This window comes from Triticum dicoccoides, chromosome 2A, assembly GCF_002162155.2.
Source record: "Triticum dicoccoides isolate Atlit2015 ecotype Zavitan chromosome 2A, WEW_v2.0, whole genome shotgun sequence".
Lineage (NCBI taxonomy): Eukaryota > Viridiplantae > Streptophyta > Magnoliopsida > Poales > Poaceae > Triticum > Triticum dicoccoides.
Window position 1 is genome coordinate 582,158,600 of NC_041382.1, and position 72,089 is coordinate 582,230,688.

Here is a 72,089-nt window from a genome sequence, read left to right on the forward strand (position 1 = left end):
ACGTACCATGTGTCGGTGTATGTTTGACTGCCCATTGGATTATGTGTCGCCGAAGCTTAGCCACAAGAAAAGTGTCGGTGTAGTTTTAGCCTTTTTTTGAGACAATCACGCGAAGCTTTATTATTTATCCTGAAGTAATGTTTACAGGTACAAACACAAGATTACAAGGGTGCCCCAACCAAACATGGCGGCCCACCCCTAACTTTAAAACATGCTTTGCTAGATTGTGAGCCTCGAAATTCGAGCTCATAAATTCATGAACAAAGTTGCACTTGGCAAAACGAGTAGCTTCGTATGTTATTTCATGTAGAATTGCACCATAGCTAGCCGGGTTTTGTTCCTTCAAGTCCTCAATCACTGCTTTGCAATCTGATGCAATGTGTATTCTTTGCAAGTTCAAATCTTTGGCAAGGGCTAACGCCTCCCGAACAGCCAAGGCTTCAAGTGTAGGTGGATCGTAAACAACCTTCACAAGTATTGCCGATGCTCCAAGGTAATTACCATTGTGATCTCTGCATATTGCCGCTGCAGCTCCCCTCCTCCGGTTCTGTGAGACTGCTCCGTCTACATTGATCTTGCAAATTGCCTCCGGAGGATGAATCCACTGTGTTGGCCTCGGCTGTGGTACTCCCTGCACCTGCCTCGTGCTACTCCTTCTCTCCTCAGCTGAAAGAAGGTCGTTCATATAGGCCTGGATAAAGTGATGTGTAGATTGAGTACTCTGAAAAATGTCCTCGTAGATCGCCTTTCGCCTAGCTTTCCAGACCGATCACAACGTTACCACCAGAAGGACAAATTCTTCTTGAGATAGTACTTCATGCATTGAGAAGATCCAGTTTCTTGCATTCCTGTCCGTGTTCTGGCTCATGTGCTCGACTCGGCAAGGATCAGCCAAAGACCATATGCACCTGGACATGGTGCACTCCAGTAGGGCATGTCTCCATGAATCATCACAGCCACAAAGGGCGCAACGACGGGTGGTAGACATATTACGACAGTGCAAAATATCCATGGACGGGATCGAGTGTTGAGCTAACCTCTAGAGAAAAACTTTTAACTTCGACGGCACCTTAATGTGCCAAAGCTCTGTCCACTCATTGTTGTTTGTATTGAGGTCTGAAACCCCACCAGATCCCTCCAACCAATTCTCACGGTGGTGTTTCGTGTTCATGACCATCCGGTAGGCTGACCTGACCGTGAATTTACCGCTACGTTCACCCGACCATGCCCAAAAATCATCCACAGCTCCCGTGCACAATGGGATTGACAAAATTGCATCCACATCAAAAGGTAGAAAGGTTGCCCGGATAAGTTCTTCCCTCCAGGACGCGGAGGTGGATTCTATCAGTTCGGACACTAACCTCGGAGGGTTATCCGAGATCGCTACAATTGGTCGCAAGGGACCAATCCTTGGGATCCAGTTGGTATCCCATATATCTGTTGAAGCCCCGTTTCCGATCCTTCGGATAATACTTTGCTTCAAAACCTCCCTTCCATCAATCACATCCCTCCATATCTGTGAAGGATGATTCCCCAATTTTGCGTCCAAAAAATTGCTACCTGGGAAGTAGGTCGCCTTAAGTATTTTAGCACTGAGCGATGTAGGATCATCCATTAGCCTCCATGCCTGACGAGCAAGCAACGCAAGATTGAAAATTTCAATATATCTAAAACCCATGCCACCGAGGTATTTTGGTTTTGTCATGATGTACCAAGCCACCCAGGCAGGTTTTCTTCTTCCTTGCTTGCTCCCCCACCAGAACTGTCGGATTATCGAGGTGATGTTCTCACACAAACCTCGTGGTAATCTGAAGCATGCCATTGAATATATTGGGATGGCCTGTGCAACAGATTTTATAAGAACTTCTTTACGGTAGCCGAGAGTAGTTTCTCCATCCATCCTCGAACCTTTTCCCACACTCTGTCCCTTAAGTACTTGAAAGTACCCATCTTGGATTGACCTACATCAGTTGGCATTCCCAGATACCTATCGCTCAAAGACTCATTGTGCATGTTCAGAGTCTGCTTTACGTTATCTCTGACCTCTTGGGGACACCCCTTGCTAAAAAAGATAGAAGATTTTTCATTGTTTATCCTTTGTCCCAAAGCCTTACAGTACACATCCAATAGGTTTGATACCATTGTCGCGCCCTCAACATTTGACTTAAAAAGCAATAGGCTATCATCAGCAAAAAGGAGGTGGTTCACAGACGGAGTTGATGGTGCCACCTTGATCCCTTCCAAACCTGACGACTGAGAACTTGGTTTTAAAAGGCATGAAAGGCCCTCTACTGCAACCAATAAAAGGTAAGGGGAGATAGGATCTCCCTGTCGGATGCCTCTTGTGGGTGTGAATTGTTCTAGTTTCTCACCATTGAAAAGAACTGAGAAGGATACTGACTGTACCATATTCATCACTATCTGAATCCAACTTTGTGCAAAGCCCAATCTTGCCATCATAGCCCGGAGATACGTCCACTCCAATCTATCATAAGCTTTCATCATGTCCAACTTCAACGCACAATAACTGTTGGATTTGGCCCTACTTCTCTTCATAAAGTGCAAATATTCATATGCACAAATAATGTTATCTGTGATTAGTCTTCCTGTCACAAATGCAGACTGCTCCTCTGATATGATGTCTCACGGATCACAAGTTTAATGCTTCCTGAATCAAGAAATCTTATGAATCTGTTAATGTAGCCTCCATTTACCGTCTGCTCAACTCTATTTGTGGCATATCATATTTTAACTTCTGTTTTAGTCTGCTCAAGTGGAGAGCTCCATAAACTTCAGAAATCAAAGTCACAAAATTGTAAGGATAAAAGGTAATGGCAAATTACATTTCTCTAGTCTCCGTTTATTCTTCCTTGGCGCACTACTATTTATGTTTTGTTTATTTGGTATGTATGTTCATAGTGAATGCCCACTTCTCCTATATATATTTTCCTAAATATGTTTCTGAATCATACTACTTCACATGAAGTTGCTTGGTGGATAGTGCAGTTACCTGCTGCTTCTTGATAAAAGTTGTTGCCATGTATTTAACTCATCACATAATTTGCTCCGTATGCATATTTTTCCATTATTTTTTTATTAAGCATCATGGTCTGATATGTGCTATCCGCAGGAGAAAAGATGGAAGGAAAAAGAGGTGGAAGTGAGATCCCTGCATATGAACAATCGAGGCCTGCAAGTATTGCAGAAAACAAAAGGAAGTTAAGAGCCTTGTTGAAATAAAAAGAAAATATTTAGCATTGGGAGGAAAAACGAGGCCCTCTGGGGAAGTAGGTGGCTCATCCCAGCGACCCAGGAAGAAAGTTTATTCGTTGTTTTCATTGCTACATGTAGCTGGCTTCAAGAGTTATGCTCGTAGCTGGCGTCAAGAGTTATGTTTATTTTGAAAGTGATGCATCCATTAGTTGGTTTTCTAATTAATAGGGAAAATAAATTTCTTGCAGGCTGACAAACTTGACCATGACCTGCAGAAAGACGAAATATTTGTGAGAGCACATACACGTAAAATTGGAGCTCCGCACAAGCAGATACACTAATTGTTAGTCACACATACACTTCATATGGTTTTATTCAGTGCAGCAATGCACGTCACTGCATATCAATTGATGACAAGTATAGATTGCAGTGACTTCGTTGTAGAAATAAATTAGTTGCCCCATTTGCTCAATTTTTTTGCAGAAATAACCTAAAGAAGCAGCCGAACCGCCAACAACACTTGCAATGGAAACTCAATTTCGTCGACAAGATGAACAAGTTTCTGCTCTACTAGAGCGCATGGAACAAATGCAACGATAAATTGGATAGATGCATCAAGTTATCTTTTCTCAAGGAATCAGAAATGTGGAAACACCAGGTATTATTCATGTCAGCTTTTTTCCATGAGATCACACTGCTATGTTTCTTTTAATGCTTGGGTTAGGAAGACATAGGTTCGGAATGAGGAAAAGTGTCCTCAGTTTGAATTAAACACTATTATTTTTTTGGGCAATCTTTGTATTTTTCTAGTCAGGTTTCATGCTTCATATTTAAGCACATACAGTGTGGTTTGTAGTGTCATTATAAATAGATGATGCATTAGACTACTAGAGTATCTAGTTTCTATTGGAAATAGACAAGAATTAAGGGCATGATAAGGTGATACTAAATCTGGGTTATAGCAGAACATAGAATGTTTGGTTTCTATGTTTATAAGTGTACAATGCAACCCCCATTATCATGTAAATAGTATCAAGTTCAGTGACTTGATCATGTAAGCTAGCAGAAATGTTTGATTTAGTATGCAAGCTAAACTGAATGTTTGCTTGCATATTTGTTCAAATATGGCGAGTTACTATTGCCCGTCAGTGTGCAATAGTAGCTAAACTGAAGCTTGCTCTCGTTGAAAGAATCAGCCACCGAAAAAATACTTGACTGTTATTTTTCCGGGAAGCATATTTAGTTCAGTCCACATATTAGGATTACACCTGACTCCCTTTTTAGGTAAACATAGATGTCGTAGCCTTTTGTGTTCAGTTTCAGGATTTTAACCATAGCAGAAAAACAACATATGCGAACCCCTATTGTATACCACAAAATGTTTCATAGCATGCATGATCCGCAACACAAGTGATGTCCTGTAAATTGACTTGTTTTCACCAAGTGCACTATTACATATATGACTACTGGTACATGTATATATATATAATAATGCTTATGTGATTGTTTGCTGATTGAGTAACTTCAAATGCAATCTCTGAAATTACAGTAAGGACCTTACTCCTGATGGCTTACAACAACCTAATTACTCATCAGCAAGTTCAGATATTTTTATAATAAGCCATTTGTGATATGCTAGGTGCTATGCAGACTTTGGTTTATATTCTACTCCCTCTGTCGCATAATATAAGAACGTTTTTGACACGAGTGTAGTGTCAAAAATGCTCTTATGTTATGGGATGGAGGGAGTAATAAGGTTATCTATTGTAACTTGAATCTTTGCTTTATAACTATACTATGCATGAACCGCAATGACATGCATAATTTTATTAGAAAGGTCGGGCAATCGAGTATTAGTTTACTTTTCTTGAAAGCAAGATAGTGTGTTGTACATCTCTCGTTTCTTAGACCTTTGGACTCAAAGGCACCTCATGAATTTGAATACATTGTATTATTTCAAAGATTGCTGAAACTTATGAGTTCTTTTGTAGGGACAAATGGTAGAAAGTAGCAAGTCCACTAGTTGATCGAAGATGTTCTCGTGATTGCTTTTGTTGAGAACATGGATGACACATTTCCTTCATATGGAAGTTGATTTGGCTTGGCGATCGAAGAGTTGGTCTTCCATAATATTCTGTGGTAGCAGCACTCCAGTGAACAAGAACTTGGTCTCTTATGAACTTTGGCCATTATGTTTGTAACATGCATTTCTTGTATATCTAACTTGTGTATTTCCATAATGGTTGTAGCTGAGTGTAGAAAACCAATGAATCTTCTATATATATATTGAATGAATGCATTGATCAACGATATCTTGTGATGAATCGAAGAGTGCAATTGTTTGTATGTATTGCATATTGAACATGAATTTAATATTGTGAATGTAATTTCATTCAAAATATTGTGTATTTGCATTTGTGCTGAAATGTAGAGCACTGGTAGAAAATGTGTCAGTAGAAGTATTTGACGTCACACAAACTGTCGGCATAGCGCATTGATAGACAAACTGTTGGTGTAGCAATGAACCTCACACAATCTGTCGGCATAGCACACTGGCAGATGAACTGTCGGCATAGAGTTTTCTATCGATGTAGAGATGTCTGTCAGTGTATATCTCACAAACGATGCCATACTTTCTGCCGGCATAGATTTATCTGTCGGTAAAGACCTTTCCCGGCAGGACTATAGGCGATAGCTCCTTTCTGTCGGAAAAGTTCTTTGCCGACACTAAATGTGTCGCCTTAGGTGACCTATGCCGACAGATTGTTTGACACTGATTTGAGTGTCGTGGTGTAGTGCCTGGTGTTTTGTTCCACTCTTGCTTCCCTAGTTTTCGTCATACCGGTGTTATGTTCCTTGATTCTGCGTCCCTAACACGATGAGGGGTATGGGACCCTCTTGACATTTCGCTTTGAATAAAACTCTTCCAGCAAGTCCCAACATTGGTTTTACCATTTGCCTAATAACAACTAAAACTTGCATAGGGACCGGCTACCACCCTTGGATTTTTAATCAACCCCCGAGGCCAGTGCTCCTCTGAGTGTTGGTCCAAACCGGGTGATGCCCGGCACCACCTGGGCAACTAGGGTCTCAGCCAACCCGACGTCTTGCCCACCCGGTGTGCCCTGAGAATGAGATATGCGCAGCTCCTATCGGGATTTGTCGGTGCATCGGGAGGTCTTGCTAGTTTTGTTTTACCATTGTCAAAATGTCTTGTGCACCGGGATTCTGAGTCTGATCGGGTGTCCCGCTATGGAGGATTGTCTCCACGGATGGTGAGCTTGTCATGGGCTAAGTTGGGACACCCCTGCAGGGTTTAAACTTTCGAGAGCCGTGCCCGCGGTTATGTGGCAGATGGGAATTTGTTAATATCCGGTTGTAGAAGACTTGAACTAAACTCTTTTAAAATACACCAACCACGTTGCGTAACCGTGATGGTCTCTTTTCAGGGAAGTTCGAGAAGAGAACACGGTTGGGTTATGTTTGACCGTAAGTAGTTCAGGATCACTTCTAGTTTGTGACTGTTTGTGTAGTTTCTCATCTTACTCTTGTATTCGTAAGTTAGCCACCATAAATTGCTTAGTCGCTGCTGCAACCTCACCACTTTACCCCTTCCATACTGAGGGAGTCCTGGATTAGGGGGTCCTCGGGCGTCCGGACTATGGTACATGGGCCGGACTGATGGGATGTAAAGATACCAGACCAAAGATTATCTCCCATGTCCGGACGAGACACTCCTTGGCGTGAAAGTCAAGCTTGGTGTCCCAATATGAAGATTCCTTTCTATGTAACCGACTTTGTACAACCCTAGTTCCCTCCAGTGTCTATATAAATCGGAGGGTTTAGTCCGTAGGGACAATGACAATCAGATAGGCTAGACTTCTAGGGTTTTAGCCATTACGATCTCGTGGTAGATCAACTCTTGTAACCCCCATACTCATAAATATTAATCTAGCAGGACATAGGGTTTTACCTTCATCGAGAGGGCCCGAACCAGGGTAAACATTGTGTTCCCTGTCTCCTGTTACCATCAACCTCAGACGCATAGTTCGGGACCCCCTACCCGAGATCCGCCTGTTTTGACACCTAAATTGGTGCTTTCATTGAGAGTTCCGATGTGTCGTCGTCAAGAGGTTCGATGGCCCCGTCAATCATTCACAACAACATTGTCGAGGGAGAAACCTTCTGAAAGTGCAACTATCCCTGGGTGGTTTTGGTAATTCCTAACAACATATAGCTCATTGACTAACATTATTCCAAGATTAACATTTCAGGAAAATCTCAATGAATGGCATGGCATGGATGAGGAAAGTGGATCCCTCAAAATTCTAAGGACAAAAAGTTTGGCTCAAGCTTGAAGCTCAAGACTCTACATATTATATTTTAGTGATCCAAGATTACATTGAGTCTATAGGAAAAGCCAATACTATCAAGGAGGGATGAGGTGTTGCTTAATGGCTTGCTTGCTCAAAATGCTTAGTGATATGCTCCAAAATCCTCAACTACCTTCCCACATCCACATATGACCTAAACCAAAAGTCAAACTCGGCCCCACCGATTCTTTCTATCCGGCGCCACCGAGTTTCAAATGTCATAGCCACTGCCACAAACCCTAGGCAAATCGGTCTCACCGATAGGGATCTCGGTCTCACCGAGATGGGATTGTAATTTGTCTGTTTCCCTTCGTAACGTTTCGGTCTTACCGAGATGAGCGATCGGTCCCACCGAGATTGCAATGTAAACTCTCTGTTTCCCTTTTGTAACATTTCAGTCTCACCGAGATGAGCGAATCGGTCCCACCGAGTTTACCTGACCAACTCTCTGGTTAGCTTATTACCAAAATCGGTCCCACTGAGTTTGTGTAATCGGTCACATCGAGATTACGTTATGCCCTAACCCTAACCATATCGGTCCTACCGAGTTGCATCTCAGTCCCACCGAAAATCCTAACGGTCACTAGGTTTGTTGAATCGGTCCGACCGAGTTTAACCATTCGGTCCCACCGAGTTTGGCAAATTGTGTGTAACGGTTAGATTTTGTGTGGGGGCTATATATACCCCTCCACCCACTCTTCATTTTGGGGGAGAGAGCCATCAGAACATACCTACACTTCCAATACACTTTTTCTAAGAGAGAACCACCTACACTTGTGTTGAGGTCAAGATATTCCATTCCAACCATATGAATCTTGATCTCTAGCCTTCCCAAGTTGCTTTCCACTCAAATCTTCTTTCCACCAAATCCAAATCCTGTGAGAGAGAGTTGAGTGTTGAGGAGACTATCATTTGAAGCACAAGAGCAAGGAGTTCATCATCAACACACCATTTGTTACTTCTTGGAGAGTGGTGTCTCCTAGATTGGCTAGGTGTCACTTGGGAGCCTCCGACAAGATTGTGGAGTTGAACCAAGGAGTTTGTAAGGGCAAGGATATCGCCTACTTCGTGAAGATCTACCGCTAGTGAGGCAAGTCCTTCATGGGCGACGGCCGTGATGGAATAGACCAGGTTGCTTCTTCGTGGACCCTTCTTGGGTGGAGCCCTCCGTGGACTCGCGCAACCGTTACCCTCTGTGGGTTGAAGTCTCCATCAACGTGGATGTACGATAGCACCACCTATCAGAACCATGACAAAAACATCCGTGTCTCCAATTGCGTTTGAATCCTCCAAACCCTTCCCTTTACATTCTTGCAAGTTGCATGCTTTACTTTCCGCTGCTCATATACTCTTTTGCATGCTTGCTTGAATTGTGTGGAGATTGCTTGACTTGTGCTAAGATAGCTAAAATCTGCCAAGAACTAAAATTGGGAAAAGGCTAGATCTTGATTTGGTCAAGTAGTCTAATCACCCCCCCCCCCTCTAGACATACTTTCGATCCTACAAGTGGTATCAGAGCTTTGGTCTCCATTTGCTTTGATTTCCATTGCTTTTGGTGGTCATAGCCTTGGTTTCACAACCTAGGAGAGTATGGCGTCTAGCAAGGGAAATTATCACTGTAGAGGTCCTTACTTTGATGGTACTAATTTTGCTAGTTGGAAGCATAAGATGAAAATGCATATTCTTGGACATAACCCCGCCGTTTGGGCTATTGTGTGTATTGGCTTGCAAGGTGAATTCTTTGACGGGAAAGAACCGAACCGTGAAGCCACCGCGGAAGAGTTGAAAATGCTGCAATACAACGCTCAAGCTTGTGATATCCTCTTCAACGGATTGTGCCCCGAAGAATTCAATAAAATCAGCCGTCTTGAGAATGCAAAGGAAACTTGGGATACTTTGATTGATATGCACGAAGGTATCGACTCCGTCAAGGAATCCAAATTGGATGTGCTTCAAAGTCAACTTGACAAGTTCAAAATGAAGGATGGTGAAGGTGTCGCTGAAATGTACTCTAGGCTTGCTCTTATCACAAATGAGATTGCCAGCTTAGGGAGTGAAGAGATGACCGATAGATTCATCATTAAGAAGATCCTAAGAGCCTTGGATGGAAAATATGATACCGTGTGCACATTGATCCAAATGATGCCCAATTACAAAGATCTCAAGCCAACGGAAGTCATCGGAAGAATTGTTGCTCATGAGATGTCACTCAAGGATAAAGAGGAACTTCACAACAAATCAAGTGGTGCTTACAAAGCCTCATGTGAAGCCCCCACATCATCGAGTGAGAAACAAACCTTCAATGAAGAATTGAGCTTAATGGTCAAGAACTTCAACAAGTTCTACAAGAGTAGAAGCAAAGAGAGAAGCTCCAAGTCAAGGTCCTACAATGACAAAAGATCTTCTAGTCGAGAGCGAAATTGCTACAATTGTGGAAGGCCTAGACACTATTCCAATGAGTGTACGGCCCCCTACAAGAGAAGAGAAGATTCTCCCAAGAGAAGACGTAGAAGAGAAGAATCACCATCTAGAGAAAGAAGGAGTAGAGATGATCGTTATGAACGAAGACCCTCATGGAGAAGCAAGGATTTGGAAAGAAAGGACAAGTCATCAAGGAGCTACACAAAACGAAGACATCAAGCCCATGTTGGTGAATGGGTATCCGGCTCCGACTTCGACAACCACTCCGAGAGAAGCTATCACTCCGACACCGAATATACTCAAGATGAAGGTGTTGCCGGTCTAGCACTTGTGACAACCAACTCCTACGACATATTTGACTCACCAAATGAAGGAGTTGGAACATGCTTCATGGCTAAAGGCCCAAAGGTATCACACCCCGAGTATGTTGATTTCAATAGTGATGAAGATGACTTGTTAGGTGATGATGATTTACTTGTTGACAACTCTAGTGATGAATACTATGATGAAACGTCAATTAATCATGCTAATCAATATAAAAAGAATGACAATGATAAGGAGAAGATCGAGTCTCTAACTAAAGAACTAAACACTCTTAAGTTAGCTCATGAAACTATCTTAGGAGATCATCGAGAACTTTTAAGGACTCATGAGAAATTGCGCTTTGAAAAGCTCAACCTTGAGCAAGAGCATGAGTTCTTAAAAGCAATCAATGATGATCTTCGTAAGAAAAGTTCTTCTTACATTTCCAAGCGTTTACTCTTATCCACTTACATGCCTCAAGTCAAGTCTAGTAACAAGAACAAGAAAGATTCTTCCTCTAGTAGTAACAATAATCATGCTAAATCCAATATTGTTGCTTCTAGTATTTCCCTTGATTCCACTAATGATTCTCTTAGCCAAGTGACACTTGAGCAAGAAAATAGCTTATTGAAGGGAATTATAGAGAAAGGTGTTTACAAGAGCCTTGCCGGAAGTAAGCAATTCGAGGAAATTGTACGCAAGCAAGGAATGCACCGGAAGAACCAAGGTGTTGGTTTTGAACGAAAGTTCAATGCCAATGGAGTTGAGTGGGAAGAACATCAATATACCAAGACGAAGTTTGTTCCTCAACAAGAGAATTATGATCCTACTTCTCTCAAAGGGACACAAGCTCAAGATGATCTTCCACCACAAGACCACAAGCAAAAAGGCAAGGACAAGCTTCAAGAGGAAATTGATGCATTTGAAGAAGCTCCTAAGGCCTTGGTCAAGTGGGTTCCCAAGACTACTTCAAGTTCCACTTCATCAAGTACAACTACAACACCGAGGATTCCCATCAAGATGGTGTGGATCCCGAAGAAGAAGAACTAGAGAGTTCTTGAGGGTGACTCCGCCAACATACTTCACTCTTATCATCTTGGCAAGAACAAGTCCAATCAACTTCCACATCTTGCACTAGTTCAAGGAGTCACAAACCCTCTTGTTGGTAAGACAAGGGACAAGGTAACCTAAAAGCTTTCATAGACATCATCTTGTGTGTGCATCACTTTATGTATATGGATATCCTTGTTTGTTCCTTGTGGGACTAACCCGTGTAGGTATTGAAAGTGCAACTCACTCCAATGGATAGCTTCAAATGATCTACATCAACATTGAGCATCCACATCTTCAACATCTACATGAAGTCATCATCGACAAAACCCAAGGTTAGTTCATCCCTCTTAGGGGGACCTCACATCTAGGGGGAGCTTTACTCTAAGAATTGAGCTAAAGCAACTCTAATGGTGTGAACACAACAAATGCTTTATGTAAAAGTGGTACCCCACTTGTGCTTAAACGATGAGTATGACCTATGATCAAATGTTCTCATTTGACTCCTAAGTCAATATACTCATATATAGATGACCTGGTCATCGCCAATTGTTTGATAGATGCTAGAATTGGTTGTGCATGCTTTGCCACATATTTCAATTGCCATTTTATTGTGTGAGCATGTTGATTGCATATTTTACTCATTCGAGGACATCCACTTGTTGTTTTGATTGATTGGTTTTCTTTTCTTTTGCCAAGTGGATGGACAAGAATGCCTAAGAACCCTCTCTAGCTATCTATGTTTTTCTCGTCTCAAACTCTATTCATGCTACATCACAAAATTTGATCAAGTCAGATTCGAACCACTCTGTGTGAGGAGCACTCGGAGTCCCCGATTCGTCATAGACTTAAACTTCCAAAACTTCTTTGTGCGTTTCGGTCTGACCGATTCATCCATTTCGGTCATACCGAGATCACTAAGTCGATCTAGGTTTTCAATCTCGGTGCAACCGATTTGAACCTTTCGGTCACACTGAGTTTCAGTAACTGCTTGCAATTATGAATCTCGGTGCCACCGAGTTGTTCCACTCGGTCACACCGACAGGGTCGGGCTATATATACTCACGGGCAAAATTTTGGAAATTTCTCCGAAACCCCTTCGCCCATGCATTGCTCGCTCTTACAAACTGGGTCTCCGGATCGTCCTCCTCGTCGCCAGCCGCCTCCTGTCGCTGGTCTCCGCCGCCGTCAATGGAATTCTTCCCCGCCGTTGCCGCCGTAGCGAGTTCATCGCCAAACTAGGGTATGGACTCGATCACAGTGCTATCCCCATCCGATTCCTATCACATTGTGTTCATTATGATTCTTACCACGATTGAAACAATCTTATCCAGTCAAAACACTCCGTAGATTAGAGTTGAATTGAAAATTTAGGGTTAGGTTTCCGCCGAAACCATCTCGGACCCACCGAGTTGTGGAACTCGGTACCACCGATTTGGCTCAAGCCATTGCACATGTAATTTTCGGTCTGACCGAGAATTGCAAATCGGTGTGACCGAGTTCGGGACTTTGTGAAACCCTAGCAGTCTCGGTGCCACCGAACTATGACTCGGTCTGACCGAGTTCACTAGTTTAGGTTCCAACAGCTGCTTCGGTATCACCGAGTCTACAAATCATTTGATCCGAAATGCTTTCTATGGAAAACTAAAACTAAGTTTTTGACTCATTCTCTTGCAAAAACCTCTGCATTTTGTGATGCTCATCCACTCTATCTCATCTATATCTATTCACAGGGTCTGCTGTCAGTGTTTGCAATATGTCTGATCAGAGTGACAGCCAGAATAGGTCAGAGGAGCAGGTTCACCTGAGTGAGGGCACTAGTCCCTCTAGCAGTTCAGATGATGGTAGCAGGAGCACTCCCAGCAACTTGCCCAAAGCTGCCACCAGAACAAGGAAGAAGAAAACTTCAGAGTCTGAGGATGAAGACTATGTGGCAGTTGAGGATGAGGCCACTTCCAAGAAGAAAATGATTAAGAAGGAATATAGCACTGCTGCTGCCACCAAGCCAGGCATGAAGCAAAAGGTTCCTGCAAAGAGAATTCCAATGTCTAAGGCCAGAGCATCTACTCAAGTCCCTTTGGGATCTGAACCCAAAGAGGCTGCTGCAGAAGGGAAGAAGAGGAAGGAGAGGATCAAAAAGACCACTGCTAGAGTGCTTAGGAGATCCTCAATCATGAGAGATTCTGAAGAGGAAGAGGAAGAAGAGGTTGCTGCACCAGCACCCAAGGCACGGAAGCTTATGGGTGATGCTATCAGGACAGGGGCTGCTTCATCAAAGCCCAAAGAAGCACCCAAAGCAGCCTCCAAGCCCAAGAGTGCACCTAAGAGGAATACCAGAAGTATACCAGCTACTGGGAAGAACAAGGCCCTAGTGTCTGAAGTTGCTGATGATGAAGATGATGAAGGACAAGTCCTGAGAAAGCTCAAACCCAAGATTCCAGACCATAATGATGCTCATCCTGTGGCTGAGAACATGAAGATCAAGAGAGACTCAGGGTTGAGGCTATGGAGAGAGACAGATCCATATGCTACTAGGAGAAGGACTGCTATTTATTACAGGTTCCACACAAAGGAACAACAGGACTTCTATGAGACAGTGTTGTTGGACAAGAAGCCTATAGTGTGTGAAATGAGGTGGGTCGACTGGAAGTATATCAAGGAAAATGAGGAACACTATCCTGGTGTGTTTGACAGCTTCAGTGCTTGTGGAGTTGCAGACTTTGTTGGGCAGAAGCTCACAAAGTGGAATGAGGAGCTCATAATGCAATTCTACTCCACAGCACACTTCTATCCAGATGGCAGGATAGTATGGATGTCTGAAGGTACAAGGTACCACTCAACTATTGAGGAATGGGAAAATCTGATCAATGCTCCTAAGGAAGAAGAAGATGACTTGGATGTCTATGCCAAGAAGAAGATGGATCACAACTCCATGGAAAACATGTACAAGGAGATTCCTGAAGATGATCTTGAGACTCACCAGTTTGGGTCAGTAAAACACTTGCTGTCAGGGCTGCCTACAATCAATTGGATCCTTAGGCACACTCTTTTTCCCAAGTCTGGCGATCACAGAATGATCAGAGGCCATGCAATTAACTTGCTACATATATTTGATGTGCCACAGAAGTTCAAGGTCATGAGCCTTATAGTTGAGACTATCAAGAGGACTGTAGCTGACCAGAAAAGAAGTTGTGGATATGCCCCACAGATCCAGGAGTTGATAAACTCAAAGATGGGCACAGGCACATACTTGTTGGATAAGGAACACTTGCCTATCTATCCTGACTTTGAGGACAATCAAGTTGTGATGAATGAGAATGAACCATCATCAGTACAAGCTCAAGAGAAGAAGGAGAAAGCAAAGAAAGAGAAGGCTGCCAAGATGCCAACTCAAGAGGAGGCATCTGAGTACTTTTTGAAAAGCAAGCAGGACCAGCTTGGTTACTTGATAGCATCAACTCTGAGGATTGAGAAGGGACTGGCCACCCTGACTCAAAACCAGGAGAGCTTGGAAAGAATCATGGAGCAAAAATTCTATGATTTAGATGTCAAAGTAACTGAGATTCAGTCAGTTGTGGAGCAACTTCAAGATGATATGCAGGAGAGGAAGGGCAAGACAACCACTGATGCATTTGCCAGAGTGCCTAGAGCTTAGAGGTCTGCTACAGTGCCTGTTCCAGACACTAGAGTCACTTCATCTGCACCAGCTACAGCTCCAGCGCAACCAGCTCCAGCACCAACTCCTTCAGCTCCATCCACATCAACTGAAGCCTTCGTCCTTGGCGTTCTCCGGACACCACCACCTGAAGACCAAGCTTGAGAGACGTTCTAGTGCTATGCATTTTCTATGAACTTTTTGGTAACTTGTTGCCAAAGGGGGAGAAAAATGTATAGATCATAGGCTTCGAGAGAGAGCGTTGCTTTTTATTCTCTCTTGCTTTGGTGGTTGAACTTTGGCTGTCTTTTCATTGCTTGAGATACTATGCTATTATCTGTGAGACATCGATGATCATGTGGTTGATCATAAGCTACACTTATGCTTGTTAGATGATATTATCTTACTTATCCTTATATGATCATTCACTTTGCTTGGTGATGAGTGCATGTATTTAATTCTTATCGTTTTGAGCGCTCCACCAAGATGTATGTGACATGGAAGAGTAACCCATGATCCTAACTCATTGTGCATTTGCATACCAAAGCAAATCTTAAGATATGCACAAATTTAGGGGGAGCTCTTGCTTTTCACATACTTCTCAAAGTGACAATATCTTTCACTCTTATTATCATTTGTTGAAGCTTTGATCTATATGTTGTCATCAATTACCAAAAAGGGGGAGATTGAAAGTGCAACTATCCCTGGGTGGTTTTGGTAATTCCTAACAACATATAGCTCATTGAGCTAACATTATTCCAAGATTAATATTTCAGGAAAAGCTCAATGAATGGCATGGCATGGATGAGGAAAGTGGATCCCTCAAAATTCTAAGGACAAAAAGTTTGGCTCAAGCTTGAAGCTCAAGACTCTACATTTTATATTTTAGTGATACAATATCACATTGAGTCTATAGGAAAAGCCAATACTATCAAGGAGGGATGAGGTGTTGCTTAATGGCTTGCTTGCTCAAAATGCTTAGTGATATGCTCCAAAATCCTCAACTACCTTCCCACATCCACATATGACCTAAACCAAAAGTCAAACTCGGCCCCACCGATTCTTTCTATCCGGCGCCACCGAGTTTCAAATGTCATAGCCACTGCCACAAACCCTAGGCAAATCGGTCTCACCGATAGGGATCTCGGTCTCACTGAGATGAGATTGTAATCTGTCTGTTTCCCTTCGTAACATTTCGGTCTTACCGAGATGAGCGATCGGTCCCACCGAGATTGCAATGTAAACTCTCTGTTTCCCTTTTGTAACATTTCGGTCTCACCGAGATGAGCGAATCGGTCCCACCGAGTTTACCTGACCAACTCTCTGGTTAGCTTATTACCAAAATCGGTCCCACCGAGTTTGTGTAATCGGTCACACCGAGATTACATTATGCCCTAACCCTAACCATATCGGTCCTACCGAGTTGCATCTTAGTCCCACCGAAAATCCTAACGGTCACTAGGTTTGCTGAATCGGTCCGACCGAGTTTAACCATTCGGTCCCACCGAGTTTGGCAAATTGTGTGTAACGGTTAGATTTTGTGTGGAGGCTATATATACCCCTCCACCAACTCTTCATTTTGGGGGAGAGAGCCATCAGAACATACCTACACTTCCAATACACATTTTCTAAGAGAGAACCACCTACACTTGTGTTGAGGTCAAGATATTCCATTCCAACCATATGAATCTTGATCTCTAGCCTTCCCAAGTTTCTTTCCACTCAAATCTTCTTTCCACCAAATCCAAATCCTGTGAGAGAGAGTTGAGTGTTGGGGAGACTATCATTTGAAGCACAAGAGCAAGGAGGTCATCATCAACACACCATTTGTTACTTCTTGGAGAGTGGTGTCTCCTAGATTGGCTAGGTGTCACTTGGGAGCCTCCGACAAGATTGTGGAGTTGAACCAAGGAGTTTGTAAGGGCAAGGAGATCGCCTACTTCGTGAAGATCTACCGCTAGTGAGGCAAGTCCTTCGTGGGCGACGGTCGTGATGGAATAGACAAGGTTGCTTCTTCGTGGACCCTTCATGGGTGGAGCCCTCCGTGGACTCGCGCAACCGTTACCCTCCGTGGGTTCAAGTCTCCATCAATGTGGATGTACGATAGCACCACCTATCGAAACCACGACAAAAACATATGTGTCTCCAATTGCGTTTGAATCCTCCAAACCCTTCCCTTTACATTCTTGCAAGTTGCATGCTTTACTTTTCTCTGCTCATATACTCTTTTGCATGCTTGCTTGAATTGTGTGGAGATTGCTTGACTTGTGCTAAGATAGCTAAAATATGCCAAGAACTAAAATTGGGAAAATGCTAGATCTTTATTTGGTCAAGTAGTCTAATCACCCCCCCTCTAGACATACTTTCGATCCTACACCTTCCTCCCCGGACAGATCTTCGTGTTCGGCGGCTTCGTACTACGGGCCAACTCGCTTGGCCATCTAGAGCAGATCGATAGCTACGCCCATGGCCATCAGGTCAGATTTGGAAGCTTGAACTATGTCGCGGACATCCGCGGAGACTTGATCTTCGACGGATTCGAGACCACGGCAGTAGCTGCTCCCTGTCACCATGATGAACATGACTTAAATCAGTCATCGAACCACACCCAGTTGATAGAACCTGCAACTGCTCCGGCTCTACATCTGGAGCAGATCACGCCATCCGAGGACGGGACGCTCAACCCTACCACGGAGGCCGCAGACTCAGCGGTGTTGGAGCCGCACACAGACCCAACCTCAAGTGAGATCTGTGTTACTAGAACCTCGGACACGTTTCCGGCTACAGGTTCCGAAGCATGTGCGTCCGCGCATGACAAACTTGATCGGGCGTCGATCGTTGAATTCAGCTCCATAGACATCTTCCGGCACTCGCCTTTAGGTGACATGCTAAACTCATTAAAAACACTCTCCTTAGTAGGGGACTCACAACCGAATTATATCTGGTTCGAACTGGAGGCTGATGACAGAGAATTTCGCTTCCCACCCCCCGCCCACTTAATAGCCACTGTCAAAGACTTAACTGACATGCTCGATTACGGCTCCGACGACATCGACGGTATGGACACGATGTCGGAGAAGAAGAGGCCCAAAACCCGCCGTTTATCAGACGCTGGACGGCCACTTCCTCGTATGACGTATACATGGTGGATGCACCAAAAGAGAATAGCGGCGATGACAAGGAAGATCCAGTTGAGGATAAACCTCCCAAGATACAACCAAAGCGTCAGCGTCAGCGGCGCCGCTCTAAGTCATGCTGCAGCAAAGACAGCAACACCGGCATAGGAGAAGATAACACTCCGGACGATGTCGAAGACAATGAAGACCCCGTTGCGGCAACTTCCGAACAAGATAAACGGGAAGACGGCAAGTTAGCCCTGGTGAACAGGCCACACACGAAGACTCAGAGGACAGTAATTATCTTCCGCTCTCCGGGGATGAGGCGAGCCTCAACACCGAGGATTTTATCATGCCTGAGGAACCTCTCAAGCAGGAGCGCTTCAAGCGCCAGCTAATAGCCACTGCAAGGAGCCTGAAAAAGAAACAGCAGCAGCTTCAAGCTGACCAAGATCTGCTCAATGATAGATGGACTGATGTCCTAGCAGCCGAGGAATATGGCCTCAAGCGCCCAACCAAAAGTTACCCGAAGCACAAATTGCTACCTCAGTTCGATGACGAGGCGTTGGAGCCCCTACCATCATTGTGCAATGTGGCTGACCGACCAGCACGTGGTCAGGATAAAGCGGCAACTCAAGCCGAACATTAGCCTGCCCTACCTCACCGTAAAGGCAGAGATAAAACAGCTCGGGGACACACATATGACCTACGATAGGACTTGGACATTAGAGCAGGTCAGAACAGATCGATCTATGGATCATGGGGACGTGCCCCGACACGCGATAACAGCTATGTAGCCGGAACGCAATAGTCATACTCACACCCGGGCCGAGAACCATAGACGGACTCCATCCGAGCTACGTCGCGACGTGGCCCGATATAGAGGAGTCGCTCACCCACTTTGCTTCACCGATGAAGTAATGGAGCACGAATTCCCAAAAGGGTTTAAACCCATAAACATAGAATCATATGATGGGACAACAGACCCTGCAGTATGGATCGAGGACTTTCTTCTTCACATTCATATGGCCCGCGGCGATGATCTCCATGCCATCAAATACCTCCCACTAAAACTCAAAGGACCATCCCGGCACTGGTTGAACAGTCTGCCCGAAAACTCCATCGGCAGCTAGGAGGACTTGGAAGAGGCTTTCCTTGACAACTTCCAAGGTACATATGTTCGACCTCCGGATGCTGATGACTTAAGTCACATAATTCAACCCCCGGAGAGTCAGCCAGGAAACTCTGGACTAGGTTCTTACCTAAAAAGAACTAGATCGTCGACTGCCCGGATGCTGGAGCCTTGGCGGCCTTTAAACAGAGCATCCGAGACGAATGGCTCGCCCGACACCTCGGCCAAGAGAAGCCGAAGTCCATGGCAGCCCTTACGGCACTTATGACCCTCTTTTGCGCGGGCGAATATAGCTGGCTAGCCCGTAGCAATAACAGTGCAAGCGAACCTGGCACTGCGGAAGCCAAAAATAGCAACAGGAAGCCCCGACGCAACAGACACAAGCATCGAAACAACAGTGATAATACCGACGACACAGCGGCCAATGCCGGATTCAGCGGCTCCAAGTCTGGCCAACGGAAGAAGCCGTTCAAAAGGAACAATTTGGGCCCATCCATCTTGGAGCGCATACTCGATCGCCCATGCCAGATACACGGCACTCCTGACAAACCAGCCAATCACACCAACAGAGACTGTTGGGTTTTTAAACAGGTCGGTAAGTTAAATGCCGAGAACAAGGAGAAGGGGTCGCAAAGCGAGGACGATGACGAGGAGCCCCAGCTACCGAACACAGGGGGACAGAAGAAGTCCCCCCCCCAAGTTAAAATGGTAAACATGATATACGCTACCCACATCCCCTAGAGGGAACGCAAGCGTGTGCTCAGGGACGTCTACGCGATGGAGCCAGTCGCCCCAAAGTTCAACCCATGGTCTTCCTGCCCGATCACTTTTAATCACAGGGACCATCCGACCAGTATCCGTCATGGTGGTTCAGCCGCACTGGTCCTCGCCCCAATCATTGATGGATTTCACCTCACGCGAGTCCTCATGGACGGTGGTAGCAGCCTGAACCTGCTCTATCAGGATACAGTGCGCAAAATGGGCATTAATCCATCAAGAATTAAGCCCACAAAGACTACCTTTGAAGGAGTCATACCAGGTGTAGAGGCCCGTTGTACGGGCTCAATCACACTAGAGGTTGTCTTCGGATCTCCGGACAACTTCCGAAGCGAAGAGCTGATCTTTGATATCGTCCCCTTTCGCAGCGGCTATCACGCACTGCTCGGATGAACCGCATTTGCACGCTTTAACGCGGTGCCACACTAAACTTATCTTAAGCTCAAGATGCCCGGTCCACGCGGCGTCATAATAGTCAACGGAAACATGGAACGCTCCCTCCGTACCGAAGAGCACACCGCTGCGTTAGCAGTAGAAGTACAGAGTGGTCTCCTCAAGAAGAACCTTAATTTGTCGGCCGAGCTCCCGAACACCGTCAAACGAGTCTGGACTACTCTGCAGCAGGACAGCCCAGCTCGTCAAGAGCTCGACTAGCAATTCGGCCTCCGTCCCGGTCCCAACCAAGAAGCGACATTCGTACTGCGCGTACATAAGTACGCACTCAAAATACCATGGGCATAGACGGCGGCATAACTAGAATGTGATCCATAATAAGGCTCGACCTCCCCTGGACACACATACTTTCACTTTTTCTTTTTTTCCTCTTCAGGTTTCCTTTCCGCAGGCCCCTCTCGCCGGCCTCATAATCGGTCCTTTCGAAGGACGGACACAACAAGGTGGCAAGTAGCACATACATGTGGGGGAATCTCTAGATGTCCTTCTTGGTGATCACTCTACCTGTTTTCAGGACTCGTACGCAGCTCCTCCTTGGTCTTGGCATGTTAAATAGCCATTGTTGCTTCTCGCACTTTTTTTTCAAGTACGCTCTGACGTATTAATTAAAATTATAATGAAAATAGTTTATGGCCCAACATATGTGGCACTAGCTTCTTCTTTATTTTTATTTTCGCTATTTTAATTTGCATCCATACCCCCTTGGTACACAGTAATCCGCCAGGGGCTTTATTGCGCCCCACGCTATGGCAATAAGTCTGAACACTTTTACAGTATAGTTCGGCACCCTGAATTTAGCATTATATGCATTGGCTCCGAATCATGTCTTTGGTCAATAGTTGGGTTGCCCAGCTCCTGTGCTTACTACCTTACGCTCTGCTATATCGGCTAGGGTAGTAAAGGGAGAACTACTGCGATTGTGTCCTGGTTTATCCGGATGAGCACCTCAGTAGAGAAAGCCGAAAACTGACTGTCATGATGCGACGAGAGCCGGTCAGCTCTTCGGAGGTTTCAAATCTTTAGCGATTTTTTCCGCATTATGCGACGAATCGGCTTTTTACCCGATCAGGTGTTTACAGTACACTAGTTTGGATACTAGGGGCTGCGCCGGAATTTTCATTGTAGAACTCCTGTGGCTAAGTGAGGGTGATAAAGCCACATAGTACGATTGCCTGGTTCGTTGCGCTAAACACCTCCTTTAAGGACCAAACAAATTGGATCAAGAGTATTTAGATTCCATCCTGAACACTCCCGTACTACCTACGTGGGGGCTGAAGCCGATGACTGGCCAACTCTCAAAAGCTCATAAACACGGCCGCACAGGAGGTAAAATATTAAACAAACATTATATTACATAGCCGAACTTGTTCTTATAATATAGGGCGAGACAATATAATTGTATTCATTCGAAGATTACATCCTTTGTACACTGCTCCGCCACAATGCGGGATCCCTCAAGGACTTCGCTAAAATATTGCTCAGGCGTGCGGTGCTCCTTGCCCACGAGCGGTCCTTCGGTCGCGATCGTGGCAGCATTCATCTTCGCCCACTGCATCTTGACACGGGCAAAGGTCATCCGTGGACCTTCGATACAAACCGACCGCTTGATGGCATCAAGCCGAGGGCAGGCGTCGACTAGCTGCTTCACGAGACCGAAGTAGCTGCCGAGTATAGCTTTGGCTGGCCACAGCCGGACTATCAAGTCCTTCATGGCCAGTTTGGCCACCCTATGCAGTTCGACCAGCTGTTTTAGCTAGTCGCTCAAGGGCACCGAATGTTCTGGCGCAAGGTATTGCGACCAGAACAGCTTCTCCGTCGAGCTCCCCTCTTCGGCTGGGAAGAATTCAGTGGCATCAGAAACGCTACGCGGCATATCCGCAAACGCCCCTGGAGAACTCCAAATCTGGGTCAGTAAGAGATACCTCTTCTTCACATACTTGCTTTGCATAATAAAAGCCTTACCCGCCATGATCTTTTTGGCCTCCTAGATTTCTTGGAGGGCACCTTGGGCTTCGGTCCGGGCCTCTTGTGTGCTCTAGCGGGCCTTCTCAAGTTCAGACCCTTGGTTTGCATGCTGACGCTCCAAGGACTCGTATTTCTTCAAAGCGACCTGGAGCTCCTACTGGACCTCCCCAACCCTGGCCTCATGCTTTTTCCGGAAGGCTTGTCCCTTCGCCGCCCTCTCCTCGGGCTCAGCCAGGGATTTCTTGAGGATTTCAACCTCAATCACCGCTCCTACAAATATCACGGCACTACAATCAATATACATCATTTATTCTTTCCGAATATACAACAAGTCTCCACATACCTTGCATGTCCCCCAGCCGCCTTTTCACAAGGCCGAGCTCTTCTTTGGACTGCTCTAGACTCTGCTTTAGTCCGGAGACCTCGGCGGCATGAGAAGTGGCGGCCAGCAGCGACGCCTGTGCTCATAAGACATATTTAGTTAGTTTCCTGCAAAAATTACTTGATCCTCTGTCCGGCTTTTCTTTCCGAACACCGGACACTGTCTCAGGGGCTACACTGTCTATACTATGACCTTTTCTTTCGTATCGCTTACCTCAAAGCCTGTCAGCAGGCTGGTGCAGGCTTCGGTCAGTCCGCTCTTGATGGACTGAACCCTCTCAACCACCGTACCCATAAGGATACAGTGTTCCACCATAATGAAAGCACCTCATAGCGTTTCCAGGAGATTATCTGGTGCCTCTGGCTAGACAGAGGTCACCGGCGGAATAGGCACACCGCCTTCTTTCGAAGGAGGCTGCTTGCCAGATTCCAGAGCCGTATAGGTCTCTGGAACCGTACTCGGTTGGGATCCGAACTGGACATGGCCCCCATCGCCAGTCTCCACGAGGGTTCTCTCTCCCTGGTGTCTGGCGGCCGAAGGGTCACCCTCTGGCGCCATCCGGATAGCCTCCTGAACCTCTCCCTGGCCCGGAAGGTCCTTTGGGACATCACCACGTTGTCGCCCTTGGCTGTGGGAGATTGAGTGATCGGCGATGACTCGCTGGCCATCGCCTTTGAATCCAGCGAACCTCCTGATGAGGATTGCAGGGAGCTATCGCGGGCCGGACTACAAGTGCATGATTTAATGCGTTAAAACTACGAACCGAAGAGGCTGAATATATGAATATGTCAGAGTCTTTTGAGTACTCATGATGTGGCCAGGGGCTTGTTTCGGCGGCGCGGCTCTGGGCTGCTGTCGACGTCCCACGCGAAGTTATCCGCAAGGGATCTCTTCCCCCTGTTGGACGCCTCTGCCTCCAGATTTGTGGAGGCCGCCCTCTTCTTCTTTCCCCCCTCAGGGGGAGAGCTGCTTTCCTCGTTGTCTTCAGCGGTGGAGGAGGGAGTCTCGTTGTCTTCAGATGTCTTGTCCAAAGCTCCTTTGCGACGGAGGCCACTCCGGGCCCCCTTGGCCTTCTTCTTCGGCACCTGGTAAGGCACCGGAACCAGCATCTTCGTCAGAAGAGGGATGGCTGGTTCCTCGGGCAGCGGACCCGGAGACTTAATCTGCTCCGCTTTCTCTGTCCATACCTAAAAAAATAACTAGTGGAGTTTAGGTATCTTCCTTGAATAAGCAAGTAGAGGATACACCTTGAAAACGCAAAAGACTTACAGCACTGGCAGGATGGGCCAAATCGTGCCCGCGGTCCTCGTCCGTCTCCAGCGGTGTCTCGTTGCCCTTGAAGAGCAACTTCCAGATATCTTCATGTGTGATTCCAAAGAGCCTTTCCAAGGTACGGTGCTTCTCCGGATCTAATTCCCACAAAGGGCAAGTCCGGCTCTGGCATGGAAGGATCCGGCGAACTAACATCACTTGGATCACATTGACGAGCTTGATGTTTTTGTCCACCATACTTTGGATGCGTGTTTGTAGCGGGATCAGCTTGTCTGATGAGGACCAATTCAGACCCTTCTCTATCTAGGAGGTGAGCCGCATTGGAGCTCCAGACTTGAATTCGGGAGCCGCAACCCAGGTGGTATCGTGGGGCTTTGTGATATAGAACCATAGTTTCTGCCACTCTTTGATGGTCTCCACAAAAGTACCCTTGGGCCATGTGACGTTGGGCAGCTTGCTCACCATGGCGCCTCCGCACTCCGCGTGTTGACCATCCACCACCTTCAGGTTCATGTTGAAGATCTTGATCCATAGTCCGAAGTGGGGTGGAATGCGGAGGAAAGCCTCACACACGACAATGAATGCCGAGATATTGAGGAAGGAGTTTGGAGCTAGATCATGGAAATCTAGCCCGTAATAAAACATGAGTCCGCGGATGAAAGGATGGAGAGGAAACCCTAACCCGCAGACAAAATGGGGGATAAACACCACCCGCTCATTGGGCTTCGGGGTGGGAACGATTTTCCCCTTGGCTAGAAGTCGATGGGCGATTTCCTTCGCCATATACCCGGCCTCCCAAAGCTTGGTGATGTCCTTCTCCTTGACGGAGGAGGCCATCCATTTGCCTTGCGCTCCAGATCCGGACATGGTCGAGTGCTTCCTTGAGGTGGAAAAGATGAGGACTCGGGCGCTGGAGCTTGAGAATGGGAGGGCAAAGAGAAGGAGAAGGCGTGGGTGAAAAGGGGGAATCCTTATCTCCTTATAAAGGCAGTGAATATCAAGCGCCTCCCCACTCGCCTTGAAACTCACATATTCCCAAGGGTCATGTGAACGGCGCGGTTGGATTGCCCACGCCCGTATTGATGAGAATCTCGCAATAAGGGGACATGATCTTTGCTTTGACAAGACGTGCCAATGAGACCGCGTCTCGAAGCGGCAGGCCGAAAAACGGTTCAAAATAATGACCGGGTGGTGACGTGGTGTCACATTACCAATAGTTGTCAACGGATTGGACTCAAGATATATTATACTCTTTGCGGTTGTGTGTGGAATTTATTTTGCAGAGCCGGACACGTTCGTTGTGTCCGAAGACTGTGTTGGAGTATTCGGAGGAGGAACCCGCCTTGCAATGTCGAAGCCAGTTTGTGCATCGGACACCTCGTCATTGAAGTCTGGTTCAGGGGCTACTGAGGGAGTCCTGGATTAGGGGGTCCTCAGGCGTCCGGACTATGGTACGTGGGCCGGACTGATGGGCTGTAAAGATACCGGATTGAAGATTATCTCCCCTGTCCGGACGGGACTCTCCTTGGCATGAAAGGCAAGCTTGGCGTCCCAATTTGAAGATTCCTTTCTATGTAAGCGACTTTGTACAACCCTAGTTCCCTCCGATGTCTATATAAACCGGAGGGTTTAGTCCGTAGGGACAATGACAATCAGATAGCCTAGACTTCTAGGGTTTTAGCCATTATGATCTCGTGGTAGATCAACTCTTGTAACCCCCATACTCATCAATATTAATCTAGCAGGACGTAGAATTTTACCTCCAATGAGAGGGCCCGAACCTGGGTAAACATTGTGTTCCCTGTCTCCTGTTACCATCAACCTCGGACGCACAGTTCGGGGCCCCCTACCCGAGATCCGCCGGTTTTGACACCGACACATACCCATTAAGCTTTGCTAGTTTTGATACTCATGGTAATGGGATTGCTGAGTCCTTGTGGCTCATAGATTACTACACCAACAGTTGCAGGTACAAGTAATGCTATGATCATGACGCGAGAGCGATGTTTTGCTTGTGTTGGAGTTCTTCTTCTTCTTCTTCGATCTTGGGTTAGGTTCCTGGTCGGCAGCCTGGGCTAGCAGGGTGGATGCCGTTCGAGCTTCTGTTTGTGTTTTCATCCATAGTCGGATGTTGATCTTATGTATGATGTATTGATGTATTCTTGCGGCATTTGTATGCCTTTTATGTATCCCCATTTATTATGTAATGTCGATGTAATGATATTCACCTTGCAAAAGCGTGTCAATATGCGGTTCTATCCTTGGTGGGACCTTCGAGTCTCTTTAGGATAGTATCGCATATTGGACGTGACACAACTGCAGTTGCGCGTACGTGGCAACTAGGTAACACACATGGCAACTATTGTTTGACCATATGTGGCAAGTAGTTAATCACACACGACAACTATGGTTTGATTACACGCGGCAACTACCATAAATTAGACATGACAACTATAGTTAACCAAAACAGAGAGAGTTGTCATGCTTTTACAGCTACATTTTTCATCCCGGATAACTACATTTGCCATCTCGGATGACAATTAAATCATCATCCCGCGGGTACCTAACGTAGTTGTGCCAGGACGTGTGGCATATTTGCTTCGTGCCACACGTGCGGGGTGAGAATGAGTAGTACTTGTTGGACGTGTGACACGAAGTAGCTGCATCCACACATGTGGGCAATTATAATGTTTCGCCCACACACGGTCAGTGTGGGTTGTCTTCTGCTCACGCCACACACGGTGTGTGAGCGGATGTCTAATATGCCACATGTGTGGGCGTTATCAGGACCATTTACTTATGGTGTTCTTTGTACTAGCTGATGAATAGATTGAAAGTTATCATCGTAAAAGAAAAAGCTTCCATCCAAGTACCAACTAGAAGAGAGGAATCTTATACTCCCTCCTTCGATCCATTTGCCTAGATATGAATATATCTAACATTAAAACGTGTCTTAATAAGACAAGTAATATGGATCAAAGGGAGTATAAAATTTAAACATTTCCAAATAAATATGGCCTTTGGATATGCATCCAATAAAACAGGCAGGGGCTCAAACGTGTGTCCGAGTCAGCAAATCTTCGGCCAAAAGCAACAAAAGAACGGAACACAAATATTTCCTGCTCTACCCCACCGAGCTCGTGGCACACGCATCGTCCACGCGTCCCAATCAGCACCGGCGTAGGCCCAGCCTGGCGAGGCACCGGCCGCGAACGCTGCTGGTGGGCCGCCCTGGATCTAGCCGATGACTCGGATCCTCCTCTTCTCTTCCAGCCGTCTCATCGGTCAAATCCGCCCTCTCATCAACGGCGATATCCGCCGCGTATACCTGGTCCTGTGTGTGCACTGTGCGGCGCGGCATATATTATCATCGTCAGCTCCCTTTCTCCACGGCACTATATAGCTGTCGCCGAGCTCCCGGCTTCTCCCCATTCCTCGTCCACATCGCTTTGGTCTAGTTACCTTCGTCTATTGGCTACCGAAACCAAAGAGTTCACCAGAAGAGCACAAAGGATTTCCAAGAGGATCGTGCAGTGCAACAAGGGATCAATGACGTTGTGCGCTGATTTCGATGCGCTCCGGGCGTCGGCGGCGGACGTGCGGATCGTCACGTCGGACGGACAGAGCATCGCGGCTCATTCCTGCGTTCTTGTAAGCCAGCCTGCCGATCACGTTTCTTCTTTGTCTGGATCTTCTTGCCTTGTGCTATGCCGCTGACCTTTTGGTCTGGAACTTGGCGGCAACCTCAGGCCTCGGCGTCGCCGGTGCTGGAGCGCATGATCGACAGGGCGCGGCGCGGGTGGGGCGCCCACTGCACCATCCGCGTCCTCGGCGTCTCCTTCGACGCCGTCCGCGCCTTCCTCCATTTCCTCTACTCCGCCAAGGTGGCGCCGGAGGAGGAGGAGCTGGTGGGCGCGCACGGGACGCAGCTGCTGGCGCTGGCACACGCGTACCGGGTGGGGTGGCTGAAGCGGGCGGCGGAGGCCGCGGTGTCGGCGCGGCTCACGCCAGAGCGCGCCGTCGACATGCTCAAGCTCGCCAGGCTCTGCGACGCGCGGCGGCTGTACCTGCGCTGCGCGCGGCTCGCCGCCAAGGACTTCTCCGCCGTCGAGCGGTCGGACGGATGGCGCTTCGCCCGCCGCCACGACATCGCGCTCCAGCTCGAGCTCCTCCAGCTCCTCGAGGACGCCGACCAGCGCAAGGAGCGGTGGGCGCGCGAGAGGGCCGCGCAGGAGGCGTGCCGGCAGCTGGGCGAGGCCATGGCCTCCCTCGAACACATCTTCCCCGGCGACGGCGCCGTCTGCGCGGACGCGCCGTGCGCCGAGGCAGGGTGCACTTGCCGGGGCCTGCAGCTGCTGATGCGGCACTTCGCGACGTGCCAGAAAAAGGTGGCGCCGGGCGGCTGCGCGCGGTGCAAGCGCATGCTGCAGCTCTTCCGCCTCCACGCCTCCGTCTGCGACCGGCCGGACCAGGCCTGCCGTGTGCCGCTCTGCAGGTGAGAAAACGCAACCAAGAAACATGCATGCATTTTCCCGCCGTAAATTTACGTCCGTCCCGTCCGATCGATGGACATATCTAGCGATAGCTCGTCAGGCGTATGCCCGAGGATATGTCGCCGGATCAGCAGCACAAGGTGCAGTCTGCCGAGATTTTCTTTGCCCCGAAAAGGGGATCACATCGACCGACCTCTGCGTCGGTCGATGCAGCAGGCCGGCGAGACGCCTTCCGCCGGACGAATTCATTTGTTCCATCGTACTGAGAAAACGGACGTAGCTTTCTTACCTTTTCATGAAAATGACTTGGACGATAGGGCCAACGCTACCAAAAATCTCCACCCAAATGACTCTGACGCATGCCAAGTTGCCAACTATAGATTTTATTTACTTGTGATGGTGATATCAGATTACCGCAACCTAACGTTTCATCGTGATTGGCTAATTTTGTGCAGCCATTTCAAGGCGAAGGCGCAGACGGAGAAAGCGGACAAGACATGGCGGCTTCTGGTGAGGAAGGTGACGAGGGCGAAGGTGATGTCCTCCTTGGCCACTAGGAAGGTAGTGCCGGAGGTTGTGGCCGAGTCATGGACGAGATACAACGGCAGAGTGGCCAAGTTGAGATGAGAAGATAATCAAGCCTGCTCGTCTCCAGCATAGTATACTGCATAGTTTAATTTGGTGTAATCGTCAAGACCCGAGTACTTCAAAACATCAGGTCACGGTCTTGTGGGTCTAAAGTTTTTTTTGTGTGTATAGGTCTAAAGTTAGCAAGGTAGTGAATCAAGCTGTATATTATAGGGTCAGGCTAGAGGTACGTCCGGGTGATATTTATACTGGATTTTTCGATAATTATCCACAGTACATGTATGATACTGCAATCAAAGCTAGATTAACAACATCATGTTATATTGGTAGCTTGAGAGCTGATATGCGTGTGGATGGGCTCTATTAGGTGTCGGTAAAACTTTTGGGTGATAGAGGATCCTTGACGGTATGAGGTCCAGTGTGCAAAACGATTGGATTTTTCATAACCTCTTGATTTTCATACCTTCATGTCTTATCTATTTATAGTATTCTTTTGTAAGGGTTGCACCAAGAATTGAATCTAAACACTGAAGACTCGTATCGAAACCATGCATGTGTTCACTTCCTTGACCACCTGATATTGCAGCAACATATCATGACTCCACATGCTTATCTGTCACAGTAGCATATCATGACCCAAGATGCTCCCACACATGCTCATCTTACTTTAATATATGTTGTATATTCATCAAAACATGCTAAAACATTCCGCCTCACAATCGGGCAAGCCATTATCCTCTTTAATAGTATGTGATTTCCAATATTTAGTTTTGTTCCCTGAAAAAGCACCTAGTTTTGTTCTAGACGTTTTGGTTTAATTTAATATATATTTTTCATCTATTTTTATATGAATGTATACCACAATTTAGCCCGTTCATGAATTTCAAATGGACTATATATGAAAAAGTGAATTGTTAATATTTCTTTTTGTTCTTATTTTGATTGTGTTTGTACAATATTATTGTTTGCTAATTATTTGCCAATGCTATCGCTTGTTCCTCCCTCTTATTCACCCTACATTAGTTTCCTATACATGACTCATAATAATATTAAGTTACAACCAAAGTATGTTGAGGTATGGTATAGGAATGTCTCCACTAGGGGCAATTTTGAGCAAGAACTTTATACGGCGACATCTAAGTACCTCTAAAGACTGGTTAAACGATACATAACTACTGAGCAGCCGACACATACTAGCCGAACATGGGACGATGCTGTGATCCAGCGGACGGCCTTCACTTTGTGCCACGCATGCACGGTCAGATCATGCAAACATCAACTGCACACCGTTGTGTGTATAGCAGCGCTCTAAATGATATCTGCTTCAGGTCTTGCAAAACCGCACAAACCTCTAAAGACGTGTTTGATTGCGTGCTTGGGGTTGTATGGCCTAACAAAGTGAAATCTTCCACTGTATGGTGTTTGGCTGCATGCATGATGACTCAACTAGTCCAGCAATAGGAAAAGAAAGGTCAGCAACTAAAGAAAAACCTGAAAAGGTTGCATTTGGAAAAACTACAGAATCAACCATTTCTATAGGGCCAAGCCCGCAAGCAACACGAAACGTTGAAGATCCCCTTCTTTTTGTGGGCTAGCCCACATCACCAGCTCCCAGATAATACAAAACACGCCCCAAACCAAACAATAAACTCACAAAACCCATCAACCTACGGGAAAACCCTATTCGCCGCTTATTGCCTCAAAGTGTTGACGAAACGCACAGGCAGAACGCCTGCCGCGCTAGAAACGGGCAAGCCCAATTTACCACTGCTAACCAGCCGGTTTTGGGAACTTTCTAGAGGGTTCCCTGATTGTTTTTTTTTTCTTTACCGATTTTCCTGTTTTTTTTTGTTTTTCAATTTTTTCTTTTTTGTATTTTTGTTTCTTTTTTCCTTTCTTTTCCTTTTCTGTTTTTCCTTTTTATTTTTATTTTCTTAAAAAGGTTCATATTCCAAAAATTGTTCAGACTTTTAAATAAATGTTCGTGATTTGAAAAAAATTCAAAATTTTAAAAATGTTCATGATTTCAGAAATTGTTCACAAATGCAGAAAATGTGTGCATTTTTAAAAAATTGTTCAGGAATTTTAAATATGCTCTAGTTTTTCAGCTCGGAATGTTTTTATTCAAAATTTTCACAACTTTTCGAAAAATGTTGGGATTTCAAAATATGTTTCTGTTTTAAAATTTTGTTCCTAAATTCCAAATAATGTTCACGTTTCAAAAATTATTCATACATTCGAAAAATGTTCGTGTTGTCAACTTTTCTTCTGCAATTTCAAAAAATGTTACCACTTCGACAAAATTGGTCATGATTTTCAAAAAATGTTTCTGTTTTTTAAAATGTTCCAGTTTTTTTCAAAACATGTTCACAAATTTGACAGTGTTTACATTTTCAAAAATGTCCAGGAATTTCAAATAACGTTCTTCTTTTCGAAATTTGTTTAAAATTTCAGAAAATGTTCAGATATTTCAAAATATGTTAATTTGTTCACAATTTAACAAATGTTCATGTTTCAGAAAATTTTCACGAATTTTCGAAAAATGTCCTCATTTTCAAAATGTTTTGACAATTTCAAAAGGCATTCAAAAATTTTAAAAAATGTTTTCCTTTGCAAAATATATTCGCAAATTCAAAAATGTTCATATTTTCATAATTTGTTCTTCATTCAAAAAAATTTCAGCAATTCCATAAAAGGTTTCTGTTTTGATAACAATGTTCGCATTTTTCAAATTTGTTGCTGTTACAAAAAGTCTTCACATTTTTCTCAAAAAGTTGTTTGCAGTTTAAAAAAAGTAAATCTTGTTTTCAATGTTGCTCCTTTATTTGATTTTTCAGATTTTCCAAAAAATGTTTGTGTCTTTGAAAATTAGTCATTTCTTCTTAAAAATATCCGTTTTTTAAAAAGAAAACAATTTACTTTTGTGAGAAGAAAATCTGATTTGATTTTTCTCGCTGAGCTAGTGACGTCGTTCTCTCACGGGAGGTCATGTGTTCGGTCCCACTAAAACACGTTTTCGAGAAAAATTTGCGAGCTATTCTTTCATGTTTTGCCGCTGTGGTGCTTTTCTCTAAAAGTCGCGCTGTAAATCATCAACACAAGTCATCCGGATGGACTGGCTAGCAACGCGTGCGTGTCTGCTGCTGATCAGCGGTTTGATTCCCGCCAGGTGCTGCTGGTTTTGTTGATTCTTGCGTCACGCAAATGGGCCGGTCCAGGTCAGCGAGGAGGTCCCCTACAAGACCGGCATTGCAAAGTACGGGCTATACGGAGCCCGTTTTTCAATAAATAAATAAATATATTTAAGAGTTTCAAGAAATGTCAATTTTTTTATATAAGTACATATGCATGTTCTTCAAGTATGTAAAAAGTTTCAGCAACTAATTTGATTATTTGCATGCTGCACAAAAAGGAAAAATATCAGTCCAAAAGAGAAGGCCTATTTTAATCCATGTATTTGTCTTTTTATGTACATCACATATTAACATATATGTTTATGAACCTTTATACATTTATACTATAAACATATGTCTATGTGTATATTTTTCAGATTTTTTAAGATATGAAAAAAAATATTTTCATTGAAAGAAAAATAAAGAGCTCTATGGAGATCGGTTGATGCTTGCACTTCTCACACATCATATCCTTTTTAGACACCGCATCACATCAGTGTGGCATGCCCCCAACCTGCTTGTCCTGGGTGCAACTAACTAGGGGTAAGGGCAACTCAAACCGGCGAATGCAATCAAACGTGGTTTTTATCTTTTTTTTGTCCGTTTGTGTGGGTCAAAGGGATGACGTCCGTACATGTTTGTGTTTGTGTCCGTAGTGTGCCTAACCGGCCGATCCATTTGGTCCGCCCGGCCTGCCGGTGGTCAAATGTGCACAATTTTTGCATGCATATATCTAAAAAGCAACATTGCACGTAGTTTTATTACAACCAAATAAATCAGATAGTATCACAATAAAAAATAGTTTACAACCAAACAAAAATCTCATAGTTTATAAACCAAATGAAATTTAAATTGTCACAAATACATAGAAAGTAAAAGAACCGATGCATCTATTTGTTGTCGAGGTGAGTCCACATATACTCAACCAAATCATTTTGAAGTTGAATGTGAATTTCCTAATCACATTTCATGATGAAATTAAGTGAACTGTGTAAACATTGCCGGTCCATGATCAGACACAATATTTTCACCCTGAAATTAAAACCCTTGATCATAGATTTGGTCATCGCGCTCATCCTCTACGATCATGTTGTGCATGATCACACAAGTAGTCATCACCTCCTACAACTTTTTGGTGCTCCAAATTCTAACAGGATACCGAGCGATGACACATCGAGATTGAAGCACATCAAAAGCATGCTCCACATCCTTCGTAGCACTCTTTTGTGCTTGAGCAAACATAGCCTTCTTCTCTCCTATCGGAATGGAGATTGTCTTCACGAGAGTTGACCATTGAGGATATATACCATTAGCAAGGTAGTATCCCTTGTTATATTCGTGGTCATTGATCTCAAAGTTGACCTCTGGGTAGTTGCCTCTTTTGCAAGCCTTCCGAACACCGGACAGCGTCGAAGCATGTTGATTTCATTGTGAGAACCTGTCATGCCAAAAAAAGAGTGCCAAAATATAGAGATCTTGTGAAGCCACAACTTCAAGTATGACAGTTCAACCTTTGACATGTCCCTTATACAACCCCTGCCAAGCAGATGGACATTTCTTCCACCTCTAGTGCATACAATCTATACTACCAAGCATCCACGGAAAGCCTCTATCTGCATTTATCACCAACAACCGGGCACTATTCGCATTATTTGGCTCTCTCAGGTACTCTAGGCAAAACAATGCTATGACAGCCTTGCAGAACTTGAACAACAATGCAAGGCATGTGGACTTACTGTGATGCCCGGGTAATTAAGCTACAGTAACCTCTGCTAATGATGCCACGTCACCATGATTACTGTTGTTAATCCCGTGGTGGTTCAATCCTATTCAAATTCAAAATTCAAAATCAAGTCAAACGGCAAAAGTTTTCAAACTTTCAAACTAAAATGTTCAAAGTGTTGCAAATATTCCATAACTAAATATGGTGGTGAGCCAACATTTTTCTAAAAGTGGATTAATGTCCTAAATTAAATAAACAGTGGCTAAAAATAATTATTAAATTCTTTTAAATAATAAACAAATATAAAACTATTTTATTTAGGTGCCAAGTTATTTGTGGCAATGTCATAACTAATAAAACTAATTTAGGGGCTAGTGTCATATTTTTATAAAACTGAAAATAAAATAAAACTAAATAGAAACAGAAACATTAAATGAGAAAGGTAAAAATAGTAAACCCCCTTCCTCCACTGGGCCTCGACCCAGCCGGCCCAGTCGGCCACCCCACAGGCCAGCCCACCATGCCTTTCCCCCCACCTCTGTATAGAGGCAGGGAGGCTATGGCGCTGTGCACGCGCACACGCCGTCCACATCGCCGATTGTCGTCGTGGCGACCATCCGGAGCGCACCTGTAGGTTAAGTGCATCCTCACGACCCCCTGACGAAACCCTAACCCTCACTTTCCCCTCCCTCACTCGCTCTTGTCCAAATGGTCGCGGCCCGTCCGCCGCTCGTCACGGTCGTCGTCGTCACCACGGCCACTGTGCTTCCCGGTGCATGAGAACACGTCGAGGAGGACCGTCACCATCGACTCCGTCCATGTCGAGCACCAAATCAAGCAGAGCTGTGATACGTCTCCAACGTATCTATAATTTTTGATTGTTCCATGCTATTATATTATCAATCTGGGATGTTTTATATGCATTTATATGCTATTTTATATGATTTTTGGGACTAACCTATTAACCTAGAGCCCAGTGCCAGTTTCTATTTTTTTCCTTATTTTTGAGTATCACAGAAAAGGAAAATCAAACGGAGTCCAATTGACCTGAAATTTCATAGAGATCATTTTTGGACCAGAAGAAGCCCACGGAGTACCGGAGATGGGCCAGAAGAGTCCCAAGGCCACCACGAGGGTGGGGGGCGCCCTACCCCCTGGGCGCGCCCCCTACCTCGTGGCTGCCTCGGGGACCCCCTGGCTTGTTCCCGACTCCAACACCTCTTATATAACCCCAAACTTCCACAAAGAAACTTAGACCGGGAGTTCCGCCACCACAGGCCTGTGTAGCCACCGAAATCCAATCTAGACCCATTCCGGCACCCTGCCGGAGGGGGTAATCCCTCTTTGGTGGCCATCTTCATCATCCCGACGCTCTCCATGACGAGGAAGGAGTAGTTCACCCTCGGGGCAGAGGATATGTACCAGTAGCTATGGTTTGATCTCTCTCTCTCTCTCTCTCTCTCTCGTGTTCTTGATTCGGCACGATCTTGATGTATCGCGAGCTTTGCTATTATAGTTGGATCTTATGATGTTTCTCCCCCTCTACTCTCTTGTGATGGATTGAGTTTTCCCTTTGAAGTTATCTTATCGGATTGAGTCTTTGAGGATTTGAGAACACTTGATGTATGTCTTGCATGTGCTTATTTGTGGTGACAATGGGATATCACGTGATCCACTTGATGTATGTTTTGGTGATCAACTTGCGAGTTCCGTGACCTCCTAAACTTATGCATAGGGGTTGGTACATGTTTTTGTCTTGACTCTCCGGTAGAAACTCTGGGGCACTCTTTGAAGTTCTTTGTGTTGGTTGAATAGATGAATCTGAGATTGTGTGATGCATATCGTATAATCATACCCACGGATACTTGAGGTGGCATTGGAGTATCTAGGTGACATTAGGGTTTTGGTTGATTTGTGTCTTAAGGTGTTATTCTAGTACGAACTCGATGATAGATCGAATGGAACGAATAGCTTCGTGTTATTTTACTACAGACTCTTGAATAGATCGATCAGAAAGGATAACTTTGAGGTGGTTTCGTAGCCTACAATAATCTCTTTGTTTGTTCTCTGCTATTAGTGACTTTGGAGTGACTCTTTGTTGCATGTTGAGGGATAGTTATATGATCCAATTATGTTATTATTGTTGAGAGAACTTGCACTAGTGAAAGTATGAACCCTAGGCCTTGTTTCAACGCATTGGAACACCGTTTCACTCACTTTTATTATTAGTTATCTTGCTGTTTTTATATTTTCAGATTACAAAAACCTATATCTACTATCCATATTGCACTTGTATCACCATCTCTTCGCCGAACTAGTGCACCTATACAATTTGCCATTGTATTGTGTGTTGGGGACACAAGAGACTCTTTGTTATTTGGTTGCACGGTTGTTTGAGAGAGACCATCTTCATCCTATACCTCCCACGGATTGATAAATCTTAGGTCATCCACTTGAGGGAAATTTGCTACTGTCCAACAAACCTCTGCACTTGGAGGCCCAACAACGTCTACAAGAAGAAGGTTGTGTAGTAGACATCAAGCTGCCCCGTACACTCGCCATGGAGCTCATCTTCACCGTGTACATCGCCAGCCTCCGTCGTCGATTGCCGCCACTCCGGTCCGTCCCTGGCCACCTCGAGCTCGTCTTCGGCACCGCGATGAGCCCCTCCTCCGAATCCCGGCTTGCCTCTATCGATCGGTCGCCGTAGTGTCGTCCCCCGAGCTCGCATCCGCCATGGCCGAAGCGCCACCATACCCGCACTGAGCTCGCTCCCGCGCGCGCTCGTCGCGCCTGTGGCTGTGCTTCCCCCGCGTCTGTGCACGTGTCCGGCTGCACCCTACGCCGCCTGCACCGCACGCTTTGGCCATCTACCACCGCTCGCCTCCTCTGTTGCTACTGCCGCACCGCCGCCATCGCCTCCTCCACCCGCCGCTCCACGCTGCCCCGCGAGTCGCCGCTCCCTCTTCCCGCACCGCCGCCGCATCCCGGCCTACTGCTTCGCCCCCCGCCTGCGCCTAGATGCGCGCCCGCTTCGCCGCGAGCGCCCGTGCCGCCTCAAGCTTGCGCACCCGCGCATGGCCTAGCCGCTATTGTCGCGCACCCTAGCCACCCCCTGCTCGCCCTGCGCCTCACCGCCGAGCTCGCCTCCACCACCACTGCTACGCCTGCTCCGGCCACCAGAGCCACCCCTAGCCGGAGCCTGCCGCTGCTCCTGGCTTAGGCCGCCAGAGTCCTCTGCTCCTGTGCGTGCCCAGCCACATGAGGGGTCGGCTAGGCCGCTATCAACCGGGGTTAATTCCCCTTTAGTCCTAACTACCCCTCGCTCTGTAAAAAAGGAAAAAGAAAGAATAGAACTAAAAACAAATATAAATAAATAAAAGTGAGACACTAACATGCGGGCCCCACTGGACCCGCTGACCGGTCAAAGTTTAACTTGTCAACTGCTGCGTCAGTAGTTGACTGGCCCCACCGGTCGGCCACTGGGGCACCTTTGGGTGCAGTGCACCGGGTGCACTACACCGGGTGCACCTAGCCTTTTCTGCATATTTTTTATTAATATAAACCCAGGAATTTTAGAATATTGTTTAAACTTTAAAAATTCATATAAATTCAACCATAGCTCTGATGAAAAAGTTTTCTACATGAAAGTTGATCAGAAAAATGAGATGAATCCGAATACGCTGTTGGTTCATCTATCACATGTCCCTTGCATAGCAAACACACAACTTTCCCCCTCCGGTTCATCTATCCGAAAACGCGAAACACCGGAGATACTTTCCCGGATGTTTCCCCCTTTTCCGGTATCACCTATCCATGCGTTAGATCATCCCTGGTACCGTGTATTGCCTTGTTATATTTTGTGATGCCTTGTTTGCTCTGTATTTACTGTTTCTTCCCCCCTCTTCTTCTCTGATAGACCCCGAGACCGGCGTTGAGGCCACTGAGTACGACTACGTCATCAATGACCCTTCTCCATGTGCAACAAAGCTTCCAGGCAAGCCCCCCCTTGATCACCATATATCGCCTATTCTTCTCCCTACTGCTTGCATTAGAGTAGTGTAGCATGTTACTGCTTTCGGTTAATCCTATTCTTTTACATAGCCTGTCATTGTTGCTACAGTTGTTGATACCTTACCTGCAATCCTAAATGCTTAGTATAGGATGCTAGTTTATCATCAGTGACCCTACATTCTTGTCCGTCTGCCATGCTATACTATCGGGTCGTGATCACTAGGGAGGTGATCACGGGTATATATTATATATCTTATACATGATACATGTGATGACTAAAGACGGGTCGGCTCATAGAGTACCGGCGAGTGATTCACGTATTGGGGGTTGAAAGGACCTTTGTCCCAACGACCCTCTGGGTGGATCTTTGTGGCGGGGCGACAGGGCAGGTTGAGACCACCTAGGACAGAGGTGGGCCTAGCCCTGGTCGGCATCCGAGGTTACATCAATTAACACGCTTAACGAGATCTTGGTATTTGATCTGAGTCTGGCCACTGGCCTATACGCACTAACCAACTATGCGGAATAGTTATGGGCACTCGACATCGTGGTATCAGCCGAAGCCTTCTTGATGTCAGCAACTAAGCGGCGCGCGCCGGGTTGGACCGCGTAACACGACTTTCTTTGTAATGGAGGTTGCTAGGTCTGCTCACCGGCTGCGTACGCAACGTGCAGGTGTGCAATGGGCGATGGGCCCAGACCCTGCGCGCATAGGATTTAGACCGGCGTGCTGACCTCTCTGTTGTGCCTAGGTGGGGCTGCGACGTGTTGATCTTCCGAGGCCGGGCATGACCCAGGAAAGTGTGTCCAGCCAAAGGGGATTGAGCGTGTTGGGAAATGTGGTGCACCCCTGCAGGGAAGTTTATCTATTCGAATAGCCGCGTCCCTCGGTAAAAGGATGACCCGGAGTTGTACCTTGACCTTATGACAACTAGAACCGGATACTTAATAAAACACACCTTTTCAAGTGCCAGATATAACTTGGTGATCGCTCTCTAACAGGGTGACGAGGAGAGGATCGCTGGGTAGGATTATGCTATGCGATGATACTTGGTTAACTTACCATCTACTCTCTTCAACTGCTTCAAGATGGAGGCTGCCAGAAGCGTAGTCTTTGATAAGACTAGCTATCCCCCTCTTATTCTGGCATTCTGCAGTTCAGTCCATAGATACTACCCATTTCATTGATACCAATGCATATGTAGTGTAGATCCTTGTTTGCGAGTACTTTGGATGAGTACTCACGGTTGCTTTGCTACTTCTTTTTCCCCCTTTACCGGTTATTGCGATCATATGATGGGGTCCAGGAGCCAGAGGATCCCGACGATGTTTCAACATGGAGTTCGGCTTCGAGGAGTAGTTAGGAGGTCCTAGGCAGGTGGCCTTGCCTTTTTGATCATTGCTACTATTGTGCTAGCCTTCTTAAGGCAGACTTATTTAACTTATGTCTGTACTCAGATATTGTTGCTTCCGCTGACTCGTTTGTATTCGAGCTGATGTATTTGAGCCCTCGAGGCCCCTGGCTTATAATATAAAGCTTGTATTATTTTAATTTGTTTCTAGAGTTGTGTTGTGATATCTTCCCGTGAGTCCTTGATCTTGATCATACACATTTACGTGTATGATTAGTGTACGGTCAAATTGGGGGCGTCACAAGTTGGTATCAGAGCCAACTGCCTGTAGGAATCCCCCTTCCAAACTCCTTTACCGAAGTCGAGTCTAGTCAATTGCAAAACTTTTACTAACATGGTTGTGTGGCTTACGGGCCCACGTCGCCATTGGGTGGTATTAGGATCTTTTACTCCCTGTCTATACTCTTGGACTCTGATCTCTCTCCTATTCGGGTTAAATGATTTGCTAACTCTAACTCTAGGTTCTCGTAAATACTTTCTCCCAGAGAGCCCCTCGGTCCGAACGATCGCTTGCTTCACCAGAAGATTCCGAAGATACTATACGATGTTCTCTCGAGACTTTGTGCCATCGCTTTTGCAATTTCCTTTCATTGATAAACCCCCTATGGATAACCATGTACACTTGCCATTCATACAATCATTCCCCGTTGATCTTGTTATTACAAGATACCCCGAAATTCTCTCTATTGTTCTGAGAATACTTTGTGCATACTGCCTTACAGTTCTTTGCCACAAGAATACCCATGTAGGTAATTCCTTCCACTTATCGAGTATTCGCTCGTTCCCAGTTGTTCATGTGTTTGACATGAGTCTTCGAAATACCATTTGATCTTCCGAAAATCCTAAGCAACCTATTGCTCTTGAAATTCTTGCTTACTTGCATTATGGTTAATCCCATAAGTCTCATAATCTTATTGGCATCCCTTGTCATTATCATTTTCAGTCCGTTGATTCAATATGTTGTGAATGCTCACAATCCTCAGTCAATCCATAGAATTCATCCTTCTGTCTCAGACGTCATTTGGATATGAGCTGGTTCTTGACCAATCAATGCCTTGATCGGTTGTGCTTCTAAGTCTATTGAACTTATTCATTTTTGATCAAAACATTTGTTTTTGATCCCTTGATTTGGAAATCATAAGTCATTTGTATTTGAGCTTTGAATTAGTCTGTTGTTTCTATAATCTGATGCCTTTGCATTCTTTTTCCTTCTGATTGAGTACCGATACTCATCAGATTCCTTGTGGTCCACGAGACCAATTGCTTGGTTATTATCAGACAATGTCCTTCATATCCAATAACCTTGTCAGTTCTTCCCCTAATATATAATGCCTTTGGTAAATTGTATCCTCTGCTTTTGTCAACCATGCTCTGCTTTCGAGCTTGAGTTATTTTACTCCTGAAGTTTGTGGTATATGTTTCTAAGATGCCTCGATTGGTTGAACCTATGCCTTCCTTAATCGGTTTTAACCCGAAAAGTTTTCACGGGTCATACTCCCCTGGTAAATCACTAGGTAGGTTTCAGACTAAAATCATTTTATAAGAGTAGTGAATGAATGGTCATGCATTGTAGAAGTGGGAGTCGACCTTGAACTTTGTGTTCATGCCCACGGACACGATGTAGATCTTATCATGGAAGATTCTTTTAAATTAATTATTCCCTTGGTATAAGTTCATCTTATATGTGGGATATGGTCTTTTGCAATCATGGTTCCGGCCATATTGATATTCCTTGATTCTTTCCTCGGGCAAGTTAAAGTACTTGTATTCTGCAGATCATTACCCCTGTCCAACCCTTGTTCTGTCCTACTCTCGAGTTTACCCACTGGTATCTTGAGGATCATGCTATTGCCCTACCTCTTTTGAACTTTTGGTGAAGTAGTACCCTTTTCATGTCATAGTCACTCCACGGGTTATGGGTTGTCGTCAACCGAGAACACCGCATAGTGAATCGAATCAACACTGTGGTTCAGTACTCCTAGTACTTTATTGTTGAGAAGTTTAAGAATCCATCATGTCATTCCTAGCCCAATTGGCTACATTATTATCGTGCTAATTATAACTGCGCTACCTGGTCCTTACTCTCGGAGCACAACTTTCAACGATGAGCTAAACTTACGTCGATCTTCCTTGTCTTATCGTTTCACCTCTAACAACAAGCTTGATTTCGAGTTGGTGTCGTATCCGTGGATCCAATAATCTTTCGCGACATCATTCCTCTTGCTTGATATAGTCGTTGTTCGATTGCTTCTTCATGGAGCCTCTCGACAAAATTGCCATGATCATCATCAACATCTTGACTCCTACTAGGATATCAATCGAATTCATGAAGAGAAATACCATCCTTGCCCTCGATGATTTGTGTTATCATCGACCATTTTATTGCCTTCCCTCCAACACAAACTTGTTCGTGTTATGTGTTATACCTTGAGTTCCTTGCTATCCAGCATTTGTTCTTCCTTACCTTGGAATATTACCACCTTTTATGTCAGCAATGTCATGGGAATTTCACCACCTCTTGAGAATTCTTGATACAAGTGATACTTCTCACCATCACCATTCCTTCTTGGTCCCCGTGTTGTTTATAACCGGAATGCCGACAAATGAACTATGATGTGTGAACTCAAAACTTCTAGCAAACCTATTGCTTGAATGTTACGAATGATAGTTTCTTTCTTCATGTGTTGATTGTTGACTCATCATCCTAACATTGATCATGCTACTTAGTCCATATTTTGGATGCACTTCTCGATCAATGTTTAATCGCGTATGTTTCCCTTGGGAATACATCATTTTATCATTTGATCTAACAAATGTTATCTCCTTGTTCACATGATTGAGGAAATCCATCTTTTTGGAAATCTCGAGGAAATGTTGCTGAGTCCACCAGCCACCTCCTCATCCTCTCCTCGATTTAATGATGAACTCTTATTTCGGAACCCGCTTCCACAGTTCATTTCCCGAGAATCTTACATTGTCATCCCGTCAATTTGTGTTGCACGATTTCTTCTCAGACATCCTGAGTCTGAGGTATCCTGACACCAATCAGATCTGAATCTCGGTCAGATATGATGGTTGGAACATATTTCCAAGAGTTATAACATTGGTCTTTATATGACCCGATAAGGTGATGTCATGCCTAGCACCCCTGGCCGGAGAACCTATTTTTATAGCTTCCTTTTTAGCAAGGTTAGACATTCTTCCATGAGAAAATTATAACACTTATTCTATGAGTTGTTCCTGATGGATCCTTTGTGTATCCAAAGTCGATCTTTACCTGATAACCATGTCAATGCTATCTCGAAGCATGTCTGTGGTACTCCGATTTTGAATAAGAACATTTGAAGCACAATGATAAATTTTCTTTATCAATTATCCAACCGATGTATGGGTAACATCATGAGTTTCCTCGCCCCTTTCCCTAGGTGGTTATCTATTTTCAGTCATGTCATGATTATCCCGCTATGCTTGCTCTTGGGAAGGAGATACACCTAATACTCGTGTGTGCACATTTCCTTTTCATTGTTCTGTTTAAATCTAATAACCATATTTTCCTTCCGATTGCTTTGTTTAACCCTTCTTGTGATCTATATGATCTAAGAAGTAATAATTCACTGCTTATAAAAACACCTCGATGTACAACTCTATCAGTAAGACCCTGTTACTATTGTTGATGACCTTCCGATAGCCATCGATGGATGAGAACTTTGCCTATTGGTCCGCCTCATTTAACGAGCGGGAAAATGGTTCTCTTCGTCCCTCGCCCTTGGTACCAACGATTGTTGCCAACATGACTGATAGGTTAGCCTCTGACATACCTTGCTATCCTGACCGTGCAAGAAGTCAGCGCCCTTTCTACTTTTAACCCACATGGTGGGCCCATAACCCACAATTCCACATGATCAAAACCTAACTCTCCTATATACCCCTGTTGCTAAAGTTATTCCTCGCGCTTGATTTCGTATGTAATTCATGGGCCACCTTCCTAGTGATCAATTCTTCTATCAGACACAATACTTATTCCCGTTGCTTTGAACCCCTTTCACGCCCTGTTTCAGGCATCAAACGTTTGCCTGCCCGCTCGAAACTTCCCATGATACTTCCTTACTTTGCTCATGATATTTTCTTAAGTTTCAATTTGAGAGTTACTTTCCGCCACCTTCCCCGATGTTATCTACCAGATAGTCAACCTTGTAGAGGTCCGTTCTCCCAGAAACCCCCCTTATTCTTTCGCAAGTATGATGAAGTCCCCGAAGAAAGGATGCCGACTTCATCATGATGATTGGAAGCAGAGAAATGAATACATCAACATAGTGGGTCGACCTCTTCGAGAAAAGCAACCAAGACCGAGAAGAATCGCTAGAATTTCGTAACCTAGTCTTTCCCCCTTACCCACTCCTTAAATCTCGGGACGAGACTTCTTGTAGTGGAGGAGAATTTTGATGCCCGGGTAATTAAGCTACAGTAACCTCTACTAATGATGCCACATCACCATGATTACTATTGTTAATCCCGTGGTGGTTCAATCCTGTTCAAATTCAAAATTCAAAATCAAGTCAAACGGCAAAAGTTTTCAAACTTTCAAACTAAAATGTTCAAAGTGTTGCAAATATTTCATAACTAAATATGGTGGTGAACCAACATTTTTCTAAAAGTGGATTAATGTCCTAAATTAAATAAAACAATGGCTAAAAATAATTATTAAATTCTTTTAAATGATAAACAAATATAAAACTATTTTATTTAGGTGCCAAGTTATTTGTGGCAGTGTCTTAGTTAACAAAACTAATTTAGGGGCTAGTGTCATATTTTTATAAAACTGAAAATAAAATAAAACTAAATAGAAACAGAAACATTAAATGAGAAAGGAAAAAAATAGTAAACCCCCCTTCCTCCACTCGGCCTCGACCCAGCCGGCCCAGTCGGCCACCCAACAGGCTAGCCCACCATGCCTTTTCCCCCACCTCTGTACAGAGGCAGGGAGGCTATGGCATAGTGCACGTGCACACGCCGTCCACATCGCTGATTGTCGTCGTGGCGACCATCTAGAGCCCACCTGGAGGTTAAGTGCATCCCCGCGACCCCCTGACGAAACCCTAACCCTCACTTTCCCGTCCCTCACTCGCTCTTGTCCAAATGGTCGCGGCCCGTCCGGCGCTCGTCACGGTCGTCGTCGTCACCACGGCCACCATGCTTCCCGGTGCAAGAGAACACGTCCTGGAGGACCGTCACCATCGACTCCGTCCATCCCGAGCACCAAATCAAGTGGAGCTGCACCGTACACTCGCCATCGAGCTCATCTTCACCGTGCACATCGCTGGCCTTCATCGTCGATTGCTGCCGCTCCGGTCTGTCCCTGGCCACCTCGAGCTCGTCTTCGGCACCGCGGTGAGCCCCTCCTCCGAATCCCGACTTGCCCGTGTCGATCGGTTGCCGTAGTGTCGTCCCACGAGCTCGCATCCGCCATGGCCGAAGCACCACCGTACCCGCATCGGGCTCGCTCCCGCGCGCGCTCGTCGCGCCTGTGGCTGTGCTTCCCCCGCGTCTGTGCCCGCGTCTCTACACCCTACGCCACCTGCACCACATGCTTTGGCCATCCGCCGCTACTCGCCTCCTCTATTGCTGCTGTCGCACCGCCGCTGTCGCCTCCTGCACCCGCCGCTCCACGCTGCCCCGCGAGTTGCCGCTCCCTCTTCCCGCACCGCCGCCACATCCTAGCCTACTGCTTCACCCCCCGCCTGCGCCTAGATGCGCGCCTGCTTCACCGCGTGGGCCCGTGCTGCCTCAAGCTCGCGCGCCCGCGCGTGGCCCAGCCGCTACTGCCGCACACCCCGACCCCCCTGCTCGCCCTGCACCTCACCGCGAGCTCGCCTCCACCACCACTGTTGCGCCCGCTTTGGGCACCGGAGCCACCCCCAGCCGGAGCCCGCCGCTGCTCCTGGCTTAGGCCGCCGGAGTCCTCTGCTCCTTTGCGTGCCCAACCACAGGAGGGGTCGGCTAGGCCGCTGTCAACCAGGGTTAATTCCCCTTTAGTCCTAACTACCCCTCCCTCTGTAAAAAAAAGGAAAAAAGAAAGAATAGAACTAAAAACAAATATAAATAAATAAAAGTGAGACACTAACATGCAGGCCCCACTGGACCCGCTGACTGGTCAAAGTTTAACCAGTCAACTGCTACGTCAGCAGTTGACGGGCCCCACCGGTCGGCCACTGGTGCACCTCTGGGTGCACTGCACCGGGTGCACCTAGCCTTTTCTGCGTAGTTTTTTATTAATATAAACCCATGATTTTAGAATATTGTTTAAACTTCAAAAATTCATATAAATTCAACTGCAGCTCTGATGAAAAAGTTTTCTACATGAAAGTTGATCAAAAAAATGAGACAAATCTGAATACGCGGTTCGTTCATCTGTCACATGTCCCTTGCATAGCAAACATGCAACTTCCCCCCTCCGGTTCATCTGTCCGAAAACGCAAAACACCGGGGATACTTTCCCGGACGTTTCCCCCCTTTTCCGGTATCACCTATCCCGCGTTAGATCATCCCTGGCACCGCGTGTTGCCTTGTTTGCTCCGTATTTACTGTTTGTTCCCCCTCTTCTTCTCCGGTAGACCCCGAGACCGGCGTTGAGGCTACTGAGTACGACTACGTCACCGACAATCCTTCTTCTTGTGCAACAAAGATTCCAGGCAAGCCCCCCCTTGATCACCAAATATCGCCTATTCTTCTCTCTACTACTTGCATTAGAGTAGTGTAGCATGTTACTGCTTTTGGTTAATCCTATTCTATTGGATAGCCTGTCATTGTTGCTACAGTTGTTGATACCTTACCTGCAATCCTAAATGCTTAGTATAGGATGCTAGTTTATCATTAGTGACCCATTCTTATTCATCTGCCATGCTATACTATTGGGCTGTGATCACTAGGGAGGTGATCATGGCTATATATTATATATCTTATACATGATACATGTGATGACTAAAGACGGGTAGGCTCGCGGAGTACCCATGAGTGATTCACGGATTGGGGGCTGAAAGGACCTTTGTCCCAACGGTCCTCTGGGTGGATCTTTGTGGCGGGACGACAGGGCAGGTTAAGACCACCTAGGAGAGAGGTGGGCTTGGCCCTGGTCGGCGTCCGTAGTTACATCAATTAACACGCTTAACGAGATCTTGGTATTTGATTTGAGTCTGGCCACTGGCCTACACGCACTAACCCACTACGCGGGAATAGTTATGGGCACTCCACGTCGTGGTATCAGCCGAAGCCTTCTTGACGTTAGCGATTGAGCGACGCGCGCCGAGTTGGATCGTGTAACGCAGCTTTCTTTGTAATGGAGGTTGCTAGGTCTGCTCACCGGCTGCGTACGCAACTTGCAAGTGTGCAATGGGAGATGGGCCCAGACCCCTGCGTGCATAGGATTTAGATCGGCGTGCTGACCTCTCTATTGTGCCTAGGTGGGGTTGCGACATGTTGATCTTTCGAGGCCGGGCATGACCCAGGAAAGTGTGTCCGGCCAAAGGGGATCGAGCGTGTTGGGAAATGTGGTGCACCCCTGCAGGGAAGTTTATCTTTTCGAATAGTCGTGTCCCTCGGTAAAAGGACGACCCAGAGTTGTACCTTGACCTTATGACAACTAGAACCGGATACTTAACAAAACACACCATTTCAAGTGCTAGATACAACTCGGTGATCGCTCTCTAACAGGGCGACGAGGAGAGGATCGCCAGGTAGGATTATGCTATGTGATGATACTTGGTTAACTTACCATCTACTCTCTTCTACTGTTTCAAGATGGAGGCTGCTAGAAGCATAGTCTTTGATAGGACTAGCTATCCCCCTCTTATTCTGGCATTCTGCAGTTCAGTCCACAGATACTACCCATTTCATTGATACCAATGCATATGTGGTGTAGATCCTTGCTTGCGAGTACTTTGGATGAGTACTCACGGTTGTTTTGCTACTTCTTTTTCCCCTTTTCTTGGTTATTGCGATCATATGGTGGAGTCCAGGAGCAAGAGGATCCCGAGGATGTTTGAACGTGGAGTTCGGCTTCGAGGAGTATTTAGGAGGTCCCAGGCAGGAGGCCTTGCCTTTTCGATCGTTGCTACTGTTGTGCTAGCCTTCTTATGGCAAACTTGTTTAACTTATGTCTGTACTCAGATATTGTTGCTTCCGCTGACTCATTTGTATTCGAGCTGATGTATTCGAGCCCTCGAGGCCCCTGGGTTGTAATATAAAGCTTGTATTATTTTAATTTGTGTCTAGAGTTGTGTTGTGATATCTTCCTGTTGGTGTCAAAACCGGTGGATCTCGGGTAGGGGGTCCCGAACTGTGTGTCTAAGGCGGATGGTAACAGGAGGCAGGGGACACGATGTTTTACCCAGGTTCGGGCCCTCTTGATGGAGGTAAAACCCTATGTCCTGCTTGATTTATTCTTGATGATATGAGTATTACAAGAGTTGATCTACCACGAGATGGGAGAGGCTAAACCCTAGAAGCTAGCCTATGGTATGATTGTATATTGTCCTATGGACTAAAACCCTCCGGTTTATATAGACACCGGAGGGGGCTAGGGTTACACAAGGTCGGTTGCAAAGGAGGAGATATCCATATCCGTACTGCCTAGCTTGCCTTCCACGCCAAGTAGAGTCCAATCCGGACACGAGACGAAGTATTCAATCTTGTATCTTCATAGTCCAACAGTCCGGCTGTCCGGAGACCCCCTAATCCAGGACTCCCTCAGTAGCCCCTGAACCAGGCTTCAATGACGATGAGTCCGGCGCACAGTGTTGTCTTCGGCATTGCAAGGCGGGTTCCTCCTCCGAATACACCATGGAAGAATTTGAATACAAGGATAGTGTTCGACCCTGCAAAATAAGTTCCACATACCACCGTAGAGAGAATAATATTTCCACAAATCTAATCTGCTGACATGTTTCGGCAACATGACATCATGCCGTGACCCGGTGATTATTTGAACTATTTCCTTTATCTAGCCCCGCACATAATGCGAGGCAGTTTCTTGACACGTCTCGTCAAAGCAGAGATCGTGTCCCCCTTATCACAGGATTCTCATCAATACGGGTGTGGGTAACCCAACCGTGCCTAGGACTCCTAGATTTTAGCCAAGTCCCAAACGGCCATGAGGAGGACGCTTGATATTCACCCTCTTTATAAAGGGACAAGGCTTTTACTTTTTCCCCTCCCGTGCTCAATCGAATCCTTCCCCCGCCTCTAGTTCTAACACCCAAAGCCCAGGTCAGGTACTTCAGACCTTCAATCATGTCCGGATCCACCTTCCAGGGCCGGTGGATGCCCTCCTCTGTCACAGAAGAGGATATCAAGAAGTTGAGGGAGGCAAGATACCTGACCGCCGAAGTTTCGCATCGGCTGCCTGCCCGAGGGTAGGTCGTCCCTACTCCTGAACCCAATGAAGACGTCGTGTTCCTCTCCCACTTCCTCCGAGGACTAGGCCTCACTCTGGATCCCTTCGTTAGGGGTTTGATGTTCTATTACGGGCTTGATTTCCACGATCTAGCCCCGGATTCCTTTCTCCACATCTCGGCATTCATTGTCGTATGTGAGGCCTTCCTCCGTATTACCCCTCACTTCAGCCTGTGGCTCAAGACCTTTGATGTGAAGCCGAAGACGGTCAAGGGGCACCATGCAACGTGCGGATGTGCATTAATAAGCAAGATCGCTGGAGCTCCATGGCCAAAGGGTTCCTTTCCAGAGGTGTCCGAATTATGGCAACAGGAGTGGTTCTACGTCACCGCTCCCAGAAGTGCCAAGTGGGCAGCTTCCCCCACCTTTCGCTCGGGCCCTCCACCACAACTGATGTCATGGATCAACAGGGGGCTGAGGTGGGGTCCAGCCAAGGATGTGCTCACACTGCAGGGCCACATCCGAGATCTCTTCGAGGGAGATTTTAGTTTGATTATGGTAGTGCAAGTTATGTTGGTTCGTTGAGTCTAGCCTTGCAAACGCCGGCCCCTCCGTTTGTGGGAATTCAACCCAGAAGGACCGCACGCTATTCAGAATTTCCTTGGCCTGACGCACGAGGAGATGTACAAGTCGTTCTTCGGACCCCAAATAGAGTGTCCGGACACCACCGAGGACGTGGGCCTGAGCAGCAACCGCACCGCGGCCCAAGTAAGTAATCCTCTAGTCGAACACACTGTCTTTCTTTTATCATGACAACATTCTGAAGAATCGCTCTTTGACCAGGACCGGATAACAAAGGCGAAGATGATCCGGTGTTCGGCTCCCCTTCCCGAAGGCTTGGACAATCCGGTGCTGGAAAAGATGCTCGAGCCGGCACCTTGCCCGGTTCCCTCAAGGGAAGACGAAGGGGGGAATAAAGGGGGCAAAAGCGGGCCTCCACCGCTACCTATTCCAACTGAGGGAACGAGCGCCTCCGTGAGGGAGGATAACCAAGGGGAAGAATCTGGCGTTCCATTGCCCCGGGGGAGGAAGAGGACTACCTCTGAAGATCCGGAAACCAAGGTCTCCAAGCGGGAGAAGAAAACTCCACCAGAGGGTCCTGCCTCGGAGGGTGCTCTTGCCACACAAAGTCCATACGGGGATCAGCCCTCTAACGAGCTATAAGTAATCAAAAAGTACTTAATAGCGAAGATATACTACCTTACTTATGAGAAAAATAACCGAAGCATTTATCTTGCAGTTCGGATCTGAGCCCTTCTCAGCAGAGCTCGTCTTCGGGAGATCTTCTTCCAGAGATGATGGAGAGCGAAACGCCTCCCCCGGACTCCCCAACTCAAGAAGCGGGCGACCTTGAAGTGTCGTCGCGAAGGGTCACCCCAGATCCGGTGAGGCCTGAAGATAATCCTATGGTCGCCCGAAGTCCCCACTATCCGGCTCTTGAAGAGAGCAACCAAAAGAATCCGACACCGTTTGGTATGCGGTCGAATGAACTGAGGGATCTGCTAGGGTGAGCCACTATCTCAGAAGAGCACCGTACATTGATGGGTACGGTGATTGAAAGGATCTCGTCCGCCAAGAGCGGGTTGCATGAAGCCTTTATGAGTCTACTGACGGGCTTTGAGGTACGTGAAATGATATGCGTTTGTGGTAGTACCGTACATTTTTAGGCGTGCCCTGTGTAGATAGTAGCCCCTAAGACTCTGGTTGTCGTCAAGAACAGCGGCGAACAGAGGATCATAGTCCCAGGTAATAACCAGACCACCTTTATGTGCAGATGTCTGAAGCTCCGGTGGCTAGCCGGACTGATGGGGTTGCCGAACTAAAGCAGCAACTGGATGCGGCGGATGCCGACATCGAGCTTGTTAACAAGCGGGTTGACGAGGCATAGGGTAGGTGATGTTTATAGTGAATGTCACATAGTAAGAGCAGCGTGATGCCAGTATCTTTAATATGTTGTGACTGCAGATGGAGCTGCCACCGTGGAGGCCCTGCGGGCGGAGCTTGCCCGAGCCAAGGAACAAGCAAGGAATACTAACGCGGCCGCTTTGAAGGCGGTCAAAGAGTTGAGAGCCGAGAAGGCCGTGCATAGCGAGAGCAAAGAGAAAATGGCCAAAATGGCCGTGAAGTTAAAAGACGCTGCCGACCGCTGTAAGTTTCTTGAAGAAGAAAGCCGGGCAAAGGCTACGGACCTCGAAACGGCCACAATGGCGACCAAAGACCCCCGCTCTGCAATGAGAGCCAAGAAGGAGGAACTGCGTGAAGCCGGGGACATTGTGGCTGGGAAGCCCTTTATGCTACGGAGGAAGTTCGGCGATCCACGGTATGCCCCTCTGGATCGGCTGTGGAGTTCGGCCGACGCATATCTGGACTTAGCGGCGAGTGCTGTCGATGCGGCCGAATACTTCCGAGATCAGACAGATCATGAAGTGGACAAGCTGTTCTGGTCGCAATTTAACGTTCTAGAGCGTCCGCTTCCATTGACTGATCAGCTTCCTGAATGGGCCAAACTCAATAGATTGTCCGGACTTGCCATGAGGTCTGTCGTGGATCATGTGTGGTTGGAAAGGCCAAAGTCGAACATCTATTTTAGCTTGGTGCAGCAGTTCCTTGGTGCGGTGCCACGCATTAATGCGATGAAGAGGTTAGCGTGCATAGAAGGCTCGCGGATGGCCCTTGCCCGTGTCAAAACATACTGGGCGGAGATGGATGCCACCACTGTCGCGACGCAGGGTTCGGCCATAGGCCGAGTGGCTGCCGAGCACTATTTTGAAGAAGTTCTTGAGGGCGCTCGTTCGATAGAGGCCGAGTGCTCGAAGAATGTTATGTTTGAGTGACATGTATTCCCATTGTAAAAACAATGTTTTATTGAATTTATCAAGGATGTTTTTATACTTTTGCCTGAAAGTATTGTGATGCCTCCTGTGCGGCTGTTTATGTATACCTGTATATAACCTGAAAGATTGCAATCGTCTGTTTCAAGGAACTCTCAATGAAAGCACCAATATCAGTGTCAAAACCGGCGGATCTCGGGTAGGGGGTCCCGAACTGTGCGTCTAAGGCGGATGGTAACAGGAGGCAGGGGACACGATGTTTTACCCAGGTTCGGGCCCTCTTGATGGAGGTAAAACCCTATGTCCTGCTTGATTTATTCTTGATGATATGAGTACTACAAGAGTTGATCTACCACGAGATCGGAGAGGCTAAACCCTAGAAGCTAGCCTATGGTATGGTTGTATGTTGTCCTATGGACTAAAACCCTCCGGTTTATATAGACATCGGAGGGGGCTAGGGTTACACAAGGTCGGTTACAAAGGAGGAGATATCCATATCCGTACTGCCTAGCTTGCCTTCCACGCCAAGTAGAGTCCCATCCGGACACGAGACAAAGTCTTGAATCTTGTATCTTCATAGTCCAACAGTCCGGCCAAAGGATATAGTCCGGCTGTCCGGAGACCCCCTAATCCAGGACTCCCTCACTTCCCGTGAGTCCTTGATCTTGATCGTACACATTTGCGTGTGTGTGTGATTAGTGTACAGTCAAATCAAGGGCATCACACTTACTCATGCACACATACTCATCAACAAGATCACCAGGAATTCCATATGCAAGCATCTGAATAGCTGCAGTGCATTCTGATAGGAGGAGAATCCAACCTTTCTAAGGGCATCCTCCTTGCATATGAAATAATCATCATACTCCATCACTCCCTCGCGAATACGGTTGAACACATGTCTAGCCATCTAAAGGTGGCATCAAAAAAGCTTGGGGTTGAAGAGTGGCAACATGTACTAAAAGTAATCGGCAAAGAGTAGGCAATGGCCAATCTCTCTGTTGTGATCATAGTTTATAAAACCGGACCAGACCGGTGGCCGGACCTGAAAAACCGGAACTGGCGCCCCTATCGACTTTTTAAGCTAGAAAGACCGACCTGCAATTGGATCGAGAAAAAACATGTAAACTAGATGGTTTTTGCATGAACTGGAGGTATAAAACCGACGGTTGAACCAATGCCACACACATAAATAGAAAAATTACCTGCGTCAAAGGGAATTCAAAGCCAGGATGCTAGATATAGGCGAGTAATTTGCACCTTTGGCCCAATAACCATCTTGGCCAGCCAACTTTCTTGTCAAATTTAAGTAAATGATTGTATTTTACATCTATTTAGTACGACACTAGTACAGAAAATGTGTTATTTATGGTATAAAAAACAGACATCGAACTGGTGAACCGGCGGTCCAATCGATAAAAACCTGAATCGGCAGCCTCGTTGGTGGTTCGTTTTTTATACTATGGTCATGATTCAACGCTGGAGCATGGCCCCAGATTGATCCCCTAAACCTCAGATGCTGCCAAGAAATGTGGTCACTGACAACAATAGTAGCAACCACAAAATCCTCATTACGACATGTGGATACATAAACAAAACACCGTCTCCCTAGTAAGCCTCTACTAGACTAGCTTGTTAATCAAAGATGGTTAAGTTTCCTAACCATGGACATGTGTTGTCATTTGATGAACGGGATCACATCATTAGGAGAATGATGTGATGGACAAGACCCACTATTAGCTTAGCATATTAATCGTTCAGTTTTATTGCTATTTCTTTCTTCATGTCATATACATATTCCTTTGACTATGAGATTATGCAACTCCCGAATACCGGAGGAATACCTTGTGTGATATCAAAGGTCACAACATAACTAGGTGAATGTAAAGATGCTCTACAGGTATATTCGAAGGTGTTTGTTGGCTTGGCATATATCGAGATTAGGATTTGTCACTCGGACTATCGGAGAGGTATCTCTGGGCCCTCTCGGTAATGCACATCATAAGAAGCCTTGCAAGCAATGTGATAATGAGTTAGTTGTGGGATGATGTATTATGGAACGAGTAAAGAGACTTGCCGGTAACGAGATTGAACTAGGTATGAATATACCGACGATTGAGTCTTGGGCAAGTAACATACCGATGACAAAGGGAATAATGTGTGTTGTCATTACATTCGACCAATAAAGATCTTCGTAGAATATGTAGGAGCTAATATGAGCATTCAGGTTCCGCTATTGGTTATTGACCGGAGAGGTGTCTCGGTCATGTCTACATAGTTCTCGAACCCGTAGGGTCTGCACGCTTAACGTTCGATGATGATTCGGTATTATATGTGTTATGTGATTTGGTGACCGAATGTTGTTCGGAGTCCCGGATGATATTACGAACATGACGAGGAGTCTCGAAATGGCTGAGACGTAAAGATTGATATATAGGACGATAGTATTCGGACACAGGAAGTGTTCCGGAGAGTATCGGGTACATATCAGGTCACCTGAAGGGGTTTCGGGCACCCCCGACAAAGATATGGGCCTAATGGGCCAAGAGGGGAAACACAACAACCAGCAGGGGCTTCTACGCCCCCCATATGGGCCGAACTAGAAGGGGAAGGAAAGAGGGGAAGAGAGAAGGAAGGGGAGGGATTCCGCCTGCCCCTTCCTTCCCTCCTTCCTCCTCCTTCCTCCCCCCTCCAGAAAATATGGTAAGGGGGGGGGGTTGGACAAGGCCCCCAAGTAGGATTGCTCCTACTTGGGGCACCCCCTTGGCTTCTCTCCCTCCCACCTATATATATGAGGGGGAGGCTCCTAGAAGACAGACTAATATCTGTTAGCCGTGTGCGGCGCCTCCCTCCACATATCACACCCTCGGTCGTATTCTCGTAGTGCTTAGGCGAAGCCTTGCGCGGATCATATCACCATCACCGTCACTATGCCGCCGTGTTGACAACACTCATCTATTTCCTCGACACTTTGCTGGATCAAGAGTTCGAGGGACGTCATCGAGCTGAACGTGTGTAGAACTCGGAGGTGCCGTATGTTCGGTGCTTGATCGGTCGGAACGAGAAGAAGTTCGACTACATCAACTGCGTTGTCAAACGCTTCCTCTTTCGGTCTACGTGGATACATAGACACACTCTCCCCCTCTTGTTGCTATGCATCTCCTAGATAGATCTTGCGTGAGAGCAGGATTTTTTTTGAAATTGCATGCTATGTTTCCCAACAGTGGCATCAGAGCCAAGGCTATGCGTAGATGATATGCACGAGTATAACACAAAGAGTTGTGGGCGGTGATCATCATACTTCTTAACACCAACGTCTTATTTTGATTCGACAGTATTGTTGGATGAAGCAGACCGGACCAACCTTACATGGCCACGTTCATGAGACCGGTTCAACCGATAGACATGCAACTAGTTTTGCATAAAGGTGGCTGGCGGGTGTCTGTTTCTCCAACTTTAGTTGAATCAAATCTGACTGCGACCGGTCCTTGTTGAAGGTTAAAACAACAAACTTGATAAATCACCATTGTGGTTTTGATGCGTAGGTAAGAAGGTTGAGGGAGTCCTGGATTAGGGGGTCTCCGGACAGCCGGACTCTATCCTTTGCCGGAGTGTTGGACTATGAAGATACAAGATTGAAGACTTCGTCCCGTGTCCGGATGGGACTCTCCTTGGCGTGGAAGGCAAGCTTGGCAATACGGATATGTAGATCTCCTCCCTTGTAACTGACTTTGTGTAACCCTAGCCCCCTCCGGTGTCTATATAAACCGGAGGGTTTAGTCCGTAGGACAACAACAATCATACCATAGGTTAGCTTCTAGGGTTTAGCCTCTACGATCTCATGGTAGATCAACTCTTGTAATACTCATATCATCAAGATCAATCAAGCATGACGTAGGGTATTACCTCTATCGAGAGGGCCCGAACCTAGGTAAACATCGTGTCCCCCACCTCTTGTTACCATCCGCCTTAGACGCACAGTTCGGGACCCCCTACCCGAGATCCGCCGGTTTTGACACAGACATTGGTGCTTTCATTGAGAGTTCCACTGTGCCGTCACCGTAAGGCTTGATGGCTCCTTCGATCATCAGTAACGATGCGGTCTAGGGTGAGGTTTTCCTCCCCGGACAGATCTTCGTATTCGGCGGCTTCGCACTGCGAGCCAACTTGCTTGGCCATGGAGCAGATCAAGAGCTACGCCCCTGGCCGTCAGGTCAGGTTCGGAAACTTAAACTACACTGCCGACATCTGCAGAGACTTGATCTTTGACGGATTCGAGCTCATGTCAGGTGCGTTGCACGATCGCGACGAGCATGATTTAGCTCTATCGTCGGACAATGTTCGGGAGATCACACCTGCAACTACTCCGGCCCTCAATCCGGAGCGAATTGCGCCATCCAAGGACGGGTGGATAGACCCCGCCATGGAGGCCGCACTCTCAGTGGTGATAGAAACAGATACTTACTTCACCCCTTACGAGAGCCATGTTGCCGAACCACTAGACTCGTCTCCGGCCACAGACTCCGAGCCGCCTGCGTCTGTGCCTATTGAATCCGATTGGGCACCGATCATGGAGTTTACCTCCGCGGATATCTTTTAGCACTCGCCTTTCGGCGACGTGCTAAATTCATTATGGTCCCTCTCTTTGTCAGGAGAACCTTGGCCGAACTATGTCTGGCTAGGATGGGATGCGGACGACGAAGAAATTTGCTCCCCACCCACCACCCACTTAGTAGCCACTGTCGACGATTTAACCGACATGCTCGACTTCAACTCCGAAGACATCGACGGTATGGACCACGATGCAGGAGACGAACAGGAACCACCGCCCACAGGGCGCTGGACCGCCACCTCATCATACGATATATACATGGTGGACACCCCCAAAGAAGACAATGGCGACGAGACATCGGGGGATGACCCTTCCAAGAAGCAACCCAAGCACTGACATCAGCGGCGCCGCTCTAAGTCCCACCATAGCAAAAGTAGTGATACCAGCACAAGAGATAATGACACTCCGGATAGTGCCGAAGACGACAACAATCCCCTCCAGCACGATTTAGAGCGAGAGAGTGAACAAGCCAACCCTCCAGACCGGGCAGCAAATGGAGAATCGGAGGAGGACAATTACATGCCTCTCTCCGAAGATGAGGTAAGCCTCGGCGATGAAGAATTTATTGTGCCTGAGGATCCCGTCGAGCAGGAGCGCTTCAAGCGCAGGCTTATGGCCATAGCAAACAGCTTGAAGAAAAAGCAACAACAGCTTCAAGCTGACTAAGATTTGCTAGCAGACAGATGGACCAAAGTCCTTGTGGCCGAGGAATATGAACTCGAGCGCCCTTCCAAGAGTTACCCAAAGCGCAGGTTGCTACCTCACCTTGAGGAGGAAGCATTAAAACCTACATTACCAGTGTACGATGCGGCTGACCGGCCACCTCGTGGCCGAGCCAGAGAGGCGTTTTAGCCTGAAGTTCAGCCTGCACCCCGCCGCCACAAAAATACCAAGGCCCCGAGCAACACACGGGACCTGCGAGATGTATTGGAAAGCATGGCAAAACATGCAAGGTCGATATACGGGTCAAGGGGGCGCGCGCCAACGCGCGACGATGACCGTCACACCGGATACACTAAAAGTAAATCCGGCCGGGCCGAACATAGCAGACAAGACACATATGAACTGCGTCATAATTTAGCCCGGCACAGAGGCGCCGCACACCCCCTATGCTTCACCAATGAAGTTATGGATCATGAATTCCCGAAGGGTTTTAAACCCGTAAATATCGAATCGTATGATGGTACAACAGATCCCGCTATATGGATTGAGGATTTCCTCCTCCATATCCACATGGCTCTCGCGGTGATGATCTGCATGCCATCAAGTACCTCCCACTAAAACTCAAAGGACCAGCTCAGCATTGGCTGAATAGCTTGCCAGCAGACTCCGTCGGGAGTTGGGAGGATTTGGAACACGCATTCCATGACAACTTCCAGGGCACTTATGTGCGACCACCGGATGCTGATGACTTGAGCCATATAACTCAGCAGCCAGGGGAATTGGCCAGGCAATTTTGGACATGGTTCCTAACTAAGAAAAACCAAATTGTCGACTGTCCGGATGCAGAGGCTTAGCGGCATTCAAGCATAACATCCGTGACGAGTGGCTCGCCCTGCACCTCGGCCAGGAGAAGCCGAAGTCTATGGCAGCCCTCACGACACTCATGACCCACTTTTGCGCAGGCGAGGATAGCTGGCAGGCTCGCAGCAACAACACATCAAGGAATCCAGGCACTTCGGATACCAAAGATGCCAACGGAAGACCACGCCGTAACAGACAAAAGTGCCGCAACAACGGCGATAACACCGATGATACAACAGTCAATGCCGGATTCAGAGGCTCTAGATCCGGTCAACGGAAAAAGCCATTCAAAATAAGTACTCCGGGCCCGTCCAGTTTGGATCGCATAGTCGATCGCTCGTGTCAAATACACGGCACCCTTGATAAGCCAGCCAATCACACCAACAGAGAATGCTGGGTGTTCAAGCAGGCTGGCAAGTTGAATGCCAAAAACAAGGACAAGGGGCTGCATAGTGATGACGAGGAAGAGCCCCGGCCACCGAACACGGGAGGACAGAAGAGGTTCCCCCCACAAGTGAAGACGATGAACATGATATACGAAACCCACATTCCCAAGAGGGAACGGAAGCGTGCACTAAGGGACGTCTATTCGATGGAGCCCGTCGCCCCAAAGTTCAACCCATAGTCCTCCTATCCAATCACCTTCAATCGCAGGGACCACCCCACTAGTATCTGTCATGGCGGATCCGTCGCATTGGTCCTAGACCCCATCATCGATAGATTTCACCTCACTTGGTTCCTTATGGACGGCGGCAGCAGCCTGAACCTGCTCTATTAGGATACAATGCGCAAAATGGGTATAGATCCCTCGAGGATTAAACCCATCAAAACCACCTTTAAGGGCATCATCCCAGGTGTAGAGGCCCATTGCACGGGCTCAATCACACTGGAAGTGGTCTTCGGAGCTCCGGACAACTTCCGGAGCGAGGAGTTATTCTTCGATATCGTCCCGTTCTACAGTGGCTATCACGCACTGCTCGGGTGAACCGCATTTGCAAAATTCAATGCGGCACCGATTACGCATACCTCAAGCTCAAGATGCCAGGACCTAGGGGGGTCATAACAGTCAATGGAAACACAAAACGCTCACTCAGCACGGAAGAGCATACTGCGGCCCTCGCGGTAGAAGCACAAAGCAGCCTTTTTAGGCAAACCGCCAATTCGGCGATACAGCCCCCGGACACCGTCAAGCGAGTCCAGAGTAACCTGCAACGGGATCACCTAGCATGTTCAGAGCTCGCCTAGCATTCCAGCCCCGTCCTAGTCCCAGTCAAGCGACGAAACCCGTGCCGCGCGTACATAATTACACACTGAAAATACCATGGGCATAGGCGGGGGCACGATTAGGGCACGTCCCGCAATGCGGCTTAACCGCCCTAGGGGCTGCATACCTTTATCATTTTTCTCTTTCAGGACCTTACTCTCTGGAAGCCCTTTCCGGTAGTATGATTGCCGGACACATTACGGGAAGGAACAACCAAGGATGCAAGAATCTAAGACGTACAAGGGAACCCCCAGGTGGTCTCTAATAAAAATCGATATACCCGCTCTTTACTACTCATACGCAGCTTGCCCTTGGATAGTACATGTCAAATAGTCCTATTTTTTGCTTATTGCACTACTTGTATCAGTACGCTTCGACGTATTATTTAAATAACAATGCATAACATTAGTCTATTATTGCATTATCCATCCCTTTTTTCTTATATGTTCATTTACGACAACTTGCACCCGTACATTCTGGTATGGTCAGTACGCCAGGGGCTTTCGTTTACCCCATAATACGGTGTGAGAAGTCCGAACACTTTCGATAGTGCGGCACCCCGAACTTATAGCATTATATGCATCAGCTCTGAATCATGTCTTGGATCAATAGTTGGGTTTGCCCGGCTCCCATGTTTTGATACCTTACGTTCCGCTATATTGGCTAAGGTAGCATTAGGAGAACTACTGCGATTGTGTCCCGGTTCTTCCGGACGAGCACCTCAGTAGAGAAAGCCGAAAACTGACTGTCATGATAAGGCGAGAGCTGGTCGCTGTTCAAGAGGTCTCAAGTCCTTAAAGACTTTTTCCGCTTCAGGAGAGGAGTCTGCCTTGCCCGACTTAGGCGTATATAGCGCCCCAAATTCGGCCTTCCGAATACTAGGGGCTTCACCAAAATTTAAAATTGTAGACTTCTATGGCTAAGTGAGAGTGATAAAGCCTTATAGTCCGATTGCCTGGTTCGTTGTGCTGACCACCTCCCTCGAAGGACCCAAAATTGGGATAAAGAGTGCTCATGTTTATCTCGAACACCCCAGTACTAGTTACATGGGGGCAGAAGCCGACGACTGGCCAACTCTCAGATTTTATAAACGGTCGCGTAGAAGGTAATATTTTAAATTCAAAAAGCGTTGCATAGCGCAAATGCATTCGTTTCACATTACAGGATCACATGAGCATGTTCATTCAAAAATTACATCTCTAGTACATTCCTCCACCACAAGGCGGGAACCCTTCAGGACACTGTCATAATACATTTCGGGGCAGCGGTGCTCCTTGCCCTCTGGCGGCCCCTCCTTCACCAGCTTTAGGGCGTCCAGCTTCGCCCAGTGCACCTTCGCCCGGGCAAAAGCCCTGCGCGTACCCTCGATGCAGACGGACCGCTTTATGACTTCAAGCCGTGGGCAGGCATCCACAAGCCGCCTCACTAGACCGAAGTAGCAGCCAGGAAGGGGATCACCAGGCCACATCCGGACTATAAGACCCTCCATGTCCTGTTCGGCCGCCTTGTGAAGCTCGACCAGTTGCTTCAGCTGGTCGCTCAAGGGCATTGGGTGTTCGGTCCCAGTATACTGAGACCAGAACAAATTTTCCGTCGAGCTCCCCTACTCAGCTCGGTAAAACTCTGCGGCAACCGGTACACTGCGGGGAAGATCTGCCAATGCTCCTGGAGAGCTCCGAACTCGGGTAAGTAAAAGGAAAGTTTCCTTCACATGCTTGCTTTGCACAATGAATGCCTTACCCGCTGCTATCTTCTTCACCGCATCAATCTCCTGGAGGGCCTTGTGGGCTTCAGCCTTGGTGCTCCAGGCGCTTTCGAGCGCCTTCGCAAGCTCGGACTCTCGCTCTTAGAGTCAAGCTCCAAGGACTCGTGTTTTTTGGCGAGAGCCTCGAGCTCTTGCTGCACCTTGCCTACCTGGGCTTCTTGCTTTTCCCGCTCAATGCGCTCCCTGGCCGCTTTGTCTTCGGCCTCGGACAGCGCCTTCTTCAGGGTCGCCACCTCAGTCGTGGCCCCTAGCAAATTCATGATGATCCTATTACTCCGCAACTGAATTTATTTTTAATATATAGACAAGGTATTGCTTACCTTTGCTCTCCTCGAGCTGCCTCTTGGTAAGGCCGAGCTCGTCCTCGGACCGCTCAAGGTCCTGCTTCAGTGCAGCGACCTCCGCAGTACGTGCGGTAGCGGCCAACAGTGAAGCCTGCATATGCACATAGACATATTCTGATTAGACTCCTGAGTCATTATTTGATCCTCTATTCGGCCTTTCTTCGCGAACGCCAAACAGAGCATCAGGGTCTACAATCTATGCGGTAATATTTTCCTATATTTTGATTACTTACCTGAAAGCCTATTAGGAGGCTGGCACAAGCTTCGGTTAGTCTGTTTTTGGCGGACTGGACCTTCTTGATCACCGCACTCATGATAGTGCGGTGCTCTTCACTGATGGAAGCGCCGCGAAGCGCTTCCAGCAAGTTGTCCGGTGCCTCTGGATGGACAAAGGCCACCGGCACGGGCGGCTTGCCCCCCTTAATGGGGGTTGCCCACCAGAGTCCGGAACCATCGAAGGTTCCAACACAGTGTTCGGCTGGGGGCAGAACTTGGAGCCCGTGGGAGTCTTGCTCCCTTTGCGCCCAGGGTCCGGAAGGTTGCCTCGAGGCGCCCCCGGACCACCTTCCCTCGGCTCGATGCCTTTCGAGATAACACCTCGACGTTGTCCGTAGGGCAAGGGGTGGAGGCGGTCAGAAGTGAACCACTGTTCATATCCGACGAGTCCAAAGAACCGTCCGACGAAGATACGTCGAGACGAGCTCGGGACGGCCTGCATAATCATATTCGGCGTGAGGAGAAGTAGTGCAATAAAACATACCATGAATTGCTATGGTATCCGGATACTTATGACGTCGCCAGGGGCTTGTCCCTGGGTAACCACTCTTCGCCGCTGTAGGCGGCCGTCGTGGAGCAGTCCGGAAGGAGGGTCCTTCCTTCTTGGACCCTTTGGCCTCCCTGGTTGGGGCGGCCTTCCTTTTCTTGTCTCCCCGGCTGGGGGGAGAGAACTTTTCTCTTCCTCCTCCTCATTTTCGTGGGAGGAGTGCGCTTCGGAGTCATCAGATGATGAGTCCGATATAACCTTGCGCCGGAGACCGTTTCGGGTCCCCGTGGCCTTCTTCTTGGCCTTTTTCACCAGCACCTCGTAAGGCGCCGGAGCCAGCATCTCCGTTAGGAGAGCGTCTGCAGGATCTTCAGGCAGGGGGGCTGGGCAATCGATCCGCTCCGCTGTCTTTACCCAATCCTGTTAATGGCATGGAAGCTTAGATCCCGCACACGATTAAACCGGGGCAAATAAATATCCTATGAGATATAAAAATTTACCGGATTGGCATGGCACTTTGTGCTGAGTCCGAGGTCCTTGGTAAGGGAAGGAGGTACCTCGGCGCCCTTGAACAACACCTTCTAGATGTCCTTGTGCGTCGTGTCGAAGAGCTCTCGCAGAGTCTGGTGCTTGGCCGGGTCGAACTCCCACAAATTGAACACCCGTCATTGACACGGGAGGATCCGGCGGAAGAGCATGACCTGGACCACATTGACGAGCTTGATTTTCTTGCTCATCATGTTCTTGATGCAGGTCTGGAGTCCGGTCAGCTCTACCGGAGAACCCCAGGACAGGCCCTTCTCTTTCCTGGAAGTGAGCCGCGTGGGGATTCCGGATCGAAATTCGAGGCCGCCACCCAGTTGGTGTTGCGTGGCTCAGTGATGTAGAACCACCCCGATTGCCACGCCTTTATGGTCTCCACATAGGAGCCTTTGAGCCAGGTGACGTTAGGCATTTTGCCCACCATGGCGCCTCCGCACTCTGCTGGCTGGCCGACCACCACCTTCGGTTTAACATTGAAGGTCTTCAGCCACAGGCCGAAGTGGGGCCTGATGCGGAGGAAGGCCTCGCACACAACGATAAACGCCGAGATGTTGAGGATGAAATTGGGGGCCATATCATGAAAATCCAGCCCGTAGTAGAACATGAGCCCGCGGACAAACGGGTGAAGGGGAAATCCCAGTCCGCGGACAAAGTGGGTAAGGAAAACTACCCTCTCATGGGGTTTGGGCGTAGGGATGATCTGCCCCGCATCTGGTAGCCGATGCGCGATGTCCGCAGCTAGATATCCGGCTTCCCGTAGCTTTGTGATGTTCTCCTCCATGACGGAGGAGACCATCCACTTGCCTCCTGCTTCGGACATGCTTGGAGTGGTTTGAGGAGAAAGACGCAAACTTGGGTGCTGGAGCTCGAGTGTGCGAGAATGGATAAGCAAGGATGAAGAAGGCGTGGGTAAAAAGGGTGAATCTTTGTCCCTCTATAAGGGCGGAAGAGGCGATGCGCCTCCCCACTTGCCTGTTAAAATCGCTTATTCCCCGAACGCCATAATTGATGGCGCGGTTGGGTTACCCATACCCGTATTGATGAGAATCCCGTGATAAGGGGACACGATCTCTGCTTCGACAAGACGTGTCAAGAAAACCGCCTTGCGATATGTGCAGTGCTGGTTGAGAAAAACGGTTCGAATAATGACCGGGCCATGGCATGATGTCATGTTGCTAAACGTGTCAGCATGTTAGATTTGTGGAAACATTATTCTCTCTATCATGGTATGTGGAACTTGTTTTGCAGAGCCGGACACTATCCTTGTGTTCAATATCTTCTATGGAGTATTCGGAGGAAGAACCCGCCTTGCAATGCCGAAGACAAATCTGCGCGCCGGACTCATCGTCATTGAAGCCTGGTTCAGGGGCTACTGAGGGAGTCCTGGATTAGGGGGTCTTCGGACAGCCGGACTATATCCTTTGGCCGGACTGTTGGACTATGAAGATACAAGATTGAAGACTTCGTCCCGTGTCCGGATGGGACTCTCCTTGGCGTGGAAGGCAAGCTTGGCAATACGGATATGTAGATCTCCTCCCTTGTAACCGACTTTGTGTAACCCTATCCCCCTCCGGTGTCTATATAAACCGGAGGGTTTAGTCCGTAGGACAACAACAATCATACCATAGGCTAGCTTCTAGGGTTTAGCCTCTATGATCTCGTGGTAGATCAACTCTTGTAATACTCATATCATCAAGATCAATCAAGTAGGACGTAGGGTATTACCTCCATCGAGAGGGCCCGAACCTGGGTCAACATCGTGTCCCCCGCCTCCTATTACCATCTGCCTTAGACGCACAGTTCGGGACCCCCTACCCGAGATCCGCCGGTTTTGACACCGACAAAGGTTCTTGCTAGAAGCCCGTAGCAGCCACGTAAAACTTGCAACAACAAAGTAGAGGACGTCTAACTTGTTTTTGCAGGGCATGTTGTGATGTGATATGGACAAGACATGATGTGATATACGTTATTGTTTGAGATGATCATGTTTTGTAAAAGTTACTGGCAACCGGCAGGAGCCTTATGGTTGTCTCTTTATTGTATGAAATGCAAACGCCATGTAATTGTTTTACTTTATCACTTTGTGTTAGTGATAGTTGTAGAAGCAATAGTTGGCAAGATGACCACGATGCTACGATGGAGATCAAGGTGTCAAGCCAGTGACGATGGAGATGGAGATCAAAGGCACAAGATGACGATGGCCATATCATGTCACATATTATGATTGCATGTGATGTTTATATTTTATGTGTCTTATTTTGCTTAGTACGGTGGTAGCATTATAAGATGATCCCTTAACTAAAATTTCAAGGTATAAGTGTTCTCCCTGAGTATGCACCATTGCGATAGTTCATCGTGCTGAGACACCACGTGATGATCGAGTGTGATAGGCTCTATGTTCACATACAACGGGTGCAAGACAGTTTTGCACATGCGGTATACTCGGGTTAAACTTGAAGAGCCTAGCATGTACAGACATGGCCTCTGAACACTGGAGACCGAAAGGTCGAACATGAATCATATAGTAGATATGATCAACATAGAGATGTTCACCATTGAAGACTACTCTATCTCACCTGATGATTGGACATGGTTTAGTTGATTTAGATCACATACCATTTAGATGACTTGAGGGATGTCAATCTAAGTGGGAGTTCTTAAGTAATTTGATTAATTGAAATTTAATTTATCATGAACTTAGTCCTGATAGTATTTGCAAATTATGTTGTAGATCAATAGCTCACGTTGTAGCTCCCCTAATTTTTGATATGTTCCTAGAGAAAACTAAGTTGAAAGATGATAGTAGCAATGATGCGGACTGGGTCCATGATTTGAGGATTATCCTCATTGCTGCATAGAAGAATTATGTCCTTGATGCACCGCTAGGTGACAGACCTGTTGCAGGAGCTGACGCAGGCGTTATGAACGTTTGACAAGCTCGGAATGATGACTACTTGATAGTTTAGTGCGCCATGCTTTTCGCCTTAGAACCGGGACTTTAAAAATATTTTGAACGCCACAGAGCATGTGAGTTGTTCCAAGAGCCGAAATTGGTATTTTAGACTCATTCCCATGTCGAGAGGTATGAGACCTCTGGCAAGTACTTTCCTACAAGATGGAGGAGAATGGCTTGGCTAGTGAGCATGTGCTCAGAATGTCTGGGCACTACAATCTCTTGAATAAAGTGGGAGTTAATCTTCCAGATAAGATAGTGATTGACAGAGTTCTCTAGTCACTATCACCAAGCTACTAGAACTTCATGATGAACTATAATGTGCAAGGGATAACGGAAAAGATTCCTGAGCTCTTCGCGATGCTGAAATCGGTGAAGGTAGAAATCAAGAAAGAGCATCAAGCGTTGATGGTTAACAACGCCACTAGTTTCAAGAAAAGGGACAAATGAAAAGAAAAGGGGACTTCAAGAAGAATGACAAGCAAGTTGCCACTCCCATGAAGAAGCCCAAAGCTAGACCTAGGCCTGAAACTAAGTGCTTCTACTGCAAAAGGAATGGTCACTGGAAGCGTAACTACCCCAAATACTTGGCAGATAAGAAGGATGGTGATATGTCTCCAATGTATCTATAATTTTTGATTGTTCCATGCTATTATATTATATTTTTTTGATGTTTTATATGCATTAATATGCTATTTTATATGATTTTGGGACTAACCTATTAACCTGGAGCCCAGTGGAGTTTTGTTTTTTCCTTATTTTAGAGTTTCGCAGAAAAGGAATACCAAATGGAGTCCAAACAGAATGAAACTTTCACGATGATTTTTCTTGGACCAGAAGACATCCATAGGACCTAGAGTACATGTTAGGGAAGTCACGAGGCATGCACAAGGACGGAGGGCGCGCCCCCACCCTTGTGGGCCCCTCATGACTCCACCGACCTATTTCTTCCACCTATATATTCTCAAATACCCCAAAACCTTCCAGGGGAGCCACGAAACCACTTTTCCACTGCCGCACCCTTCCGTACCCATGAGATCCCATCTAGGGGCCTTTTTTGGCGTCTTGTCGGAGGGGGATTCGATCACGGAGTACATCAACACCATTGCTTCTCCGATGAAGCGTGAGTATTTTACCATAGACCTACGGGTCCATAGCTAGTAGCTAGATGACTTCTTCTCTCTCTTTGATTCTCAATACCATGTTCTCCTCGATGTTCTTGGGCATCTATTCGATGTAATACTTTTTTGCGGTGTGTTTGCCGAGATCCGATGAATTGTGGATTTATGATCAGCTTATCTATTAATATTATTTGAATCTCCTTCGAATTCTTATATGCATGATTTGATATCTTTGCAAGTCTCTTCAAACAATCGGTTTGGTTTGGCCTACTAGATTGGTTTTTCTTGCAATGGGAGAAGTGCTTAGCTTTGGGTTCAATCTTGCGGTGCTCGATCCTAGTGACAAAAGGGGAATCGACACATATTGTATTGTTGCCATTGAGGATAACAAGATGGGGTTTTCATCATATTGCTTGAGTTAATTCCACTACATCATGTCATCTTACTTAATGCGCTACTCTGTTCTTATGAACTTAATACTCTAGATGCAGGCAGGAGTCGGTCGATGTGTGGAGTAATAGTAGTAGATGCAGAATCGTTTCGGTCTACTTGACACAGACGTGATGCCTATACTCATGATCATTTCCTTAGATATCATCATAACTTTGCGCTTTTCTATCAATTGCTCGGCAGTAATTTGTTCACCCACTGTATTATTTTCTATCTTGAGAGAAGCCTCTAATGAAACATATGGCCCCCGGGTCTATTTTCCATCATATAATCTTCTATTTTCCATCATATAAGTTTCTGATCTACAATTTTAGTTTCCGGTTTACTTTCTTTGCAATCTTGTACTTTCCGATCTATAAACCAAAAATACCAAAAATATTACTTTACTGTTTACCCATCTATATAAGATCTCACTTTGCAAATAATCATGAAGGGATTGACAACCCCTTTGTCGCGTTGGGTGCAAGTTCGTGTTTTTTGTGCAGGTATTCGGTGGCTTGTTGTGTTGTCTTCTACTGGATTGATACCTTGGTTCTCAAAAGCTGAGGGAAATACTTACTCTACTTTGCTGCATCACCCTTTCCTCTTCAAGGGAAAAACCAACGCAAGCTTAAGAGGTAGCAGGAAGACTTTCTGGTGTCGTTGCCGGGGAGATCTACGCCAAGCCAAGACATACCAAGTACCCATCATAAACTCTCATCCCTCACATTACATTATTTGCCATTCGCCTCTTGTTTTCATCTCCCCCACTTCTAAACTGATTTTCAAAAAGGTTCGCCTTTTCTTCGCCCCCTTTTTCCTTCCGTCTTCTTCGTTTGCTCGTTTGCCAGTTGCCACCATGTCTGAAACTGGGGAGGTTATCGTTGAAAAGGATAGTAGTAAGGATGGGGGAAACTTTGATGATTTTTCTAATTCTGGTCCACATGAAGAAACTACCATCTTGCACGCTAATAAATTCCGCATAGGTAGCAGAAATATTATTGGAAAGGGGGTTATTCAAGTTTTCTTTACTTGTGCTGGTGCACTCCCCACCATGGGCGGATCTATCCTCCATAAAATTAGTAGTCTTGTGGATGCTATATCTTTGCTTGTTGTTGAACTTGAAAGACAATTTATTCACATGCATCCATCCATACAAAGGGTTTTTCTAGAGTTTTCTAATATTGAGCATTCTTCTGTTAAGTGCGCCGCCACTATATTCCTAGCTCATGAATTTAGATTTGTTATGAAAGAAGCTAGTGAAAGTTTCGCTAATTATAAAGTAGATGGTGGTCATCCTCCCATAGAGGGAATTCTTTTTAATCAAGAGGACATAATGCATCTACGATCCATACATCATTTTGCTTATAATGAAATTTAAGAAAGAGGGTCCCTACCGATGTTTTAACTGATAAGATTTGTGAGCTTAATGATGATTTTTCTATACAAAACAACGGGTTGGGTTTCTCTCTTGGACACAAGCTCACGACTTTTTGCCAAAAAAATGCTTATAATGATCAGTTGGTCATACAATATGAAGGGCCAAAGGTGGAACCAATTCCTCCTGAGATTGAGCTTAGCGATTCTTACTGTCGGGGGGATGAACCCCGGGCAGATAACGGAACCCGGATCCTTTTCAAAAACATCGGGGCCAGCAACGCCCCTCAAATCGGCTCGCACTTGGTCGGGTTGCTCAACCCGTCCAAGCCCCTCGACCCGGCCAAACTCCTCAACCCGGCCCCGACGGCTGTCGCAAGACGGCTGGACCCGGCATATCAAGACTTCTCCAACAAGCCAGCTCCCCCTTGGCGTATTACTCAACCCGGCCACAGGTCAGCTCCCATACCATCCCAGCCGTACGATGGGACGAGTCTCCATTCAAGGGTGAGCGAGGCAACATTGCCCCACCAACTCCTCTGACCATCCGAGGCGTGGCAACAGTGCCCACCTACCTGCTGACCAGGGCCAGCGTGGCTACAGTGCACCCTTCGTCACTGCCAACGCCAGCAAGCGATGACCTGACGGTGCGCCACTGTAGCAGACTCGACTCGGCCACTCCGTGACGATCGACAAGACGGCAAACAGTGCCCCCTGGCGCATGGGGCCCGCGCCTAGAGAACCCTGTGAGCCCTGACACCCAGCGGGTCCTAGCGCCGGCTTCTCGGACAATGACAACCCGGCCCCACAGCCTTGTAATATTACCATTTAACCCCAGGGGGTTGACCTATAAACCCCCCAGGAGCCCTCGTGCATACGGGCAGACACAAGATCGACCAGGCTAGCCGCATACACACATAAGGAGAGGGAGCAGCCTAAACCTTGGCCTGTCTTCCTTCTTCCTTCATACAGCTCGAGGAGCAACTTTGTACTATTCCATATAAAGCAAACTCGACAGGACTAGGGGTATTATCTCTCTGGAGAGCCCCGAACCTGGGTATGTCTTGCGTCCCACGCTCGCTCATGCTGACCTCGCCTCTGGAGCCCACCGGTGCCCTCGAGCCTCCTCATCTCTTTAGCCATCCCTTGGCATCTGCCGTGCGCCCACCACGACAGTTGGTGCCCACCGTGGGGCATCTCGAGGTTACGGCCGGAGACATGTTCCAGATAGGGCTCCATTCCGACTCCGACGAGCCTGTCACGCTGGCGGATGATGTCATCGCCACCCTCGCCGCCTCCTTCGCCATGCTGCACATCTCCGATGCGCCCGCGGCTGATGAGTACCCCAGCGAGGTAGTTGACATCTCCGACTCCCCCATCTCCCCCGGCGACGGTGCTCCCGCTAGGGCGATGGACCTCTGCGTGAAGGTATTCGTTACCGACACCGGCGTTTCTACTTCGTCCAACGCGGCGAGGAAGGCCGTCGAAGCCAGGGCCGCGGTGGATCGCGCCAACCTGCCAAACCCGTTACGCACCATGATGCAAAGCCTTCGCGTTCCCATCACCACCGACGTTGATGCCTCCAACGTTGCCGAGACCCGGGCTCGGCTCGGGGAGGACCGCCAGTGCCTGCTGGACTTGTCCGAGACGCTCGCTGCCACGCAGTGCCGCCTGGACTCCGCTCAGCTAGAGCGCAACACCGCCTACGGCTTCATGTCCGCTGTGGCCGAGCCAAGCCAGGTCGTCAATGTGCGGGCCCGGGGCGGCGCGATCCCTCCCATCTATGAGACTGATATGTCTCCAACGTATCTATAATTTATGAAGTATTCATGCTATTATATTATCTGTTTTGGATGTTTATGGGCTTTACTAAACACTTTTATATTATTTTTGGGACTAACCTATTAACCGGAGGCCCAACCCAAATTGCTATTTTCTTGCCTATTTCAGTGTTTCGAAGAAAAGGAATATCAAACGGAGTCCAAATGGAATGAAACCTTCGGGAGAGTTATTTTTGGAACGGAAGCAATCCAGGAGACTTGGAGTAGACGTCAGGGAAGCTTCGAGGAAGCCACGAGGCAGGGAGGCGCTCCCTACCCCCTAGGGCGCGCCCCACCCTCATGGGCCCCACGTGGCTCCCCTGACCGACTTCTTTCACCTATATATGTCCATATACCCTAAAAACATTAGAGAGGAGAATAGATCGGGAGTTCCGCCGCTGCAAGCCTATGTAGCCAACAAAAACCAATCGGGACCCTGTTTCGGCACCCTGCCAGAGGGGGGGATCCATCACCGGTGGCCATCTTCATCATCCCGGCGCTCTCCATGACGAGAAGGGAGTAGTTCACCCTCAGGGCTGAGGGTATGTACCAGTAGCTATGTGTTTGTTCTCTCTCTCTCTCCCTCTCTCGTGTTCTTGAGGTGGTACGATCTTGATGTATTGCGAGCTTTGCTATTATAGTTGGATCTTATGATGTTTCTCCCCCTCTACTCTCTTGTAATGGATTGAGTTTTCCCTTTGAAGTTATCTTATCGGCTTGAGTCTTTAAGGATTTGAGAACACTTGATGTACGTCTTGCATGTGCTTATCTGTGGTGACAATGGGATATCATGTGATCCACTTGATGTATGTTTTGGTGATCAACTTGCGAGTTTTGTGAACTTATGCATAGGGGTTGGCACATGTTTTCGTCTTGACGCTCCGGTAGAAACTTTGGGGCACTCTTTGAAGTTCTTTGTGTTGGTTGAATAGATGAATCTCAGATTGTGTGATGCATATCATATAATCATACCCACGGATACTTGAGGTGACATCGGAGTATCTAGGTGACATTAGGGTTTTGGTTGATTTGTATCTTAAGGTGTTATTCTAGTACGAACTCTATGATAGATCGAACGGAAAGAATAGCTTCATGTTATTTTACTACGGACTCTTGAATAGATCGATCAGAAAGGATAACTTTGAGGTGGTTTCGTACCCTACCATAATCTCTTTGTTTGTTCTCCGCTATTAGTGACTTTGGAGTGACTCTTTGTTGCATGTTAAGGGATAGTTATATGATTCAATTATGTTATTATTGTTGAGAGAACTTGCACTAGTGAAAGTATGAACCCTAGGCCTTGTTTCAACACATTGGAACACCGTTTCACTCACTTTTATCATTAGTTACCTTGCTGTTTTTATATTTTCAGATTACAAATACTCATATCTATCATCCATATTGCACTTGTATCACCATCTCTTCGCCGAACTAGTGCACCTATACAATTTACCATTGTATTGGGTGTATTGGGGACACAAGAGACTCTTTGTTATTTGATTGTAGGGTTGTTTGAGAGAGACCATCTTCAAGCTACGCCTCCCACGGATTGATAAACCTTAGGTCATCCACTTGAGGGAAATTTTCTACTGTCCTACAAACCTCTGCACTTGGAGGCCCGACAACGTCTACAAGAAGAAGGTTGCGTAGTAGACATCAAGCTCTTTTCTGGCGCCCGTTGCTGGGGAGGTGAGTGCTTGAAGGTATATGTTTAGATCTTGCAATCGAATCTTTTTGTTTCTTGTTTTATCACTAGTTTAGTTTATAAAAGAAAACTACAA

At 46.9% G+C, this 72,089-nt stretch overlaps 1 protein-coding gene across 1 annotated transcript; it reads left to right on the plus strand.

Moving 5' to 3' along the window:
- Positions 1-27,498: 27,498 nt before the first annotated feature.
- On the plus strand, positions 27,499-29,535 carry LOC119355506 (BTB/POZ and TAZ domain-containing protein 2-like). Its single transcript, XM_037622316.1, has 3 exons — positions 27,499-27,763; positions 27,862-28,607; positions 29,061-29,535. The coding sequence occupies exons 1-3, from the start codon at positions 27,662-27,664 to the stop codon at positions 29,230-29,232; spliced, it is 1,020 nt and encodes a 339-aa protein (XP_037478213.1). The 5' UTR covers positions 27,499-27,661; the 3' UTR covers positions 29,233-29,535.
- The last annotated feature ends 42,554 nt before the right edge of the window (positions 29,536-72,089 follow it).

What these genes read in the sequence shown, in the direction of transcription:
- LOC119355506 (XM_037622316.1), top strand. Translation starts at nt 27,662, where the DNA reads ATGACGTTGTGCGCTGATTTCGATGCGCTCCGGGCGTCGGCGGCGGAC. An exon ending in CGGCTCATTCCTGCGTTCTT is followed by an intron (nt 27,764 to 27,861) that starts GTAAGCCAGCCT and finishes CGGCAACCTCAG; the next exon opens with GCCTCGGCGTCGCCGGTGCT. An exon ending in TGCCGTGTGCCGCTCTGCAG is followed by an intron (nt 28,608 to 29,060) that starts GTGAGAAAACGC and finishes AATTTTGTGCAG; the next exon opens with CCATTTCAAGGCGAAGGCGC.